The sequence below is a fragment of the Solea senegalensis genome, linkage group LG7, assembly GCF_019176455.1.
Source record: "Solea senegalensis isolate Sse05_10M linkage group LG7, IFAPA_SoseM_1, whole genome shotgun sequence".
NCBI classification, from domain to species: Eukaryota; Metazoa; Chordata; class Actinopteri; order Pleuronectiformes; family Soleidae; genus Solea; species Solea senegalensis.
In genome coordinates, this window is record NC_058027.1 from 21,171,461 (window position 1) to 21,233,959 (window position 62,499).

Genomic DNA, 62,499 nt, shown 5'->3' on the forward strand with positions numbered 1-62,499 from the left:
TCTATATTTTCAATCCACAATGGATATTATATTGCCATAAATAACAGAAACGGTAACAAGTAACAAATCAGAGTGACTTTGCGGATATAAACCTGAGTTCTCGTAGAGCACTGTGGTTATTAGTGGTTATGTTCCTATAAATCAGTTTGATAAAGGATAATGCAACAATCTACCAGTGTATATTTACTGCACTAAAATGTGTCAACCTGTGATACATTATACTATAGTATTAAGTACCAAATATACTATGCTATACTGTAGTTGTAGTAGTGGTATACCTGCTTTTATTTAACAATATACCCTCCTAAAATGAACTGTAGTGGTAACTAAACCTTTAACACCTAAGCCTTAAAAATGTCTTTTGTGCTTGTTATAACCATAAAAGGGTTGTGAGTAACTGCTTTTGCCCATTTTTCTGGCAGTTACTCGCAATTTACTGTGTGTTAACAATTTAAAATGACGAAAAATACTGTAGTTGCACATAAACACCAGATTTTGCTTGTTAAATTTGAAATTTGAACAGTATAAAACATTATTTTAAAATAACGTTTGTTTGAGTTTTGTCTCGATGTGCAAAAACTCTTTCCTCTCTGGCAGCAAAGACACTGATTCTTCGGCTTCCCTGCAACAGCGTGAGTGAAATGACCGTAATAACTGCATCTAATTGCTTTCAGAAACTGTTTGAATTTTTACAATAGCACAAACCGTGGTGTAATTACGGTAATGCGTCTGCAACTCACTGCTAACTAAACTACCCTTACATTATAAACTGCCCCATATAGGCTGCCATACACTCAACTATGCTCAACCTATGTAGTAGGTACTATGTTACACTTACATATAATATAACTATATGGACTTTATGTAACTCATAATGTTGTAATAGTAGACTTCTGTGCAGCCGGCTGAAAAACAACAAACTGTTTCTGCTTCTTTTCTTTTGCATACTAAGTACAAACAAGACAAAAGACGTCTCTCGACACACTGTCATCGTCATTTTTTTTTTTAACAAATAAAACCCTGCATATATCAGCGCTTACTCTCTCAGTGTCCAAATATCCTCCTAAAACAAATTCTCCTAGTGAGGAAAAGGTACAGCGTCGTCGTGGCGTTAACTCATTTGCATGGTGACTGATGGTTTTTAACGGCTAATGTATTCAATTATGTCCGGTTTTAGTTAACATTTGCCAGAGCAGTTAATACTCTCTATTTGACTGTGCCAACATGATAAAGCTCTGGCTCTACCTGCTTCATTATTCTCAGATTGTTAAAAAATAAGCTGAGTAGGTACAAAGGAGAGAAAAAAGAAAAACTTGGGACGTGAACTGCAGTACACTCACTTATGCAATACTTAAAGACAGGATCCTAATCTGTTCCATACTCTTGACTGACTTACAGCTTTCATTTACAGTGACGATGATTTGCTGGTCGACACAAGGCGGCGGTTACAGCCCTTTTAAAATGTCCTGTGAAAACATGGGAGGAGGAGGAGAGAGAGGGAGGGAGGGTTTACGAGGCCGAGGATGGACTCGCAAAATGAGTCTGTGAAAAGTTCAGTAATGTGTTGCAGGAGTCACGAACATCGCACATGTGTGCGGAGAAGACCCACCCATTCATTTCAAGATCTGACGTACACAGTGTGTGTATACATATATATATATATATATATATATACATATATATATATATATATATGTACGTCCTTCCTGCACAGATGATGTATATTCACAGGTGCCTTGAAGAATGGACAGTGAATCCATAGCACTTGACACACAGAGAGCATGTTTTTAACCTTGCTTCAGTAATTCTAAGGGAGGGAGACTCAAGAGAAAAGCTCCAGCACATGTTTTATAGATTCTAAACATGCCGTTGTGATTATTATTATTGCTAGAAAACTATTTAGTGTATCCACTTTATTCCTGCCCAAGATGCCTTGCGTGGATTATGTCGCTGAAGCAGAACCGGTGTTTTTTTTTCATGGACGATGGACGGTAATCACAGAGAGAGATAGTGAAATTCATCATGCGATGCAAATGTTATTCACTTTTTCTTCTCATAACAATTCCCAAACAGGCTGAATTCATTTAACTTTAACACTGTTAGTTTGGCTTTTATTGAACGCCGTCTCTGTTTTAGTCACAGTCGTGATAAGTAGGCGGAAAACTTGTGTACATGTGCAGTTTAAGTTGAATTTCTGTATGATTCCCAAGGACACCCAGGTCATCTATATGTACCGTATATATGATCATACACTGACTGTAGTGGCAAACGTACGCTGAATTCCAAAGCCACCCAAGGTCGTTAGCTGCAGGCAGGTTCCTATGGTACTGTTTCAAATCCTCAATCACTAAGGCAAGGAGGAGTCATGTAAAGGGTTTGCACATTTATTTCCACTTGCCGTACATCCAGGTTCCATTTCCATCCACATATCCAAGCCTCTCTCGGGTCAACGATACATAGAAATGTCCTTGCAAGAATATTAAATCAAAGGTTTAAGGCCAAAGGTTAACTAACTAACTCCAAGTGTTCACTGTAACAAGTAATCCTGCATTAATCATTTCAGCTAAACCCTAAACTAAATGAACTCAATGCACCGACGATCCCAGTCTGTACTTGTACTCGTGTGGCGATAACCTTAATCCAGCACACTGGACCTTTTAAGATAAGAGTCTAATCTACTGTCACTACAACAGACACACGGTTGCATGAATAAAGACACAGACGACAGACGTTGAGCTCTGTTTCCGCATAGTTAAATACAGCACGTCCCCAATTCACACGCGGCAAAAAAAGCAAACCACTTTATTCGAGCCTTGAGTTGAAGTGCTTACAGTACGTATAGCACTTGCCAAATATTGTCCTCCACTATGTCATGGCTGACTACACGAGTGACAGTTCACCTCAGAGCTAATGAGGGGAGCTGCTGTTACCAACGGTGACGAATGCTGCTATTCCAGTGGGAACGCTCTGGATTTATCACTGCAACCTTTGTAAGCTCGTGTAGAGGATGTTGGAATAGGTCAGGGTGGTGGTATAATGAAAGCTTAAATAACACACACACACCTCTGCATTTACTCTGCCGCATGATGTGGTGGCACACTCAGTAACTATGGCAACGACACTCTGCATTGCACCTCCCTGCGTGTGTGTGGTGTATATGTAACTTGGTATTGTGTTCCCCGAGGACAGATTAATTCCCTGCCAGATTCATTCGCTGTCAACTCGCTGAAACAAAAAAAAAAAAGTTTCTGTTTTAATTAGTTTGGTGCAGTGTCTCGCTTCATCTATCTATCTGTGAGTCGTCGTGTCTCCCCTCTCACTTTTTTACTGTCTCCTTCACTCCTGATCTCCACTCTCTAGTGTAATTAAAAAAGAGTCAGTGCGGATAATAGAGGCGCTGTCGTGTGTAATTGCAATAATCAATACAGAAGTCGTTCATCAATATACAGATTTTTATATTGTACACTTACAGTGGTTATTTTGTGCTTTTTTTTTAGACAATCGCAGTGTCTTACATTAGGTTTAAGTTAATACTTTGACATTTATTCACCTTCTTAAATCAGAGTGAGTCGGTTAGATTGATGCTATGCAACATTAGCTTAGCATTGTGACTGGAAACAAACATCTTATCTTTGCCAAAACGGATTTGTTGGTTGTTAACTGTGGAGGTGCAAAGTATAACAAATGAGTGTTTTTGAGGCGCGTTGTTACGTTTCCTCTTATTTGGTTTAAATGTTGCTCTGTGAAGGTCTCAGAGATTTTCCTCCTGGGCGCAATAACGAGCAAACTGTAAACAAGTCGAGCTCCACTGACTTATTCTCATTGCACTACTTTTATTGTGTGTTTTTCACTCGTGTTTGTTTCTCTTTGCATTAATGGGACCCTGCAGTTCTGTTGTACGCTTGTTCACATCAGATTATCTTATCTTATTTTGTCTTAATGCAGGGATGTCAAACTCAAATGACCTGGGGGCCACGCGAGCTTCACGTCTGGTAAGGACATGTCAGTCAATCCGTTGTACCTTAGCGACATTAGCTTAATTATATCATGATCATGACATAGCAATAACAACATTTGTCACGCTATATTATATCATTTCAAAATAAAGCTCACTATACATATATCCACAATAAAAATATTTATGATGCAAAATGAATCTATAATTATCAAAAACAAACATTTAAGGCGGGCCACATGAAATCGTTTGAAGGGCCGCGTGTGGTCCGCACGCCGTGAGTTTAAGACCTCTGTCTTAATGTGTGTGCATTTGTTTGCATGCATTAACAAACACACAGCATTTGCTTTAATTTTATTTTCCCAAGTTATATTTCATTTCTCTATTTACTCATATTTTACACCTTTTTAAAAGTGTGTTTTTGTTCACTGTCGGTTCTGATAAACACTTTCAGTTTTCTTTCAACTGTACATATATAGTTTTTTATAAATACAGACGACCTGTTTGGAAACTGCTGACTCTTCTGCAACTCTTGCACAGTGTCAACTGTTCACACAATTCAGACAATTTAAGACAAAACAAGTAAGCTGGCAGTGTTCAGGAAAGTGACATAACATGATTTGTTGCACCTAAACCCTCCTACACTTTTACCTGTCCTACAAACATTTGTGGTTATATATATATAAAAATAAAAAAATAGCCAACACAGCAATAATGTCCAGAAAATCAGCAAAAAAGTCTCTCTCTGTCCCTCTCTCTCGCTCATGTCCTCCGGCTCCTCCCTCCCTCCCCCCAGCCTGTGGATGTGGATGTGTGGTGGAGTAAGAAGATCTCAGGATAGGTGGAGGTGGACATGTCCAGACAAATACTCTTACTGGAACAACACTGCCCCCTCCAGGGTGAGCTGACCTCAAGAGAGAGGCAGGAAATGCCCTCCTGTCCCTGAGGGAAGCTGTGGATCCAGCTGTGATAAGAAGTGGAAGGTAAAAAAAAAAAGGAGAGAATGTGAGGTGTTTTAGTGAGTTTACAGTCACACAGGTGTGTGTAAAAGACAGAGAGCAAGAGAGAGAGATAATCTGTGAGAATATGTGGCCCCTATTCAGACCTTGTGACATCATCCATCAAATATGACACCAGGAGTGTGAATCACCAGAGACACCACAACACGATATTATCACGATATTTCAGTCACGATACGATATTTCAGTCACAATACGATATTAGCACGATATTTAACTTGCGGCATCATGATATTTAACTCACGACGTCACGATATTTAAGTCACGATACGATATTTAAGTCACGATACGATATTAGCACGATATTTAAGTCACAACATCATGATATTTCAGTCACGATACGATATTAGCACGATATTTAACTTACGACATCACGATATTTCAGTCACGATACGATATTAGCACGACATTTAACTCATGACATCATGATATTTCAGTCACGATACGTACAATATTAGCATGATATTTAAGTCACAACATCAGGATACTTAGCTCACAACGCGGTATAATCACGATATTTAAGTCACGATGTCACAGTGATATGCCAAAAAGCGATATAATATCACCATGTAAAATATCACAATATTTCACTGTATTGAATTTTTTTTACCCCCAACCCCTAATGCAAACTTGGGATTATTCCATGTCTTGGATGTGTTTCCTGTGACCACATATGATCTGATCTAGCGTCCTCACCCCATTTTTTTATTTTTTTTTATTTTAAATAAATTGCCGGATGTCGTGTCTGTTTGCGAGAACAAAACCATGTTTTGATCGATTCTGACTGCACAGATGTTTGTGTGAGTGGAATCAAAGCTCGGCGACAAATAAATTAACATTGAGTTGCACTGTAGTGGTTAGCACTCTTGCCTTTGCAGCAAGAAGACCCGGTCGGAACAAGGCGGGCCTCTCTGCATTGAGTTTGCATGTGTGTGGGCTTTCCCCCTGGGGTCTCTGGTTTCCTCCCACAGTTCAAAAACAACCAGATTTTGGGGATTAGGCAAATTGGACACTACTGTCACTCACACATTGACCGTCTCTATATGTTGACCCTGTGATGGACTGGTGATCTGGGACGACACCAGCGCCCCCCCCCACAGCCGTCATGTGAAGAATAAAGTAGTAGAAGATGAATGAATGAATGAATATAGCTCAGGAAGGTCCTCAAACAACCTATGAATGTGTCTTTGTGGTTGGATCTGAGGATGAATGCAGGACAGATTGGAAGCGTTCAGACCTGAACTGTCGAGGCGCTCTGAAAAGGTGACGCAGCAGTTTAACAAACCTCTCTTTCTCTCTCTCTCACCCCCTTCTTCTGTCCCTGACGTCTCGTCATCTCGTCTCCGTACTCCTCCATGTGGTTCTCTCCTCCTGCAGATGTTCTTCTCCTCAGTCTGCCTATACACACACACCTCCCCTGTGTGTTGTCTCTCCATCCCATCATTCTTCTGTCACCCACTCCTTTCTGTGAAAAGTTCTTCTGAGGCACACTGTCACAGCCAGAGAGGCTGAAACACTGCCAAAACTGCAGCATGTGTTAGCAATAACCTTCACTTTTCTCCTCCCTCCCCTCCCTGCCTTTCATGTTCCGCGTTCTCACTGTTCAGGGACTTTTGTGTTTCGTGCTGTTGGTCAAAAATCATTTCTACTTGAGCCGGTTTCATTTCTGCATGACTGCAGCCTCTGGAGGTGTTTTCATTACCCCGTCCTCCCTTTCTGTCACTGTATCTCCTGCTCTCTTTTTTCGCCCACCACCTCTTCATTTCCCTTAAGTTGGCGTTTTGTACGCTCACAGCCCACTTCCCATGAAATCGAGTGATCCGCTGAATATTTCCTCCGTCATCGCGTCCTGAGGAGGTGTAGACTCCCAACTGTGCAACAAATGACTGCCCTCGCCCCCCTTTTCAGCTGCACCATGCATTTTAAATTAGACCAAAGAGGGACATTTCAAAGGCTTTGTGATGTGAAAAAAGTACTCCAAGAGGGACGTGTAGGGGGTGTGGATTTTCAGGACAATTTTCCCACGAGCCCTTGCTTTATTTTGAAGTCGCGTGTGTGTAATCATATGTTTGTGGTTACTCTAATATTGTTTATAGGTGACAGATAATGCTAGGAATTATGCTTGTTTTCGATATTGCTAAGGCACATTACCGTGCCACATTTCTGTTTGGCTGTCATGTTTATATGCAAAAAACTGACATTTTTCAGACATTTTCAGGACCAGTAGTGTTCACCGAGACTAAAAACCCATGCTCCTGATGAAGCAGAACCAAATTTCTGAGCAAAGTAAGTAAGTAAGTTAAGTTTAGGGCTAAGATTTGAAATTGTGGTTAGGTTAAGGTTGTGCTTAAAGGAATACTTCACCGATTTGCATTTAGCTTTGTATTACTGGAATAGAGACACTGTTTACATTCTGGGAAGGAGGTCCCGTCCCCCTATGAGTGCGGTTTCAAGCCTCGGACCAAGGCTATATACATATTTCACACTTTTTCAAAAATAGTGTTATCGTTAGCACAATTTTTCAAAAATACTAGCAAAGCTAAATGCAAATCGGTGAAGAATTCCTCTAAGTTAAGTTTAGGGCTAAGATTTGAAATTGTGGTTAGGTTAAGGTGAAAGTTAAGCATTATCTGGTTGTAGTTAAGGTCCTTAGATAATTAGCCATGCGCTCTAGTCGTTCTGTGTATGTGTGTGTGTGTGATCTCTCAGCTGTAGCTGACTGGCATCAGTGTACAACAGGAGATGACACATTTCACTGAGTTTGCAGCCTGACTGATGGAGGGAGTGCATTTATATTTGTACAGTATACACAGAATATTCAGAGACAAACAACTGTGTGGCTTCCAGCATGTCATTTTCACAGTATCCCCTGCTGGAAATGGCCCGTTAACCTATTCAAAATGATTTCAGCTGTTGCAATAGTTTGGGTCCCCCTATAAAAGTAAACCAAGCCTTTTTTTTATTGTCCTTTCCCCTCGAGAACATTAATTGTCTTTATGAGAAAACAATGACTTAATGACCTAAAACACAAAAATCGTGTCATTACTTTACGTTTTTAATAAAATGAGACCAAAGCCCTCTTTATATTCACATTCAGATTTTCCTCATCTCCCCTCCCTTCGGTTTTTTTATTGGCAAAGTGTATCCTAAATTCCCCCGCTTTAATGAAGCGGTGTCATTTGACAGAAACACCCAGGGTTAACAAGTCAGTGGTTTAACCTCGTTGTTGAATGATGGGAACGAAAAGTGAGACAGAGAGGAGTCTGCAGAGACACCGGAGTGCAAAATGCAGGCAACTCCATCACAGGTGCCCACACACACATGTATTTATATATATATATATATATGTACATATTTATATATATGCAGAAACATATGCTGTTAATCTTTCTCCTTGAACCCCTTGAGCAAAGCGTCATCATACAGTATAGTGTATGCACAGATAAAATTCTCTGTAGACGCTGTTTAAACAAGTTCAGTCAAATCCTGTGTGAGTTGTATAGAGAATGGGAGGAGGGACGTGTGTGGAAGCTCCTCTGTTTTACTGAAGCTGAAAACAACATTTCCATCAGCAGCCAAACGTTTTTCCCAATTTGGAGTGACAGACACAAAGGCTGGACAGGTAGAAACTTGATTCATAAAAAAAAAAAAAAAAAAATTCAAATCCCACATGCTCGTAAAACATGTCTCCAGGCCACTAATACAGTCATTACTCCCAAGGCACACAGGGTTTTGGTTTATCTCAATCATTTGTGCACACACAGTAGAGTACGTCACTCATAGTATTTCTTTTCTTCTTGTAAAATCCTCTATTTAAAGCTGCAGCGTTGGTCTTTGTGAACAGAAACAATGATACACTGTTTTAATGCTGCTCCCTTCATCTGAAATGCACTCTGTGAAGCAATATTCTGACTGAGGGAGTGTTTGTGTGTATACAGCGACAGCGCAGGGGACAGACAGGGACTAGGGTGACCAGGTGTGCACAGCATTTGCTTTCCTTGTCCCACATAACAGCGAGCGTATCGCAAGCAACACACTGTAACTTTACTGTAATTATGTGACAGTTTGCAGAAAAATCCCAATAGTTTCTGAAAGCTGTGGTGGTCATTACGGTAATTTCACTCGCGCTGTTGCAGGAAGCTGGAGAATCAGCGTCTTTGTCACCAGAGAGGAGAGAGTTAGAAAAACGCCTAGAAATAAGTTTCCATTTTTTGGCCTGTTTTTGGACATTGAGACAAAGATTCAAACAGATTTTATTTTAAATATGTTTTATACTGTTTAACACGCACAATCTGGTGTGCATGTACAACTACAGTGTTTTTCTCAATAAAACTTCATTTTAAATTGTTAATACACTATTTTAACATGCAGACGATGTCCCACATTCTAATCGGCTCTAGACAGATGTAAAATGTATACATCTGATTTAATGACTGTAAAAAAACGTCCATCACCGCGGAACTGCTAGAATGATGTCAATCAACCTGTCAAAAGCAGGGGGCGGCGCCTCGGGGAAAAGTTTGAGTTTAGTCAGTGACAGATGATACGGATTTTTGCAAAGATTTCGAGGTAAAAAAAATGGCAAAGAAAAGAAGATGCAGCTACAACAAAGAACAGGGAAACTACACACAACTGATAGGTGTTTTTTTAAGCACAGGTGGAGGAGAGTTATATAGATCAACAGATTATGGAAGAAATTGCAAAAATAAAAAGCTGCAGCCACAGTTACAGATACTTAATTAGTTACTCGTTTCTTATATGTTATTCTTGTAAACGGGGCTTTATTTTACAAGCTTTTATAAAGTACCAGTCGTACACTCGTTACTTACAGTACAGTCAATCCTTCATTCATCTTTCAGGTTAAATAGACATTCTGTCAACCTCCTCTCAGCACTGGTAACGGACGTCCCACATTGGATCTGGTCACCGGAGCAGCGGACAAGAGGCATTTAACCCTCCGCAGTAGACTTCTTCTAAAAACATTTGTGGTTTTCAGGCATATTGTGCCTCCATCTTTCTTGACATACAGTAAAACAAATCACTTCCTGACGTGAGATGTAACCGCTGCTGTACTGAGAAACACGGCCTCGTGTGAACTTACTGCACAATCGTGCGAATAATAAGGCTGAAGGATTTTTAATAAATATCTAATTGCGATAGCGATATGAGTCGCGAGGGAAGGGTAGGTTTTCCATCATTATTCTCATTTTCATTCGAAAAACACAAACATTCAGAGAAGCAAAGATGTTGCCTTCAGTCTGTAGAATCAGAATCAGTGTATAGATCAAGACGGGAATGCATCTAAAATGATTTTTCGATCAAATTTCGATGAATTGTTCAGCTCTAGTGTGACATTTGTCTGTATTTTAAAAAAAAGTATTAATGTAATAGCAAAAAAACATGTACTGAAGCTAAATAACTTGTGCAGCATCTTCTGTAGACAGAGGACTCTGTATTGTTAGAAAATCAGAGAGCTGAGTCACATCCTCTCATGTGCATCTCGAGTTCTCTGTGTTTAATACTGGATTTGCTGTGACGCCGTGTTTTCTTAAGCACAGAGAGGAAAGAGAATTGGCCTTCCTTCGTTATTTTTGATTTCCTTTTGTTGGGCGTCAGAGTGGTAATTGGACACACACTTGTGACTCTCCCTCTCCCGGCCCCAGACTTCTGCTGCATCTCAATTCTCCGCTCCGATACGGCTTGTCAAGACAAACCAGCCCTCGTGTTGCAACCGCTGTTTCCCTCTGTTGCCATGACAGCTCGTATCTCAGTCCGAGGTGGGAAGTCGCTCTGGTTTATGAAATTAATTTAACATGACAAAAATTGTCGGCGTGAGCCGAGGGCGCCGAGTGAGCACACACTGGGGGTGAAGATGTGTGTGTGGATGCTTTTGTAGTTGGCGCATCCTGTCTTTGTGCATCTCGGCGACAGCATATTTGTGTGTGTGTGTGTGTGTGTGTTGGTAGGTATGTCTGTGTGTGTGCAAAAAGGCTTGGCACTGAGCAGACCTGTTGTAGTTGGCAGCAGCAGGCACTCTGCCCAGTTTGTGTGGTTTATGGACGTGAGTCAGAATTACATTAGCCACCAGCCAGAGAAAGACTGCCCGTCTTCCTGGTGTGAAACCAAACAAATGTGCCAAATCTGCCTCACACATGTACGTCACGCTGTCCGTGGATCAATAGTTGTAGTAACACCACAGGAAGGAAGGAGTCAGGGAATGGGCAAAAACAAACCACTCAGGCTGCGGTGACTGATTCCAAAAAGAACAAAAATCTCTATACTCGAGCTCAGTCCATTAATATTTTTATTATCCACCTGCCCACTAGTAATATAGACCACTGTGTAAAAAAGTCATAAAATCTCAAAATTTAACTCACAGCTCCAACTTTACATAATTAAAGTGCCGTGTGAGAAATCAAACAATTACCGGTGTGCCTTACAACCAGCGGCAAAAGCACCGCTCCATTCTCATAACCTCTCTGATGGAGCCAGTGGAGCGAGGAGGAGGAGGAGGAAAAAGGGAGGTGGAGAAATAAAGAGTTGAGAAGTGCATTAAATCTGTATTTCATCAAATTAGAAGTAAGAGCTCCTCGAATAGCTGCCACGAGGCACGGGCGGTGATTGACCAAGGTTATTCTAGAACAGAACATTAATTATATTCACTGGCACCTTGACTTTTGTACATTATAATTTGCCTTCATGCTTAACTCGCTACTTATGTTTAACTAATTAGAGTTGAGAGCTGTGAGGAGAAAAACATGTCTGCACGGATTTATTTCTTTTTCTTTTTCTTTTTTACCTTTATTTGAGGCGGAGAAAAGTTTGTGAGCAGAAGAGTTGATGTACCTCCCAGTCTGGAGACGCTTGTTGTATGAAGAAGCGTACGAATACGCGTGAGTGACATTTTTTATTGGGCTGTCAGTGAAACTGGCAACCCGTGGAATCTCCTAATGAGTGATGAGCACATGTGAATGCTGACACACTCAGACCTGATGTGCGCAAACACCTGCCTTCCATATTTAAACCCCCTCACACTTTGATAATTTACTGTTCTGTTACAAGTTTCCCTCTCCCCTCCCCTCCTCTTCTTTCTCTTTTCCTCTCTACGTGACTCGGGGTGGGGATTTACGTCGGCCCCGCTCCAAGTGTGGGCAATTAGCTGAGGCGAGGCCGGTGAATGCTCTCCATCTGAGCACCCCCTACAGATCCACAACACCTTTTATATCTAATCACACCTGCTGCTAAAAGACGGTTTATGAGCTCAAGACGCGATCGAGACAATAAACCGGCGAACGTTAGTTAAAAGTTATGTTCCTCTCTCAGCATGCTAGGGTTATCTTTATAGCGAGGGCCCATTTCCACGGCATCGGGGGAACGTAAACGATGTAAATAAACACCTTCACCTTTGACCGTCTGGTGAGAGCGTGCTGACGGATGCACCGTTTCCCCTAACATGTCGGGGAGGTCAGCTGCAGCTCAGACAGCCCCCGAGGCCAAAGCAGCATCATCGGAATACATTCACACACATACACACACACGTGTACTTCATATCCATCATGCTTCTCCCACCGTTGAGGAAACTTGATGAGAAGATCCTTCCACACCGATGTCTGACACTCATTTACATTCCAGCCACATGCAGTTTGAATTAACAGCCATGTGCTCTTTGCTCCGCTCTGCGCCGCACTGCGCTGAGCGTCTGGATATACTGCAGTCACGTCAGCAGTAGATCATCGCAGCACAAGACCTAATACCTCAAAAAAAAAAACAGCATGTGCTTAATATAAATTGCGTTTGCCGTGAACTGTGTAAGCTCATGAAAACAGAGAGCGCTCCCTTACATCTCTCAAGAGTGGACGTTTAAAATCATCACATTCATATGACGATGATTAAATATGTATGATTTATATATTTAAAGCGAGTATCAGTGGTGAATTATTGGCCGAACAGTTTTGAATGAATGTCTAATTGCGATTAAGACGTATTTTAAATGATTAGTGTGTGTGATATCTGTGCAGATCCGTGAGAAACAAACACGTTCTCTTCCGTCTGTGGAATAATATGTGTATAGATTGAGACAATAATTCATCTAAAGTCATATTTTGACGCACATTTTGTTGCGATTTCCATAATATTTCGACTAAATTGGTGTCGTGACTGTCGGCTAACAGGGAAGATGCCACTTGGTTGTTCCCTCATTTTTAACAACAAGCAACATTGAGTAACATCACTGTCTTCAGATTATCTGATGCCCTTCTAGGCTGTATATGTAAAACTGTTTGAATGTGAACTTCCCCCTCAACAGATGTTCCAATGTCAGACAAAATGCCCCCCCAGATTTTGTGCACTGTGTATGGGATGTTCCACATTTATGGACATAACGGTCACTCACTCATGATCACAGTCTCAGTGTGTGGAGACAGGACGGATTCAATATGCGAGTCAATGAGACACATTCACACTAGTAACATACACAGACAGAACATGACTCATTTTGTGAATGTTTTTAATTTGGACAAGTCAATAAATTCAATGCTTGTTCTCACTGTGGTGCAAATATTCCAATACATTCTCCCATTTCTACAGAATCAGTTAACATTTGCACACATTTCTCAGTCACACCCTGCAAATGAGTTATTTCTGAGGAACTTGTTTAAGTTTAGGGTCAAGATTTGAATTCTGGTTAGGTTAAGGTTAAAGGAATACTTTGCCGATTTGCATTTAGCTTTGTATTACTAAAAAAAAAATTATACTTCCCAATTTCCCCTGAGTCGAGACATACACTTAGGCTTGACACTGCAGCGCTAATTCCGCACTTTTTTGACCCATTCAGGACCTCATTCCCAGAATGTAAACAGTGTCCACCATCTTTGCTAACAGTTATGCTAACAGCACCAAGTGTCACTGGTGGGCAAAAAATTAAGATATTACTTAACTCTTAAAACTGAGGTTGGAAAGCACAGTTTTTCCAAAAATACTACCCCTGTCCTAGTAATACAAAGCTGGTGAAGTATTCCTTTAAATGGTTATGGTTAAGGTTAGGCTTTGTTTGCGCCAGGCATGTCCAAAGGCCAATCACGGCCCCGGTCAAGTGTCATCCCCATTAGCTGGTAAGATCTTACCCTTTGAAACCAGAGTCCCAAGTTGCATCCCAGCCGTGACAAGACACATACATGCGTTCATTTCCTGTTATCATGTTATCTGACTCCAGATGTGAAAGAAAGGCAGAGTTGTTTCATGTGTTCACACCTGCACGGCTTAGATTTGGTTACATTGCCCTAAATGATAAATGTGACAATGACACTAAAATTATTATATGAAACAGTATAAATAAAAGGTCTGAAGGGACTGTTCACATTTTCAAATCTGGCCCTTGTTAAAAGACGTTTACTCAAATGAATGGAAGTCAGTGCAGTTCCCTGAGTAGTGTGAAAGCAGTGTGTGTGTGTGTGTGTTGAGTTATTGTGTGTCAAGACTGACAGCTGGCTAAACCCTATTAAACCGGTCACCACATTCCTCGGGTCCACCATTAAAATTTGACCCAGTACTTAGACAGGCGGGCTTGTAAAACGCCGCAGATTTATCCTTGTGTCTCCTCTTCTCTGTTTTGGGAAGGTGTTTGCTCTACAAGCTATTCTGCTCAGGTTTATGTGTGAATATACAACCCTTTTTTAATACAAAGGTATGTGGGGGATACGAGAGCACGCGTTTCAGCAAATTGACCTTGGCTGTTTGTTTGTTTTTTTATTGTTATTATATTTATCATGCGGTGTCTTCTTCACTGGATGCGACATAAACTAATGTTGGATGCAGACGGCAGGGTGACAAATGCAGCTCACATCCCATTATTATCATGCGAAACAGATGCAGATAAATAAAACTGCGCTGTGAAAAATCTTTAATATGAGACAGTTTTTTGGGCGCTGGAAGTGTGCATTCCTGCAAACTGAGTTTAAACTGTTGTCCGTAACTTTTAAATAGAAACAAATGTCTGTTACACTCAAGTCAGCCTCATCAGCTGCACACAGGAAGTGATTTGTTTAATATCAAACAGGTTGGAGTATGACTTTTTAACCTTTATTTAACTTTTAACATCTCATTTACAATGTCTTAATAAAAAAATAAGTTGACAGTTAAAGGGGCAGCAAAACTGGACGCGTAGTGGCTTGTAGTTCTTTTGCAGAAAGATACATAAATAGAGGGAGGGGACTAAAAGTCAGCCAGTGCATACATATATACTGTATCTCCGTAAAGTGGAAAAAAAAAAACATAAAAATAACATTAACAACAAAAAGTGTACGCAGTTTCAGCTTTAAGGTGATTCAAACTTTGACAATATGCTTCATTTTGTTTAAACTTGATTTATTTAGGTGTAAATGAGTTTGTAACCTGGCTAGGTTACTGAGTGCTGGAAGACTTTTCATCATTTCACTTCTCTGATTCCTCTGATGAGCCTGAGGGGAAAAGCTTGCCCGTCTGTGTCTCCACCTCAAATCACTGTAACACTATAACACAGTAGTAATGCATTCCTTACCAGGTCATCACTAACCCCCACCCCTCTCTCTCTCTCTCTCTCTCTCCCTCAGAGCCAACAGGTTGCAGCAGTTTCACTCCCTCCCCTCTCCCACAAACTTTTTTCAGCGCTTCACTCGAGCCCTGCAAGGAAAAGTCTGTCATTCAACCACTCTTCCAGCCACCTCCTCCCTCCACTCAGATACAGACACCAGGATACACCCATCGATTCTCATGTACCTTTCGGCTCATAATCTCCAATAACCTCTTCTGCTGCAAAGTTGAATTTATTTATTTCTGTTCTTTTGCTGCCTCTCGGATAAAAACTTGGGAATATTTTCTCTCAGCCGTTAAGACATCACTTGGGACTCGGGAAGATAATGAAGATTCACTCATCTGCACTGGTAAGTTACCCTGTTTGAGCTGACTGTGCTGTGCTCTGGTGCTTTATTGAAAAGTTTTGTGTTCTCAACTTTTCCAGGAACCCCTTGGGTCACAAAAAAATCTGGATTAAGGGAAACACTTCTTCACAACGAGCTGAAGTGCAGCTCCTTTAAGTGCAGTTTCTCTTACATATCGTGATATTACTCATTCCACCGTGCATATTTTCTCTGTAAATGCACACTGTCTGTCAGTGCACTGACGTCCTGCATGCATGTGCATTTTTCCACGTGCACTTTTCTCTTCGGTTGATGTCATGCATTTAACGGTCATGTTAGCTCTTGTATTTATGAATAGCTACAGCATACCTTGTAGGTTGTACCTGGAGAACAGAGTCACGAGATGAAACTATGCTGATGAATGAATGAGTTTTTCTCCGTGCATAGACTTGTCTGAGTCGGTTGACTGCTTCCAATTTTTTGGTGTTTTATGGCAGTTGACAGATGTCAATGTTGCATTACTGCCTCCTCCTCTTATTCCCTTATCCTCATCCCCCTTTTTTCTTTTTCCAAAAAGTATTATTAAGGACAACTTATGAGCTGTGTGTGTGTGTGTTTGCTGTAAGTACTGATGAGTGTCAGTAGAAATATGTGTGTGTGTGTGTGTGTGCCTCTGCACTTTTACCAGTTTCCCACCTAAAGGGATAATCCAGCCTGTGAAGTGGTGAGGTGGAAAATATCCTTATGTAGAAAATAGCTGTTGTACCACAGGCTCGCAGGGCACAGGATGTGTGATCGAGCGTGTGTGAGGAAAGGAGATATAGGAAACATAATGGGATTCTAAGGGCCACAGACGCTAAACTTCATTTTGTTAAAAAATGTTTTAATCCTCTCAAGGCGGGCGATAAACTAGAGGCCTTGGACGCAATAAAAGCACTTTCGCCTTCACGAGTCTGGTCAAAGTGCTTATGATCCCAGCATGGTGCAGGTGATGGAGGCAGTCTTGTGCCAGTGTTTTTGATGTGGGATATTTTTGAGCATGTGTATCTAAGCAGGGCTGGTGACTGCAGACACTGTGGAAGTGCTATGATCTTTGGCTAAACACTGTGGAGTGTCTAAAAGTGTCTGTCGAGTCAAATTTATTTCTAGAGCACATTTGATAGAAGTGTCCGAGTTCACTACTCTCATCCTAAAGTGAAGGCCAAGGAGAAGACATAGGTCGATAAAAGTGATTTAAAATGTTCAATAGTGGGAGCAGATTTAATTTCAGTGGGTAAATTGTTCCATAGTTTAGGAGTAGCTACAGAAAAGGCTTGGTTTTAATTAGACCTCAGAGCTCGGGATGGGGTATGACGATGATGGAGTTCAGAGAGGTAAGATGGTGCCAAACCATTAAGAGCTTTAAAAACCTCTCTCTTCTGGGTGGGTAAGTATTGAATTGATTGTATGAAGAAGATTCAACATTCATGGATTTCTGTATTTCTACCTTACTTGATATTTAATTTTACTGCTAATAATTACATTTTCTGCATGTTAACTCACCACACTGATGAAAGTGGTGAAATATATATCAACTATTTACCTGCTATAAATTAGCATGCTAACTTTTTCAGTAGGTTTTGCCTCTGCTGCTGTTCTTGGATGGACGCTATTAACTTGCATATTTAATTACCTTATTAGTATTTCCTCTCCAGCCTTTATTTGAAGCATTTTGTAAAAATATGCGTTCATATAGACCTCCAATTCTTCAGTTGTCTCATCTGAGTTGAGTGCTAATCAACGCTTTTAGCATGCTAACATGCTAACACTGTTGTACACCTTTTACTTGCTAAAAATGATTGTACTAGTCCGTGCTTTCTCAGAATTAAAACATAGAAAATCAGTTACAGATTTTCTTGCATCTGTGGTCTCCCACGTTTTTTTTTTAAAATCTGGTCACATTTGAAAATCATCTTAAGCAGTCCTCAGCTTTGCTTGAGCCAAGATTTTCCCTAAAATGTTTTTTTTTTTCCTAGCGTTCATTTGGCAATTTCTAGAAATATGTGTTATTCATTTAGTTTTTTAGCAGATCGACGATCACTCCCTGTTTAGTGATATTTGACGTTCTGCTTAAGAGTTAATACCACCAGCCATTTTGATTATGATCGTTAGTGGCTGACTCATATTAGAGTTCAAGCCATGCCAGGTCTCACCACCATCTGCAGAGGCTATAAAGCAGTCAGTCTTCAGCTCTTCCCACTCAGTATGAGCAGGTGGCCAAATCTCACTGATGAATTTCCTGGAATTCAGATCGGCTTGCATTGATCAGATTAATTTTTTTCCACGTCGTTACCATGTTAATTTTTATTGTTGAAATATGATCTCGGAGGGAAACATTGTAGATTATGTACCGGGCGTTTTGCTTGATTAAGGGAGTGTGACAGGAAATCTGCCATGTTTTCCTCTCATGTAAAGGAGTTGAACGAAGGCAGACCTCTCTTTGATGTGACGCTTATGATTTTGTAAAGGCCCATACAGCACAAGCTCACACACGTGGGCACACACTGATGTGCAGACATGGGGTGGGAGAGACAGGACTTACAGCGAGTTAATGTAAAACATAAGAGCACGAACCATTTCCCTAGATCACAGTTAATGCTTTGAACATGCTGCTCTCTGATGGAGGTGCCTTCATTTCAAATGGGATAATCCTTTACTGCTACATACAGTAATTCCTTGGCTACTGTGTTGATGTAATGATTTAAGTGCCTGATTTACTCTACTTAAGCATCAATTACGCTCACTTCACTACACGTTGCCGTTGCTCCTTTTGTTGATACATTTACGCTATACTCTCTTTTTTACGCGTCACCGTCTAGAATGGGGTAGGCTGCGTGTCACGGTGACCGATAATGTGCCGGTAAAGTAGCTGCAATTTCTCAGTGGGACGTGTAGAGAATTACACCAAACTGTAGCTTCAGGGCTAATCTCTGTCATGCTTTCATGAAGTTTCCTCTTTTTATCAAGGAAGAAAGACGGGAGGATTTTGCTCCATTTACTCTCACGGACAGATATTAATATTCATCCGTCTTGATTAGACGTGGGAAAAATGCGTACGATTTCATTAGTGGGGCTCGTCCGTTTGTCTAAATGTCCCCATCCAGATGTCATTACTACTAAGCCAAAGATCATTCCCATCCGTCCATCTCCAAAAAAAGACAGACCAATACACAGAACATAACCAGGGGGGAAACTGTGATAAGTCACACTTGGTGCCCATTACTGTAGATTTGCCATGGTAGTAGAAATATATATATTTGATGTATGATGATTTGTTGACCGTGTGCGGTGTAGCATGTCCACGCACACTGGATTGGAGGCAATTAACCACACTGTCGATAAGCACTTCTGCCGCATTAGTTCCAGGGCATTGCAGGGCCTCGGGCTCACAGTCTAGCACAGGTGGTTCACAGGTCTTGTCTTGACCCAAAGGCTGCACCTGTGGAATTTACAAACAGCCTCTGCTTGACTTGAGGTATTTTAAATGAAAGATTTCCAGCCCTTATTGTTTGGATTCATCATCTCTGGTAGTGAGTGAGACCAATTTATTCGACTGATGATCAGATTGTCTGCATGTTCCCCAAGCACCTCGAACTCTCGCTCAAATTGAGCCCAATTTGAAGCAGCCGGCATGACGTGTCATTTCAAAGTCACGAATGGTTTTGTGTTTGAGTATAATGAGATTTGTGATGAGACAATTTATCTCCATTTTTACCACATTTCCATGTGCACACATTATAACTGTAGTGCATAACTTTTGAATTAAAACTCATTTCTGTTAGATTGTAGCCATTGTCAAATGAGTTCGCCCTGTCTCTGTGTGTGTGTTTTTCAGTAGAGCAGTGATTTGTTTCAGGTCAAGACAACATTGTGCCAGCAAAGCTGCAAAGTATGACTGAAAATGCTCAAAAAACCTGAGTTCCCATAGCCACACACATAATGTTACATTCATTCTGTTCCCAAAACAGAGGCAGAAAAACGAAATGTTAAGCACTGCAGCTTTGCTCTTATTTGGCTCTGTGATTTCAGAGAAAGGTAAAATACAATAAGAGTTTTTTTCTTTTTTATCATCAGTAAAAACCAGCTGCATACATCAAGCACTGAGTCTGGGAGAACCTCTGACAATGATCATAGGTTACTGGGCTAATTGCTTCTAATGTCCACTTTTGTTTACGTGTCTCGATAAGAGCGTAATAGCTGAGCTTCTACTGGACAGTTTAAAAGCCTCTCTGGTGCTTTTAGTTCCTCAGTGTCACTGCAATCTCTTCTCTAACTGATTATATATCTGTACAATGATGAAGCCAGTGCAGCTGGTGATGAAAACTAAACTAAACGGTATGTGATTGCTTTGGCTGATAAGAGAGCAGCTGTATGAGACTCAGCTGAACAAGTTACATGGAGTAGGTTCATGTGTAACATGGTGTGAAACTTGATGAATGATATGTACAATGTGTGTCCTTTTACCTCTATGGGTCTGTGGGATAACTACCTCTGTGTATTAATCTTTCACAAAGCTGACTAGGTTTCATCTTTAATGACTTTCTCCACCCTCCGTTCATTGGTATACTTACAGATAAAAGGAGAGAAGAGTTGGATTTTATGATCGAAGACTGGAGGTCAGGACTGGGATTTGCAAGGAGAAGATCTAGGAAGAGGAGTGGATGATTGAAGGAGAAGAAGAGTATGGACTGCGCCTCTGTGTGGATCTTCCTACTGTCCCTTTCTCTCTCCCATCAAAGAGTTACAGCAGAAATTGAAGGTAATTGATACCCAAAATAACACAAATCTCTTTTCTTCTCTATTTTTCAAATAGCGTTAACAACATTTTCCCCATAATTTGTCACTCACTTACATAAGCATGTATTGAAGATTTAAAGATGTTCATCCATTGCATAATTCCGAGTCAAAACCACATGTCTGATGGTCAGAAATGTGCTTGGGTGTATGAATTACACGACTCAGATGCACGGAGCAAATAAAGGGCAGCTTTTTTTTAATGCACACAGCCTGTGCAAGTGCTCCATCAATAAATCTCCACACCTGGATTGGCACACAGGGCAGACACACACTCTCTCCAAGCCTCAGCTCCTATCTAGACTGTGTCTACAGGGAATTCAAACATCTGCTCACCTCATGTACAGTGCACCCCTCTGTCTGCGAGCTTGTCAAACCCGTCCCCTGGATACAGAACCTTACCCTCAGGTGCAATTGGATGTCACTAAAAGGTCAATCAGCCAATGAGAACTTAGATCCCCCCCCCAACTCTCTAGAGTGGTTGGCAGAAAGTGACTGGAAAAGTTGTTAGGCAGAATTATGGAAGGATAAAAATAGCCAGAGGTTATAATTGATGCTAAAGCTCCCTAGCTACTATTATTGTGACGCTGTTAATTCAAATGCCACTACGTGGTTAGCTACAACACGAGGTGCTGTGTGTGCGGTTCATTTTTAATCATTAAGTCAAATGACAGCTTAAACTTTCATTAATCAATATTTGTGTGCTAATAATAAGTCAAATTATCACTGTGAGGAGCTCTCGGGGAATAATCATCCTGAACAGAGCTTTTTAGCCTCTTTGAAAGCAGATAAACAGCAGATAAAAATGCCCCTGGTTGCTGGTTTTGCACAGGAGTTGGTGGACACAAAAACAGACACATTAGAAACAACGTTGCCGTGTCAAGGCTTAAGTTAATACGCATTTATTTGCCGTGTTATGACCACAAACAGCTCCTCAAGGACAACAGGTGTGTCAGTTTTTGTGTTGGACTAAAATGAATGTATACATGTAATGATAAGCGAGTAGTGCAACATCTTGTCGTACAGTACCTATCTTTGCAAACTCGCATTACAATCAAACATTATAATCACTCAAACTCTTGTCAGCATGATAAGTGTCCAAAATCAAACTCGACGGGAAAAACCCAAACCCACGTGAACTTTATAATAATTGTCACTTATATCAAGAGAGAGAGAGGATTAAAAACCGTCTTGTCAGTAAAATCAGATCAAAAATCGGGCTTAAATAGGCTTCATTTATTACCATGTCACATAATGCCTGAGAAAAGCCAAAGCTAAATTTAATGAGATGATGAGACAGTAGAGTAGAACCCTACACATAATCCTGTGTAGTTTCAGTTGACCCTAAGCATCAGTATTGTGTTCAGCCTTTAACTGAATAATAAACTGCATAAGATTCACCTCAGACATAGAATGTAATGAGACCCCCCCCGAGGATAAAGAGGTAGAAGATGGATGGATGGAGACCAATATGTCTGTGTACAGGTCTGCAGAAGCTCTCTTAGTGGCTTTGGTCCCAAAAATGACATGTGGTCAAAAAGATGTTCTTCCCCATGTGTGCATGGGTTTTCTCCAGTTTCCTCCCACAGTCCCACAGAGGTTAATTGGACACTCTGAATTGACCCTAGGTGTGAGTGTGAGATTGAATGTTTGTTTTGTCTCTATATGTTGGCCCTGCGATGAAGATACAGTAAAGCGGTAGACAATAAATGGATAGATCGTCGTGGGGAAAGCAAGCTGACATGGGGTGAAAGGTGGGCTAGAGGTCACCAGCCCAACACGGAGCCAACATACAGTGCTGAAACCAGCAACCATTCACACTCCAATTACCTCAAGCCTCATCTGCATACCTTTGGACTGTGGGAGGATGCTAGTGTAAGGAGTAAGACATGAGTAACTCGCCTAACACTGCTCATGCTTAATATTTCTGTCCTTGTCTAAAAGTTTGCGCTTCCCTGCGAATCACTGCAGGTTCTTCTTCATGTGTCTGGATGAAATCTGACACTGATGAGTTTCTTACACTCCCTGATGGTTCATATCTTTTCTCTTGATCTTGTCGGGGCTGATTGCAAAAGTGCATCATTATTTCTAAGACCCGTTTCTCTCCAGGCAAAGTTTTCTTCGCGCGCGCACACGCTGAAGCCGCCGAGCTTCACCTAATGCATAAATCAATGGAGGCCTTACACAGAGGTGTATACAACCTTTGAGATATCAACATAGATAACCTTCAAGAAAAACCATCCCTAATCCCTCAGCATGTGCTGCCTCCTTATCTTAGGCATGTGGTTCTCACCTGCCACCGCAGACAGACAAAACGTCGGGATAATTGATCTTGTTTTCAGCTTTAGTCTGCATCTGTCTGACAGAGACAAACCTCCAGCTGCTTCCTTTGCTTAAAGTCTCAGCATTTGTTTTATATGCTCTCACAGAAATCTCTGGAGTAGAAAATGTATCCCAGTAAATGGAGAAGCCACATGTGTATGCTCCGCCGGTTGGCTGCCTGTGTGAGAATCAGCTCAAGATGGAAAGGATGCGCATTTTTTTTTTCCGCAGCCTTTTGAATTAGTATCAAGTAGCAACCAGCTGTGATGTCACGTATAAGAATCGGAACTCGGGTTTTGAAAACTCCAGAATGGCGATTTGGCCAACGCCATGTTGACATTTGGCTCCCAGAAGTCAATGGCACTGGTGAGCATGCATGCGTGTCCTTTACTTTATCATCTATTCATCATGTGCTATTGAGGCAGACCCCAAACTAGTGATTGGGCCAGGACTCCTCGCTTCAGGAGGAACCCGAGGGACTCTATGCAATTTTTATATAGTGTCTGTGATCGGTAGATACTTTTTTTCATCAGCGATGAATCCACAGTTGTCGAATATGTGATATTCAAGCTGCTGCACGTGGAAATACAACCCTCACTCCAAGGTCTCCACCAAAAATGTGATTCAAAAATGATATTTTGTTTCCTTGGTGTAGGGCCAGAGACGTATAGGTGTGTGAGGGCGAACATAATGTTAGGTCGCCATGGGCTGGAGGCATATGTCACCCCCACTGAATCCTGGGATTGCGGCCAAAAGCACAAAAGTGTGAGATAATAGAGGTGGGGAAAGCTCGGTAATGGAATAGAGGACGGCAGAGGAGCACAGTTATCATTTACACAACGATCAGTGGTACCTATCTTTTATTCACCGAGCAAATCAATGCTGTCGTCACTGTGGTTTATTGCATATGTAAAGCCGGAGTATTGATTTTGTAGGCATTTGCAGATGCAGCAGATTGCCGTCACGTGCTCGTGTGTGCGTCCGTGTGTAGTCTGTGTACTGCGTGTGTGTGTGAGCGTCTTCCTTCCACGTGTGTCAAGACTTAACTCCATATCAAACGACACCTGGATTCCTCCAAATACAGCAGATCTTTATGGTAAAATGTGATAGTTGTGAGTGCGGAGCGAGGAGACTGACCCTTATTTTGGGTGTGTTTACCTTATTATTCTAAGCGTTCCTTCGCGCTCCACTAAAGTTTTATTGCTGGAGTGCTCAGAATATTGATAGTCTCTTTGGCTCACTTGTGTCTCATTAAAAATTCATGGGGATTTGCGTGGTGCTCTGGCTGCATGACAGGAGCCAATGAGAAGGGGAAAAAACCTTGAACATGGTGTTACAAGACTGCTATCTGGTGGTCAGTGTAGGAATTAAACATCTCTGCAGGGTTTTATGGCCACGTTAACCTTTAACTAATGGATGGATTGCATACATACATAAGAGCAAATGTTAGACATTTTCTTGCCCCTCACACTTACCGTGATTCTTCTTCACCCTGTTCCCTCAGCATGCAGGACGGTGGTGCAGGCAGACATCGTTTTTCTGGTGGATGAGTCATGGGGCGTGGGTCAGACCAGCTTCTCCAGCGTTAAAGGCTTCATGTCCTCCATCGTCACCTCGTTCAAGGACAGGGTGGCGGGAGACGGCGGGGTCCGCTTTGGCGTGACGGTCTTTGGGGACATCGCAAGGTAAAACGAGCAGGAAAGAGTGACACACACTGCACACATGTTTATGATTTATCAGCATCACACCAGGTTTTTTGACATATAGTCATCAAAAACTCAAAATCTACTTCCTTAAGTTCCTTAGTTTAAATAAATAATGTTTGGTTTTGTAGCCGTACAACAAGTATTTTACATACAACATGAAGCAAAGGCCTTGCTTTACATAAGCCGTGTTGTTACAGCAGCCAACCAGAGCATACGTTTCAAGATTTAAAGTTGGAGCTTACAATACAAACTTAGAAGAATGACTTCATTTCTGATATGCAATGGCCACCTTGGTTGTACACTGAAATAGAGCTAAAACAATTTATTTATTTTTTTCATGATTAAAACAAGATTTCTGATTTTTTTCAGCTTCTTAAATTCTAATAATCTTTTAGAAAACATGTATGGTGTTGATCGGACTTGAAAAAGAGATTTTATTCTCAAAGTGATTTTCCTACACAAATAAAAAAACAAATAAATGCATGTATTAGTTGCATCATTGTCTCCATGTTATCCACTTGTCTCTGTAATCCAGGATGAGGATTGCACTGACTGACTACAGTTCACCAGAGGAGGTGCTCACAGCCATCAGAGACCTGCCCTATGACGGTGGATCCAGGAGGACTGGTGATGCCCTCCGGTTTCTGGTCGACTCTGTCTTCAGCCCCGCCATCAGCCGAGATGAAGCCTCAAAGGTACGAGCCTCGGTCCAGTGAGATGTGATCATGTGACATATACTGAGTAACGCGTGTGTGTGTGTGTGTCTCTGTTTGTTGTCCAGTGATAAATCTGAGGTTTACAAACAAACCACAAACAATCACTGGTGCTTCCAGTTGGCTGGCAACATACACACACACCCTGTGTTTTTTCCTGCTGTGAGAGTAAATGACTAGTCAGGAGTCTGTATTTGTACTCCACAGGATGTCATGGAAACACAAACTAAACTAAGTGCTGTCAGGACAATCGTCATTAAGACCTGCCCAAGCAAAAATAATATAATACTAAAAAGTATACCGGACTAAATCTATTCTAAAAGTACTAATAAACGTTATATTTCTCCATCAGTATGTCTTCAGTTTACTTAAAATGAGTACTGACCATTAAGTAGGTGTAATCAATTCATTATGAAAACACACTTTTATTTAATAGTGTGCTTTAAAAACATTGAGATCAATTCCAGCAAGTTGGAGTTGTCATGAGCCCTGGATTACTTTTGCTGTTCTGTTATCTTTAATCTTAAGTTTATAGTTCTTTGTGTCTGTTTTTCTGTTCCTAGTTTCCTGTTTTATTTTGTAGTATTTTTTCTTGTGCATACGTGTTAGGTTTGACTTCCTGTCCTGACTTCCCATGATCATCTGTCCCACCCTAACGTGTTTCATCTGTGTTTGATTAGCCCTGATTAGCCCCGCCTCCCTAGTGCATTTACTTAAGTTTTTACTATGTTCTTATCTGTTTTCCTGCTCTCTGTGTTTCTGCCACTTGTAAATCAAGGTATTTCAAGTTTTTTTGTTTCTTTTACTGTACTCATCTCCTCCTGCCTGAGATAATATTGCATTTTTTTGTGTTTTTGTTTCAGTAAAAACTTAAATTCTTTCTTTCACTTTTTCCAACCCTGCATTTGGGTCCTAATATTTGAAACCCCCTAACAATAGTTTACTTTTAATAAAATACTTTTATCATGTTTAAAATGTTTCTAAAAACAATCAAAAAATCTTTAATTTTAAAGTTTCCTCTCATAGTTTTATGAAAATATACAATACAATAAAGGTTTGTTTGACCTTTTCTAATTCATTATAATGTTATTAGTACACCACTAATTGACCTACAGTGCATACAGCACTAAAATACACTACACATTTATACTGCAGAGGTCTCAAACTCGCGGCTCGTGGACCACATGTGGCCCCTCCTATCAATTTCATGCGGCCTCAAGTTATTTCTGTAGGTTTTGCTTATTACATTCACATAATACGTTTATTATGTGAACTATTTATCGTTCCATATCAAAATAATCATTTTTATTTTGAATTATGTGGAAATATCATCATAATTATCATTTCCATGTCTTTTTCTCAAAAAGTTAGACTTCTAGTGACCAAACGAGACACTCAGTGCAGTGGCCCTCAGGTCATTTGAGTTTGGTGCTGGTTATAATCTTGATCCCTCAACTACATGCAGTTTTCACCAGCTTGATTGTCTAAATCTCTCCAAAAATCCAAAGCCACTCCACCTCAGTCAGCTGAATTTCTCTGACAGTCTAATGCATGTAGCGCCGTCTCAGTATAACACAGCTGGTTAACATTCCCATCCTATCATCTCTCCCTCTCTCTCTGAGTGTGTGCGTGCGAATCATCTTGAAGCAGCCCACTTGATGTGGGAAGGCAGAGAACTGAGGATTAGGCTGATAATATTAAATTATACAGCCAGATCACATGCCAAGCCAAACAGCAGCTGCATATTAATGCTGATGCTTTCTAGCCTACGCCTTCACTCGCTGAACTTGGTGTGAACTTAGCACAGTTTCCTTAATGGACAAATTATCATTTGCATTCACAAGCCGGCAACGTATAATTTCATTTTTGTCTTTGCTTCTTTTTTTCATTTTTGATTTATTCAATTATGAGCTCAACTCTATGAGATGTCCATGGAGGCTTGTTTCATTATACTTTTTGCAAGGATGCTTTTTCTGTAAGATAATGTCGTTAATTGACAGAGAAAAACTAATATCCTTTTTTTCATTTGAATACATGTCAAAGTTACTGAGAATCTTCCTGCCGGCAGCATTTTTAACCCAAACGCTAATTTTCTGTCGCGGTATCCTCCACATGAGGGTCGCGGGTGAGGAGGGTTGCTGATGTACGTGAAAGGCGGGGTTCACCCTGCACTGCTGTTCACTCTCTAATTCACACCTACTGTTCATTTAGAGCATGGGTGTCAAACTCAAATGACCTGGTTGCGAATGAGCATCTAGTCTGGTCAAGTGGGGGCCAAAAAGTGGGGGAAAACAACTGTTCAGTAGCTAAGAGCTTAAAATTAAAACACAATATTCCATCATGATATCACAATTAAGAATGTTGATGATGACATTTAAAAAAAAAATTCAAAGTAAAAGTGCTGCTATACAATAAAAACACCAAACAAGCTTATATATGTAATTTAATTTAATGTAGAATGTAATACATAGTATATTAATGTGATTATTATGACAGAATGTCTTATTATTGCTGTTATTAAAAACATTGGTTGTATGTGACAGAAAGGCCACCCCGCTGTGAGGCAATAATGCAAGCCACTGCACCGACGTGTGGCCCCAGTTTTAGTGCCATTAATGTGTAAATAAATACATTTGTATCCGTTATTGTGATGTAATGCGCTGCATTAAACGAGTTCACATAATGTAATGTTGTGTGTGCACAGATTGCTGTTCTGATCACCAATGGACGCTCCGACGATCAAGTGGACGTGGCGGCCAGAGCTGTGGCTGACAGTGGGATCTCGCTCTTTGCAGTAGGTGAGTGCACATGTTGGGATTGTGAATTCATCCGACGTCGCCACTGCGGCGACCCCTCTGATTTTATCTGAGCTCCACCGGCTTATCTCAGGTGTTGGCGGGTGGAAATTCGTGTCTTGTCCATTTGAATTCATTGGATTCAGTGTGAGTATTTATGAGGACTGGCAAGATTATTGTTTCTGAGCACATTGAGGGCAGTCATTCATGCATGTATGTGTGTGTGTGCGCGTGTGTGTACACCAGAGTCTGTCTGATACTGGGATTTTGTGGCCCAAGCTGATACCAGTTTTACATATAAATATTATGTATAAATATTAAATATAGACTGTGTGTACACAGTTGGCCAATTCCATTTGTTTTGGAGATGATGAAAAGCCAGTACAAAGCACCCTTTCTCTTGTTTATGATTAATTCATATATTTAATATATTGAGGTTGATAAGAAGATTTACACAATTTACAAAATCAACGTTTTCTATTATTAGGCATTTTCCCATAGGCTTCCATTCAAATATTTTATATCCAGCAGTATCGCCACCCCCTAGTGGCTTTTTAATACATTCCTAGTTCCTGGTTGCACTTAACCTGCAAACCAGAATACTACGTCCACTTTTTATGTGTGTACTCTGTTTTAAGTGTCTTTTACTGCATGATATAAAATAAAACACTTATTATACCGGCAGAACATGCGCTAGAATACAATGTAAACATGGACGTATGTATTGTATTATGTATGTATTATATTTAGATTTATGTAGTGCATATATATATATATACTGTATATATGTACACAACATCTACTAAATATGTACGCAACAATGAATGATTAATTGAGCTCCTGTGCTGCATATGTAAAGGTGCACATTCTGATACTTTCTGTTGTATCAGCAGAGTTATATCAGCTCACACCTGTCTCCCTGCTCTCTCACACACACGCACACCCAGCACACTCACTGCTTTAATAACTTTTAGTTACACATGTCTTACCCTCTTTCTTCCACACACGCACATCAGCACACGAGCCCACGTCTTACTCCACTCAGCTGGGAGCAGCACAATAATTACTGCTCATTAGCCGGTGGTGTGCTAATCGCAGCCATTTTTCACCGGGCGTTTCCTCGTCCCCCCCAACTGCACCCATCTGCACCCCCTGACACCGAGGCCTGCTCCTTTTCATTCATCATTCTCGCCAGGATGTGCCACACATGTCCCGCGTGCTCATGTGAAACCACAGGGCTTGTAGAGCCTGTGCTGCCTGGATTAAAACACGTTTGCATGGATACAAAAAGGTGTTAGAATTGCATCTTTGTGACACGAAGTGCATCGTTTTCCAGTGCAGACTAGTTCTTTATTGTATATTTTATTTGTAAAGCACATTTAAAAACACCTAGGGTTGAGATATATATATTTATATATATGTATATATATATATATGTATCATTTTTGGAATTGATTTACTTTTGAATCCAATCCTTTTCTCACTTTGTATGACCCCAGCTTTTCAAAGTAAAAGTCATAACAAAAAGGTATAAACATAAAAAAAACATAATAGTAAAATAATAAAAACCATTAAATTGCTTTTAATGGTCTTTAAAGTGATTTAAATGGTGGGAGCAGATTTAATTTAAATGAATAATTTAATTTCACTCAATTAGTTGGGTTTGCATGAATCTAAAAGTAACCTGTTATACTTCAGAGCTTGGGTTGGCGTGTGAAGATGAAGGAGTTCAAAGAGGAAATATGGTGCCAAATCATTAAGAGCTTTAAAAAACCATACAATAACATTCTAAAATCAATCCGAAGCCACAATGCACAACTTGAAATGAGCCACTGATTAATCCTGTAACATCTTTATGTGTATGAGCCTCTACCTAACATGATCTCAATCCATGAAAATGCAACAGGTCCCTCTAGTGGGAAAGCATGTAGAGAAAATAGAAAGATGTAGATTATATATATGACTGTTTGTCAAAATGTAATCTGTATTTTGCTTTATCACCCCCTTGACTCTTGTCTGTGTTGTGACCAGGTGTGTCGGGAGCGGACGAGTCCGAGCTGAGGAGGATTGTGTCAGAACCACACGAGGAGCACTTGTTGCTCAGCAGCGACTACTCCCTCCTGGACAACGTCCTTCCCAAACTGTCCCGCCGAGTGTGCTTCACAGCCTCTGAACCGCCGCGACCTGTGAAAAGTCCCCAGCCTGGTGAATCATTCATGACACACAGTGTGAACCCAACACAAATTCTAAATAACAACCTGAGATTGTGGGATCATGAGTCTTTTAGATGCCCTTAGCCTGGCGTCACCAGAGCAAATCAAATTTTCCAGAGAGCCCGAGCTCGCGCATAGGTTTTAAGCTTCCGCTCACACTTTGGCAGTTTGTTCTTATATTCTGATGAATTGCATTTCATTGGAAAGCATGAAAAGTATTATAAAATGAATAATGGTTTTGCCTTATTTCACACTACACTGGAGCTTTCTCTCTAAGATGGATTTGTCTTTCCGACAAACTTTATATCCAGACCAGCTCTCTCATTTTTCATTTCCCCCATCTGCATTTCCCCTCACTTCCTCTCTCGTATTTCCCGTCTTCTCCTTCTCATCCCTCACTCCGAACCCTCTCTCACTGCCAGTTGAGGAGCCTATCGTGGGTCCCAGAGACCTGCAGGTGAGCGAGTTGGCTCACAGCTCCCTCCGCCTGACGTGGAGCCAGGCCACAGGTGATGTCACCGGATATCGCCTCCTGGTCACCCCTCTCACCTCCAGAGGAAACCCCCTCCCCCAACAGCAGAGACAGGTGAGGGACTGCACATGTGCACGATGACGGTTCGTTGTTGTTAATGTTTGTTGTTTTTGTCTGTTTAGTCTCGGGCTGCAACTAACGATTATTTTCATAATCGATTAATCAGTCAATTATTTTCTCAAAGCAGCAAATGATGATGTTCTCAAATGTTTAGTTTTGTCCACAAACCAAAATGATTCCCTTTTAATGATTTCTTTGTAATATGGAGCAAAGAAATGAAGAAATTATTCACATTTAAGAAACTGAAACAATGAGAAATCTTGTTTTAATCCTGGAAAAAGCTTCAATTTAATTTAGTAATCAATTAATAAGCGATTAGTCAAGTAATTGTTTCAGCTCCAGTTTGGTCTTTGTGAGCAGGTGTCATGTAACATAATTCATCTGAGAACATGCTCAATCAGATCTGACCCAGGGAGCATTTGTGTGTCCACACCTGCAGTGCAGGGGTAAGTGGATCATTTATCTTGTCAAACTGCTGAACTCGTAGGTCTTTTGAGTAGAAGAATTCATTGTCATTTCATTTAATGGGCACATTTTGTGTTTTCGATCATGCTCCAACCTTTTTTTGTGATATAAAAAAATAAAGTCATTTAAAGCTGATAGGCTTGCTCTTCCCCTTCGGAACTCATGACAATAAATTAAATAAATTTTTTAAATAATAAAAACCAGTGCCTTTTCTAAAAGTTCAGCACTGCAGCTTTAAGATGGGCTCCAACAGAGTATGGATGATGTTCGGGGGTAGATATTCCATAACGAGTGAATCACCTCAAAGAGATTTTCATATCAACTGTTTGACTCCGTTTTAGATTAGAAAGTTTGCGACACAAAAAATGCACCTTTAAAAAACTTTTTGTAGCGTGACTCGTGGAGACGGCGAGTGCAGAAAGTGTAAGAGATGAAAGATACCGACTGATATGGAAGTTTGCGGCGCTGATGGAATCGCTGACTCATCTGCGGGTCCTTCTGTAACAGGAAAACATTTTGCCTTCCATTTGATAAAAATTGATTTCCTGCTAACAAACGCTCACGGCATCTTTCAGTTCTTCGTGGAGGTCGTGTTCGTCCTCGTGCGCTGTTTACACTCTCAGTGTTTCCATCAAAACCAGCCTCTGAAACCTTTTATCCGTGCTTACATCTGTCGCTTATATACAGTATGTACGGAACTGAAATACACGCCCTGCAAATGGTTTCTCCAGCAGTGCCCTTGCTTCTGGGTGTGTGCTTGTTTATATATCACTGCAGTGGCACTAACATAATGTTACAGAAGCACAAGAGGAAGGTTTTAGTTTGTGCATTCAAAGGCTTAGCATGCCACCTACAGTACAGTATAATAAGTATAAGGGAGGAGAGGGGACTGGATAGAAATGTAAACAAAGCATAACAATGCTAATGTAGTGAGGCAGACAAACTATATGGGATGTAAATGTTTATTTATAATAAGAAAGATAAGACATTGTAAGGTCAGCACTGTGACAAAAAGAGAGGTAAAAAAATAGATAAATAAAAACTAGGATACATTCAATCATACAGAGTGAACAGTGTGAGGATATTGCACAGTTATGTGGATTACACGAGATGTGTTTCATGTCGTCAACTGAGAGCAGAGAACTTTGTTTCCCTTCAATTTAGATACATTTGGCTAACCTTAACTATAACCAGTCAATGCTTAACCTTAACCCTTCAAGCATCATAAATTGCTGTGGGAATAATATACAACTCCATATATGGACATCCTGGGGGTGTTTATAGATCACATATTCAGGCTTTAAAAATAAAAATGTCTCAATAAACTGTACGTTTAAACATAGTAATGGAAAAAAGCTATCTTTAACCAGGACCTCGATAATTAGGTTCAGCATCATTGGTAACACACAAACACAGTGGTTCCATGACTTCAGAGGACATATTATTGACTTACACTAACTTCCTGGAGACTTACTCTAACCTTAACTATAACTACTACTGGCCTAAGCTTACATTAACCTCAACCTCATCCTAACACACCTTAAAATGTAATAATTTACATTATGCCGACTTTCTTTTTGTCCCCATAAGGATGACAAGTCTCTTACTATGACTGTGTAAATGAAGGTGCCCACAATATGAGTAATACCTGGAACCTACACACGCACACACTAAAGCTGTTTTCTGTGTGTGTGTGTGTGTGTGTGTGTGTGTGTGTGTGTGTGACAGATTGATCTGAAAGCAGATGTGAGCACTGAGCTCGTCACGGAGCTGAGTCCTAAAAGAGACTACTCCCTCACTGTCTACGCCATCTACCCCAACCTCATAGGAGACTCTGTGACAATCAACATTCAGACGAGTAGGTGTCAGACATCTGATCTGTGCATGAAAATACAGAGACACTGTACACATATGTCTGCATACATATGGGTTTTCTCTCTCTTTCAGCTGCTTTGCCGCAGGTGTCAAACTTCCGTGTTATTGAGGAGGGTTTGTTCTCGCTGCGTCTCGGCTGGACTCCTCCTCTAGGGAAACTAAGTGGATTCAAGATCTACGTCCCGAGATGTAACGCTAGTCATTGACATTTAAACAGTTAACTCTGGTGTATTTATTGAATATAAAACAATTATTATTATCTTTTCAGTGTCTGTTTGACAGGTTGTACTTCATGAGTATCGGTATTCTTGTTCTGCAGCTAACAGGCCAGGATATACTTATGAGCAGCTACTTCCTGGGGACGTCTCGTCTCACGTGATTGACAGCCTGGAGGAGGACAAGAAGTACACTGTCAATATTTACGCCGTTTTCCCTCAGGGACCAAGTGAGCCCGTTTCAATCGTGGGCAAGACATGTACGTTTATTGGTTTGGTGTTAATTTACATCAACAGGGAAACCAGAGATCCATTCATTTACTGATTGCACACATTTATTACAAGTCAAGTCTAGCTACAACACAACAGCAACATTTAAGAAAGGAAAATACAAGAAAATAAATAATAATGCAGTATCATAATATATCCACTGGAGGGTGATAGTGTTCTTGATTAAAAAATACCATGACTGTGTAGTAACTATGGATTAAAACCCTCATTTATCTATATCCCACTCAACACTACACTAGCATGTTTACACAGTTCATTGTATAACTTACATGACAACTTAACATTAAAATAAACAAAATTAATATTGTGTGTTTGTGTGTGATGATGTGTTTCACAGTAAAGCTGATACCAGTTCAGCATTTCCTGGTTCAAAACGCCACCACAGACACTGTGCAGGCGAGGTGGACTTCAGTGCGGGGAGCGACAGGATATCGTCTGACATGGGCCTCCCCAGGTACTGTGGTTATACCGTCTCTCTATTAAACAGAGCTCGCTAGTACATTGTTATCCCATTAGGCGAAATGTTGCTGTTGTGTCCTTCAAGCTTCCAGTGCCTCGTTTTGTCTTGCAGACGATCACATCGAGAACATAAACCTCGGCGACAACTTCAACTTCTACATGATCCAGGGCCTCCACGCAGGCTCCGAGTACACTGTGACCATCAATCCCATCTTTGGAGACATTGAGGGGCCCGTCACCACCACCAAAGCAAAAACATGTGAGTACGGAATGACAAATTAATGTCCACTAATTAGGTAAAGTGCCTTTTTTTTTTTAAAAAAATGTCTCTGTCCCTCTTGTCAGTGGAGAGCAGTGCAGTTCAGACTCTGAAGGTTTCTGCTGTGACCACCAGTGCGGCTGTCGTCTCATGGAACAGCGTCCCGGGAGCCACGGGATACAGACTTGCCTGGGGACCCACCCCAGGTAAATTCACACGTTTGAGACCCTTTTCTTGCCGTGAAGAGACTAGTTTACATTATCAGAACAGTTTATTTTGTGTGGCATGTAGTAAGAGACTTGTATCTTTTTAAGAAACATATTTAAATTAGCCAAAACACACTTTAAATCAATAAATATCCATATTTCTATTCAAGGTAGCTTTTTTTTAAAATGGTCATCTGCTTCACTGGTCTCTGCTATGACTTTAGGTTAAGAAATTAACCCCAGTTCTCTGATACATGAGTGAGTTATCTCTCTCACTATCTTATTAAACTGTCATCGTCTTTTGTTATTGTTTTAATTAAGTGAATCCTTACATTGCATTTAAGTCACTAGGAGATTTACAGACGAGTATCAGGATATGAAAAGTACCGTATGAGGGTTTTTTTGTCAACCTGTCTAGATATACAGGTAGAACACATGTAGTGTGTTATTTATCACATATTGTTGTTTAATCCAGTATTATTTGGCTGAGATGACCAATTGTTGTTCCCATCTTTCCCTCCCCCAAAGACGGTTATCTGGGTTTTTGTCTGCATTTGCTGGATAAATATAGAGTGAGAGAATCTGTGGGACTGTTTCCACACGGTGACACTGCGAGGCATATTAGGATGTCATCTGGATTTTTTTTTTTTTTTTTTAAAGATAGGATTTAGCCTAGTGAGATGACATTAATGTCAAAGAGAAGAAAAGCGCAGCTCTTTTACTCCCAGTAACAGACTCGCTCTGACACGAGATTTTAAAATAACACTGCTTTATAACAATGGATGCATCTACTCCACCTCTCCTGGCTGCAGGAACATGTGACAGGAGATATACGAGTACTGGGAACAGAGTGTTATTTTCACAGAAGTTGGTACTAATGCTGGAGGAGTCACACCTGTGGAGGGGTTTCTTCAAAGTAATCACCTGGAAGTAAAATGTACGTACTTTGAATGTTGTTTCCAGAGTTTATTGGCCGGGACCGTCCCAGACAGTTGGCTTTGAATGGCAGCACCATCGAGTACCATCTGAAGAATGTAGCCCATGACACAGAGTATGTCCTGACTCTGTATGTGCTGTTTGGATCCGTGGTGGGACCCGGCGTCTCCGGGACTTTCAAAACGTGTGAGTACTTGTGTTCAGTGTACACTTGTACCACATACTGTTGTACAAGGGAAGACGCATTGACCAATTTTTTCTTCTCCTCCATCACACAAAAACTGACTGGTGTCAAATATTATAATCCATTTTAATTAAATACTTTGATTACATTATAGAAAATGTTGCTAACCTGCATTCAAAGTCATAGGGGGTATGAGATGCAAATACTAACCAACACCTATTTAAAGCCATAAATACAGCACAGTAAAAGCTATTGGGCCATCACAGTCCATCACAGGGCCAACTCTAACCGTCAAACCAAAGCTGTAGTTTAGAGGATCAAAGACCCGGGTTTGGAACCCGGTTAGAACAAGGGTCTAACTGGGTTCAGCAAATGATCTTATGATCAACAACTTATTTATAAAAAAAGAAAACAACTGCAAGGATCCTGACGTTTCTTCCAATCCTCAGCTCCTTTGGGCTACGTGTCCAACTTCAAGGTGGTGTCCTACACCAGCACCTCAATAGATGTGGAGTGGAGTCCAATTGTAGGGGCCACTGAGTACAAACTCACTTGGAACACAGGTAATGACTCCAGGCTCTGAATTCTCACAGCTTTATTGAACAGAACTTTCTCTTCTGCACCTTGAAAACCTTTTATATGCTACGCTCTGTATTGATGTGTGTGCACCTGTGTGCTTGCAGCTGATAGCAGCCCTCAGTCACATTACCTGGACCGCAAAGTTCTCTATCACCGCATCGAAGATCTGAACCCGCTGTCAAACTACATGATCAACATCCGTGCAATTTACGGCAACTCGGAGGGACCAGAAATCTCCTTATCCCAGCTCACAGGTACAGAGCAGAAGTGAGGTCTCACACTCGCTTTTATTGAATCATGATTCATCTTTAGATTTAAATAGTTCCGTGCAGCTGTGAATTACCCATTGTAATTAAATGGGTAGGGCCTGTGAGGTTCTTCATCCCGTGCCGCGGCGGCGGCGCCCTCGTGGTGTCTCTGTTTGACTGACAAGTCATGTACTTTGGTTTTCCCATTTTAACTACAGTTCCTGTTGCTGTCACTTGCGGTTTGTATCACAGAGAGTAAGTCAGCAGGGCTGCTATCATTTCATCACTGTCACTGTCAAAGCCAGTGTGTGTGTGTGTGTGTGTGCCGAGTTTATTAATGGAGCGCCGTGTGTGTGTGGATAAAGACACAGCATCTCATCCAGCTCAGATATTTTGAATCAGTCTATTTTTGTACCATGATTTAAGCTGCAACGATCATACTACTTTAAATTAACCCAGAGTGAAACTTATATCAATTGACAGGCTTTATCCTTGTATTATTATTATTATTTTTAATATTATTATTTCTTTCAGCTGCTGTATCAGACTCGGAGCCACTCAAGGCAGTGAGAGGCGTGAAAGTTGTGGACATTGGAGTCAACTTTTTCACCGTGTCCTGGAACAAAACACCAGGGGCCACTGGCTACAAAATATACTGGATCCCCTTCCTGGGTGAGGCGTCACATACTGGACCATGAAGTGTGCTCACACCCTGATATATACCAATGTGATTTACAGCTGCAGAATATACTGTTTTTACACTTGAAAGTACTAATTTAGTACTCTGGACTGTAATATTAAGCATTTTGTGAATATTTATAATGACAGCAGCCTTTTACTCACAAGTATACCAACGTTTATAATGTGAATTCCCAATTTAAGACTCCTATGATTTCTTATACACTTAGGTATACCTATTCAACTGCATAACACAAATGTCTACTCAGCGAACCACATGACATCAGTTCAGTGCCTTCAGGCATATGGACATGGTCCAGACCATTTGCTGATCTTCATGGAAAGCATTAGAATGGGGGAGAAAAAGTTGACTTAACTAACTTTGATTGGGGCGTGGTTGCTTGTGCAAGCTGGTGTGAGTATTTCAGAAACGGCTGATCTGATGGAATATTTACACATTAAAAAACATCTCTCGGGTTTCCTGACAATGGTCAAAAAACACAGAAAGTATTCAAGATCAGAGGAGCCACCAGAAAAAGACCACTCATACCACTTTATTAGGGGTTCATGTGTACCTAATAAAGTGACCATTTTGTTCATGTGTGTTTCTGTGTGTGTGGTTCCAACCACAACTCCGTGCTTTCTTATTCCCTGCTCTAGGTGGTGATGAGAAGTCCCATGTGGTCTCTGCTGCCTCTACCAGCTTCACCATCCGCAACCTGCGGGAGAGCTCGGCTTACAAGATCCAGGTTTCGTCCATGGTGGTCCACAGGGAGGGAAGTCCAGTTCTGGTCACCGCACGGACCTGTGAGTCCTGCCGCTTTAATGAAGACATCAGAATAATTATCAGGAGAGAATTCCTTTTGCACAAGTTTTTCTACACAATACAATTTAAAAAACTAAACTAATTTGACGTATTTGTTCCAGTGGATCTTCCTAAAGTGAATGGCTTTACAGCGCTGAACACCACAGACAGCAGCACTGTGCTGAACTGGACACGAGTGGCCGGCGTCTCGGGCTACCTTCTCTCTTGGAGGCACATTTCAGGTCAGTGTTGAACCAAGACAATTCGTCATCCATTATTTTGCATACACTGTCTCCAGATGGTTCACTTTGTATTGTGTTGTATTGCGTTGTGTATTGAGCCCTGTCGTTAGTCATGTTTGTTTTTTTGTTTTGTATTGTATAAGGGCCACAAAAGTATAATATCATACTGCAACTAGTCACATGTTATTGCAAAGTGTATTGAGTCCCAACACAAGCGCACTTTTGTTGAAAAAAAACTGAAATGAATCATATTCATGTCTTTTTTGTAAACAAGCATTCATTTTCTTTACTGGGAAATGGCTGCAATTATAGTGAAATGACTAAATTACCAGAGAGATAAAATAACTTGGTTACGTGCTCATAGTTGATGCCAATACTGTTGTTGACGCAAATCTATTTTGAGAGGAATAAATCTGCTGCATTCTTCTCTCTGTCTTTTCAGTGTTGGAGACTCAAACAGAGATCCTCGGTCCTGGTTTCAGCTCCTATAAGATCGGCGATCTCCTCTATGGCAGAACATATATCTTCACCATCAGACCTTTGTATGGAGAGGTGGAGGGGCCGATAACCACTGTGTATCAGAGAATATGTAAGACATTACTCCATATGTGTATACATATAACCATAAAGTCTATTTAGTATATCATATTATAGTCATATTCTCAAAATGAAGATGTTATAGCCTCCCTTGAGGATTGTAACTGCACTGGTAGGAATTACCCCCAGGAATTACCCAGGGAAAAAACTCTCCTCGGACCCAAAACTTCCGCCAAAAGAAGTACCTACTTGTAACGAAAGGAACAGATTATCAGGAACTCTAGAGAGGCGGGGCTGTATGCTGAAGAACACGGATTGGTGGAGCACACTTTGCAGCTGTTAAAGCCAGTGCAGCTTCAACCCCCCTCTAAACAATACCTTTAAAAGAAGATGAAGAAAAAGTAACATCATTCGGTCATTTAAAGAATATGGAGCAAAATAAAAAAAGTGGACGGAGAGGTCCAGGCTCTTTTGAGCATATTTGCTGAGGAGGCAGCTCAGCAGGATTTCGAGTCGGCGTCATATAACACCCGAGTGTCTTTTACTGGAACTTTGAAGTGTGGTGGAAACTCAAACCACACAGATTACCGGAATTTCTTTTCCCCCCAGGTAAATAAGTTCCTGCTCATAAAAGTTCCTGGACATGTTGGTGGAGAAGGAGCTCAGTCAGTGACCCATCAAAATTAGTTTAAAGCTCATATTTTAAGGTTTTAAAAAGGCTGCATAGTGTAGATTTAAATGTTTTACGCAACCAGTTGGTGCAGCCCAAACAATAGCAAAAACCATTGTGCTGACCTTTAAGATTTTATTTCAGTTGTTAAAGGTCCATTGTGTTAGACTGCTTCTACTTCAGTACGTGAAACATCTGGCTATGTGTGGTTTGTCCGTTCAGGCTGCTGTAGAAACACAGTGCACCTCCAGCCTTGCCTGATGTACTTATAACAGGCTGATTCCAAGAAACATCCACAAAAACTTTTAATTGTATAGCAATTATACACATAAACCAACATTTATTGGAAGTATATTCCTTTTCTTTTTTGCCAATAAACCCTCATAAAAATGTCACTTATGACTCTCTGCATTTCAGTGGGACAGGATTCTCCGGCGGCAACAGTCCAGTCTGTGCCAGCCACTGCAGTGTCCATCACGACCATCGCTACCATCGCTCAGACAACCAAAAAGACCACTCGTCATCAGCCCATCGCTGTGCCGTCCGTGAAAACTACGACCACCACAAAGCCTCCCGTTCAGCCGAGTGTCACCACCCCTCACTTAACCACATCCACTCCAGAATCAACAGCTCCACCACAACCAGGTATTTCAAAAGTCATGTGGTAGATGTTGTTATGGAATCTAAAGGTGTTAACTTGCTATGTTTGTGTTTCATCAGTGTGTGGTAAGGCCAAAGCAGACATCGTATTCTTGGTGGACGAGTCCTCCAGCATTGGTGCTAACAACTTTATCAAGATAAAAGACTTCATATTCCGGGTGGTCACTTACTTCCCTGTCATTGGTCGTCAAGGCACACAGGTCTGTCATTTATTGTCTATTTTTGTATATTCCCTCATAGAGATAGTGTTGGTTACTTTGAGGCAGGCATGATAACAAACAGGACCCGATTGCAGGGATTTTGACTGGTACTAAATGAGCAGTTGTGTACGCAGGAACATAATGTGCATTTCTTTCGGCAAATTGGTATGATTTTACTCCCAACAGTGACAGAAAGGACATACAAAGCACAGCACTACACAGCAAGTGATGTGGCTAATGTGAGGTTTGGGGCCAATGGCTGGACTCCAAGAGCATGAAACAAAGGAAGCAGAGATGAATTTGTTTGTTTAATAAAAGAAATGGCAACAGGGTGAGATGTACAGAAAACACAGGGGCTGATCCTGGGCCTGGAAGCGGTGGCTTTTCAAAGCTCCAGATTCCAAAAACTGAAAAGGCAGGTGTGTGATTTAAAACAGAATTGGTTGAAATATCAGGGGAGGCAACGTTTTTTTGAGGCACAGGCAAATGAGTAAACGGGAATTAGCAAATGAGAGCTTATATGCTGCTTGTAGAAGGCAGTTTAAAAACATGACACCAGAGCGCCACACAAGAGACAAACAAAGGACAGATAAAAACATTTGGCAGAGGTTAACCTTAGAGAGGAGGAATAAGTGATAAGGAAGAATTACAGCCTATATTTTACTCACATTCAGCTTTAAATCATTGGAATTGCTGTGGTGTTGATGATGATGATGATTATGATATCGCGGTGATGATGTGTTTCTCTCCCCTTCATTTTCTTTCAGATCGCTGTGGTTCATTACAGTGACGAGCCTCGAATTGAATTCAATCTAAGTCATTTCAAAGACAGAAACTCAGTCCTCAGGGCGCTCAGAGCTCTGCGTTACAGAGGGGGCAACACTAAAACAGGTCAGTGACACACACAAACGCGTACATGCCGCTTTGCCTCTGTTCTGTAAACGTCCCGGTGTTGATGTCATGATGTCACAGCCTGTAATAACTGCCATATTTGGTGAAAGAAAATATAACTTTCAGCCCCTACTGCTGAGAAAATCTTAAAAAAGAAAATGTCTCCTGTGCAGAACATTTATCTTACACCCAGAGAGAGTGAGAATAACGTGATTTAACAAGTTAAACATCAGAAAAAAGGACTGTATTTGACCACATATACTACAGCATAATGAACTAACAAGAGTATAATTTCATTACTTTCTTAAATCATCAATAAATTCTCTCAGTGCTTCCAGTTGAACATTATTCAGTTAACTATGATATAAAACAGAGAAAAGCAGCATGAGGATAGAGAAGCTGCACCTAGAAAACAAAAAGTCAAAAACTAACTGTTCTCTTCCTTTTTTATGTCCTTAGGAAAAGGCATCAGCTACATTGTGCAGGAGCTGTTCCAGGAGTCTGTAGGGATGCGAGCAGATGTGGCCCATGTTCTGGTCCTGATCACAGATGGCAGAGCCCAGGATGATGTGGCGCCACCGTCCAGAATTGCCCGCGCGCTAGGTCGGTCTGTGTTATCGTGAAAAAAAAAACAATTTTGACTCATAATGACATTTACAGAATGCCATTATCATGTGTCCGTCTCTCTGTGTAGGTGTCAGCATCCTGGCAGTCGGAGTCTCTAATGCAGACACAGAGGAGCTGAATAAGATAGCAGCTCCCACCAGCTACAAGAACGTCTTCTTCTCCCCGACTTTCGATGACTTTCCTTCTGTCGAGAGAGAGTTTATCAAAACCATCTGCAGCGAGGAACTACTGTCTGAATTCAAAGTAGATGACGAGGTAAGAAAGAAAGAGAAACTGCTATATTGAATGAATTTAATTTCTTTGTAAAAAGCCACTTTTTAAACTTTATTTGTTTCATGTAATTCTTACTTAATCTAAATACACAGACCTGACCTCCATGCAAAGTTTCAAGTTTTTATGCACGTTAACCCCCTCAAAAATGACCCCAACAACTAACAATAATAACAAGAAGAAGAAGAATTTGTGCCAGGAGCCGTTTCGTTTTCGCCATTCGTGCTCAGGCCCTAATTAATTCAGAGAAGAAGAGAAAAAAACATTCACACATGGCTTTTACATTTGCGTGATATTTGAAACAACCCTGCTGTGTCTCTGTAATCACATCTTCACCTCTTACAGTCATTATAGTCATGCACATGTGAAGGAAATACACGTGCAGCAGTAGCTGTACGGTCTACGTCATCCGGATGACATTGCATCAAATAAACACAGTATAGATTTAAACACAAAGAAAAGCTCAGTGGGAGGAAACACTTCACCAGTTTTGACGTGAAAGCAGCTTCATTAGGCGGCCGTCTCTGCCGCTGCATTTTGTCACTCGACTGGACGATGACGCGTCCTCTCGTTTCTATTTTCAGTTTGCTCAGTTGGACACGCCGACTGACGACCCGGAGGAGCTGCCCAAGCCTCAGGGCCCCTGCCCTTCCCAGTGTGTGAAGGTTGGCACCTCAGATAATAAAAATAATCGTACCCGTTCTGTACGTGTTTCAAGTTTCTGCTCATAGATGTGAATTCATCATTTGTGTTTCTTTCTATAGGGCCAGAAAGGTGAAAAGGTGAGTTCATGGATATTATGTTAAAGATGTAATGCAGTGGCATAAAAAACAACTTACTTTTTATACTTGCTCTGTCTTTCAGGGAGGTGGTTTTGGTCTCGGAGGTCTGGTATGTGTTTTTTTTATTAATATTACATTACAATTTGTTGTTGTCGATTCCTCCGCTGCTATCTCTTTCTCTGTCCTGTATTGTTAAATTAATTGAAATCCCTTGTAACCCTTTTATGGTTTGTTTGTTTTTAAATGCAGAAATTTAGGCCGAGTCCTGGACAGTTTGACCCTTTCACTTCCAGCAAAGGAGAGACGGGAGAGAGGGTAAAAACATTTTCATTCACTTATGTTGATATCAATTATCAATAATATTAAATCTAAACCTCCTATTAAAACGATTGACTTTGAATTCAAGTTTACTGTATTTTTTTTGTGCTTGAACGTCGTTAGAAGATTACTTTAAGCCCTGTTTTACTTTACTTTATCATGTATTATTGTATGTTCTAGTGAATAAAAATGATGAAAACCAAACAAACATGGATCACAAAGCCAAACTTTGTTGTACAATGTCTAAAGAATGTAAACTGTGCCTCATCACTGAAACACAAACCTCAGTCCAGTGTTGAATATTGAGAGAATCACAGATAAATAGATCTTTTATTTACAAGCTGTCAGTTGTGTACATATCTTGCTCCGGCCGTTAACTGAATTTGATGAAGAGAGCAGATGTGGACTGTTAGTGTTTCATTTTCTTTAGATATAGCGATGAAAGTGGATGCTGATACCATATTTCCCCATTCAACCAACCGTTAACCCGCGTAGATCCCGTGCATCAGCTTGCTCTTATCAAATTCTCACTGTAAGTGATCTCATCATAAACCTGCTGAGGCTGCGTGGGTCACTGTGGTCGTCTCTGTTTACGTCCCATTATTTCATTTCCCGGGGCTCAGAGCATAATGTTGTATTTTGACAGGGACCTCCAGGAACAGATGGTGTTCCCGGGTTGCCTGGGCGACCAGGGAGAACTGGACCTCCAGGTTCTGCTGGCCAGAGGGTAATTTCATTCAGAAAAACAACAACAACACATGATTTCATTTCTATCTGATTCTTTTAAATGCCATATTTTTTCCTGCTGTCACTGTTTTCAGGGCTCTTCCGGCATCCCAGGTGACATGGTAAGATTTCTAACAAGGAACACACTTTTAAATCATCTGGATATATAGTAGCCCATCTAAGAATGTGACTATTATGTAAATAATAGAATTTAAGGAGATTTAATGGATGTGTTCATTTGTCCATCCAAGTCAGACACTTCAGTAGCCGTGGAATATGTACTTTAGACAAGAGCCTTGATGTTTCTACGGCGACCAACAATTGAACAAACCATGCGTTTTTTTTCATCCATCATTTCATGTGCGCAAAGGCCACCGTAGTTTCCTGACATACTTGGAAAAGGGAAAGCATCAACTTGAGAAGATATTGTGTTATTGTCCCACAGACACTTTTGTGTTTCTTCCCGTTACAGGGTCATCCTGGTCCGCCTGGTCCAAAGGGACAAAGAGGAGAGATAGTAAGTTCAACCAAAACTGAGCTTTTGATAAGCTTCCTCACAATAACAGCAGCAAAATACCTCTGACGCTTCAAACCTCCTTTCTGGTTTAACACAGGGAGAACCTGGATATGTCATCGCTGGCACGGACGCAAATTATGTCCCCGGTCGAAAAGGAGAACCAGGATCTTCAGTGAGTGCTTAAAAAAAAAAAAAACCTCAGAGGCTGTTAAAGTTTGGACATGTTAAATAATATTTATGGTATGTTACAGGGTCCACAAGGAGCTCCTGGTGTACCAGGGGTCAATGGAGCTCCAGGTCTCCCTGGTCAGCTGGGACCTCCAGGGACACCGGGGCTGTCTATCAAGGTAACGCTTACACGCAGTCTGTGAACACTGCACATGTAAGGAAATGTGTACAGTAATGCAAAATATCTGTGAACAGTAAAACTCAAAAAGTAAATCAAAAAGACATATTTTTACTGGTTGTACATAAGTTATGACATAATGTAGAGGGGATTACTTGATCTGGATCCCGATTCAGCACGTTTTACATCAACTGATCACTTTGTGAGACACGGGAAACTGTGGAAAACTGTTAAACCTGTGTCTGATTAAAATAACCTGCAGTATCTGTCTTTAAATGAGTAGATTACATTTTTTTGGACGGCAAAAAATCAACCTGTTTTTTTGTTTTCTTGTAGGGAGAGCCTGGAGAACCAGGAGCAAAAGTAAGGAATGAAGGCTGTTTGTATTGCCGTCTTTCTGGATATGTGCCAGGCCTGTTTTTGAAGCAACCAAATCAGATATTGAGTTCAGTCTAATACACACGCTTTCTTTTTTTTTTGCATATTTGATAATGCTGTCATTACTTTTGAAAGGGTTTACGTGGCAACCGGGGCGTGAAAGGAGACAAAGGCGATCCGGGAAAAGACGTAAGTGCACGATTGATAAAAAATGTCTCACTTGTGCCAAAGCACATACAGAGATACACAAATAAAAGATGCTTTCTGAGACATTATTTGCATATTCTAAAGCATATTTCTTCCTCCTTTTGTTTTCTGTTCACCTCTGACACAAACACACAAATCCAAAACCATTGCAGGGAGCTGCTGGTTTGCCTGGTCCCATTGGCATAGACGGGGTTTCAGGATTACAGGGTCAGAAAGGAGACAAGGTAGCTAGTTTCTAACGCTCTTAATCCGACAACATGAACAGCAAACATGGTGAATTTCTCTCCTAACACATGTTTTCTTTGTCAGGGTGAACAAGGAATTGGCATACAGGGTATTCAAGGTGTTCGTGGAGACCAGGGAGCGAAGGTACATCACAACAAAAGAGTGAATCATACAAAGATTTATCGTTATATTGTGAAATTAAAAAAAGCTGTGATAGCATTTTTGGAAATGTTTGTTGATTCTATACATATAGCTTCCTTGTCACCATACTTGTGGGTTATTGTATGGAAGGTTTATGAAGTGGTGTATGATATAAATGCATTGCCCGCCACCACCACCACCTCCGGACCTTGTCACTCTTGTCTCAGATACAGTCAAGGCTGCTCTGGGCTGTGTGGACCCGAGGGTCCATTAGTACAATATGGATGTTACTACGACGATGAAGTCATATGGTCTGACTCAGACAAGCTCATCCAGTGGCATCTGTGTTTGTTTGTATCCTGGACGACGCTGCAGCTTCTGTGTCCTAACACTGAAACGCAGCCTGTGTAAACGCACGGTGTCCTACCAGCCCTCATGCTCAGGTGGACCGTGTTAAGTATGTGCGTGTGTGCGTGTGTATGCGTGTTTGTCTAAGTGGTGTCTAGTACTATCCCCAGGGTTGGGTGTCTGGACTGGGTCCCTTCTGGCTGCTTTATAGTTTAACCAGCCTTGACTTGCTGTGTGGTGACATGTCTGCACTACACTGGATGACTGGGAGGATCAGCTCCCTGTACGTGCATGCGTGTGTGTGTGTGTGTGTGTGTGTGTATGTGGTCTTGGTATTACTCATGTTGTGGGGACCTAAATCTGGATCATTACGGGGACTTTTCCCTCCTCATGGGGGGAAAAAAAGAGAGAAAATCCTGTTTCAAGTGTCATTGCATTTTGAAGTGAAGACATCATTTTCTGTAAAAGTCAGGCAGTTTTAATGTCCCTGTTAAGTAAATACAGAGGTTTTTATTCTTTATATTATACATATGAGGGAATTATATATATATATATATATATATACATATATATGGGCTTTATGATTTGTGGAGGTATACTTTTAAAGAGTGTTTCATCACTTTAGTGTTCTGGGTTTTGCTGGCAGGTGGAAAACTTGGCCTTGATGATGCAGTGGAGCTGATACTATATGCTAAGCCCCGCCCCCTTTAACTAACCAAGACCATAGGCTGTGGACACATCGTCATTTTATTAGTTTTGATCTAAAATTAAAACTAACTTATTCCAATGAGGGCTATTACATGTTTTAATATGCATTGCTTCAATTGTAATGTAATAATTGTTCAATATATATCTTTTTTTAACCACGTTTTGAGGCATAACACATGAAATGACATTATACCATCACTCAATGTAAGGTTTTTTAAGTTTCTGTAATGGTTAATACACCAGTATGTAGAAGCTATTTAACCAAAATGATATTTTAATGTTAATAAAATATAATTGTTACTGTTATGCATGAATTTTCAAACATCGAACATTTTTCGGCTCAAATTTGGGTATAAAATGGTGAATTCAATTTGTTATTTGCCAACATAAATAATGATAACATTTTTAGTTTTTGAAAGACTTCTAAAAAATATTGATGTTTTCTCATTTTTATGACAGGTGATCTAATAAAACCACAATTTGGAGATTTATTTCACTTTCCCTTGAGAGCAAAAATCTGTATTAATCTGACATTTATCTTTATAAAAGGTTTATCATGATGATGTTTAGCCATACTGTACAGCCAAACACATGGTTTATGATTACGGTTTGAAATTGTTTTTACTTCAGCTGCTGGTTTGTTATCAGAATCAGAATCAGAACCAGAACCAGGTCACTTGTGATCTATTGTGTGTTATTATCAGAGGTTAAAGTGATGAGAAAGTTAGCAATACATCTACTGACACCAAACGTGACCAATGCTCGTCTGTGGAGTTTTTTTGGGTGAATTTTGCCTTCAGAGGACAAGCTCCTCCCCCCAGGATCTTTACATGGAATTTGATATATTAAGTGATTCTTTATAACCCTTCATGAATAGTAAATAACATTTTTTATGGTGTGATGAACTCGGGACACAAAGTTTTACTGCTTTACAGGGACAAAAATTATGAAATAAAGGTAAGTCAATCTAATGTCCTCTGAATTAGCTGAGACATGACTCTGTGTGTGTGTGTGTGTGTGTCAGAGTGGGTGTAAGGCTGGAGGCTGACTGCTGGGCTATGCTTGAAAGACTTCTGGCATGTGCTGGTGCCTGCATTTTTCACCCTTGACTGGAAGCATATGCTGTAGCACAATCGAGACAGTGTTAGACAGGCTTGGCGTGAGGGACCCAGGCGGCTTCCTCCACATCTGGCAGTGCTTGGCCCTCCTTCCAGGTGAGTCACGTCCCCTGGGAGGTAGGGTGGCTCTGCTGCAGTCCTCAGGTCCCTCAGCGCCCGGGCATCTGGAAGCGTCTGGATCCGCCTCACAGTCACATCTATCTCCACATGCTTTTCCAATTTCATCACCCCACCACCGCTGCCTCGGCGGCCCCCGGCCACTCACTGACCCCTGCAGTGCCAGCTACTCCCACCACCACCTCCGCATTCCAGGTGACACGGTTCAGCAAGACAGATGACCAGCGGGACAACACCTCTAAAGGATTGTGCACACAGAAAGGGAGCAAATTAATTCTTGTTTTCCTTCTTCTACAAGCTGGGTTGATTCCTCACTGAATTTTAAATTCCTAATGATTTATTAGATTTAGACACTTTGTGAGTATATTACTAGTAACATGGCAACAGGACATAAAAACACAAGAATGTGGTTGAAAACAAACCCCCCCCAGTTTAGTCAGAATGATTTGGAGGAGAAAGTAAGATGAATAATAAAAACGTCTGTGTGTCGAGTCTGAATCCCTGGTCTGCTTATTTCTGGTCTACATAATTTGATTTAGATAAAGTGACACTAGTATTACTCTAAGACTTTTAGTTTTCCTTTTAATTTTGGAGGCAACATGATGTAGTTACACTTTACATTAGAGTTGAGAATAGTATGGTGATTACTTTGTAATAAGAAGGTAACTTTTTTAGTTTATAATCTCTAAAATAGTCACCAGGTAATAGCCTGGTAATCACAATGTGGTACATGAGAGAAAATGGTGGTCAATTTTCCTGTGAAGGTACAGTATTACACTGATGGTAACCTATTAGTAACCTAGTATTACCATAACATTACCTCCCTCTTAGACAATGATTACCATAGCATTACCATGTTGTCACCTCGCTGTCATGTAACAGTGTTTTCTTTGTCCACACGACAAACACCACTCATGTTCACATTTTTGTAAACCGAGCTGGTTCACGTCTACGTTCCCAAAAATGTAAATGTAAACATGTTAAACGATCGGTGTGTGTGTGTGTGTCAGTGTAAAGAGGAGGGAAGAAGAGGTGAAGGGGGACAGGGGACAGCCCCCCCGTCTGAATGTCACAAGCAGCCTGGGTAATTATGTCCCTTAGCCTGATGGCTGTTGGGGAGGCCCAGCTGTGTGTGTGTGTGTGTGTGTGTGTGTGTGTGTGTGTGTACTCAGGGTGTTTGTGTGTGTGTGTGGTTGGGGACTGATGGGAGTTGCATGTGGCAGAGTGGATTGATTATGACACAAACAGATGTACATTGGTGGGAAAACATGGCGGTGTCCGAGTGGAATGAATCTATCCTGATTATTAAAGAGATGAAAATAAACATCTTGCTCTGATTAACGGCAGCCGTCCCGGCGGACGTGTCAGCCGCGCCGCTGACACGCCACGACGAGGCCGTACACATGTGCGATCAGATCATGGTTTTACATAAAATGTGTTCCCGTTTAAAAGCTGGTGAGCCATGCTGCAGCTGGAACGCCGCAGCATATGTCAGACTGTGGGTTAATCAAGGGGAAACCCCACTGCTTTGTCTTATTATTTTTTTTAAAGGTGTCTATATGGAGATTAAGAATGAATAAGAGAGAATGTGGACACTTTTTCTCAAACACCCGTACACACACACGTGCACACTCAGCCTCTCTCTCGCAAAGAGGCTACTTAGAAAGGAATGCCACATGCTGGAGTCTCACATTTCACTAAAGAAGCAGAAAAAGAGGAAGAGAGTGAGTGACACTGAAATGGAGGAAAAAAGGGAACAAATATGTCACTTGTATTCATCCGTAGTCACATTTGCGATCGTGTGTATTCTTTTATTATAAGTTGTGCATGTGCTGCCAAATAACATCTGGACGAATTATAAATGAGTGCATGATATCGACTGGCATTGTGTGTGTGTGTGAGAGTGAAAACTTCATTCCCAAAAAACAAACAAACAAGTAATAATAATCCTGTTCTAAATGGGTTTTTCACCACTGAGAATACGTGTTTTGCAATCCATCCAGATTACTACTGGTTTATTACCCAGTTGAGTATTATAGTTCCTTCTTCAACTGTTTTTGTCAGCAGTTAGCATTAATGGTAGAAATCCTTACTTACTTCAATATCATTTATTTTGGTTCAATCATTCAGATGGGATCAAAGCCATTTTAATGACTGATTTAGATGAGATTATACTTATTTATATTATCAGATCACTTGCGTCCCAAGACGTCCAACGTTCCACACAAACATAAACCACACCTTTAACCCTTTCACATCTAAGCCTCAAAATGTCCCTCTGGACTTTTTTTTTGCGCTTATTTTAACCATGAAAGGGACAAAAAATGATCATGTGAGTAAATACTTTTGCCCATGTTTCCAGAATAACTTAAAATCTGGCTACTTAAAATTTACTGCATGTTAAAATACTGAATTAACAATTTAAAGTTTTATTTGAAAACGACACTGTAGTTGTACATGAACACGAGATTTTAAATTCGAACAGTACAAAACATGTTTAACATTTGTTTGAGTCTCTGTCTCAATGTCCAAACACAGGCCAAAAAATGGAAACTATGTACAGGCGTTTTTTCCCACTTTTCCCCATTTCTGGCGACAAAGGCACTGATTCACTGGCTTCCTGCAACAGTGACAAGTGAAATTACCGTAATAACCACATGTTGGCTTTGACCTACAACTTCTCAGCTTACAGAAACGGTTGGAAAAACCACTAACAACGGGAATGATGTAAATCAGCTTTTTTTTTTAGTGACTTCACACGGGTTTAAAAATCATGTGTATACCCACTCATTCTAATGTGAAAGGGGGTCAAGTGTGAGTGTCAGTGTAGTAAACAATGCAGTTACCAGGTATCACCAGTGTCTCTATATCTGCACATGTAGGAAGCCTGGGTAAATTGGCTGCATCGAGTCCCACATACCCCCCAAAAAAGAAAAATGGAGTCTTATTTACTGCCGAGTTTATCCGTTGTCTTCACTTTTGCCAGCCTCTCTAATGAGGCACATTTTCTCTCTCTTATGTTGAAATGATAGCCCCGGAGAAGGTTTTCTGTGCACGCGCCATGTGAGCATCGATCAGTCCAGACTTGTAAAACAGCTTCCACAATCCAATTTTCTACCTTGCTGTATTCATTTCAAATTGCCTCACTGATGCCATCTCAGGTCAAGCTTGGGTGGAGGGAAAGTAGACAGCTGTGAATCAGTGCAGACCACTCACTCAATCAAACACATAGTACCACGAGCAGCATTTATCCACGTGTCTCTGCAAACCTTACGGTAGGTCTATGTGATCTAAAGCTTATACGATTAGTAATACTGTAATAATCACATTATATTATTATATTATATCAGGGGCGGTTGCTGGTCTTTGAAAGCTCATTTCGGGCCAAGTTATTTATACATAAATTCTTACATACGTTCTGCAAATGAACAACTGAAACAAGGAAACGTGATAATTATGTAAAACTGAAATGTTATAATAGTGTTTTTATTTATTGTGTGTATCTACAACTGGCTCCGCCTTTCAGACAGTTCGTCCAATCTTCATGCAGGAGCCCAGCGTCCCACTGCTCCATTGACTCCCAGAGAAGCCGAGCTTCCGGGGAAATGACGTTTATGTCACATTTGTCCAAACACCATCTTGCTCACCGAAATTGAAATATAACACAGTACATAATTTGACGACATTTTAGAGCAGGCGTCTCAAAAACTAAAATGTCCTGGGGGCCACTGAGCATCTAGTCTGGTCAGGAGGGGGCGGGGCAAATAAAAAACATCTAACATTTTGGGAAAAATCTGGTAAAACACTGATCAATGTTCACTCCACATTATAAAGCATCTTATGCAAAGTATTTAAAAGACTATAAAAAACTGTTTCTTATCCTCAGCTTCCGTCGACATGGTTTTGCCTCCGTTTCGACACATCGGAGAACTTTCCCAAACTTTAAAAGGAAAAGGCCACTATTCTCACAAAGGCCATGAAAACTACAACAACAACAACAACAACAACAACAACGTGCACAATTGTAAAACATGACTCAGAAAACATTTGGTATTTGAGTGAGCAGAGTGAGTCTTAAAGCGTTCTAGAAAAGTGCGTCTCTGAACGTTTGTGCTCTACCATGACATGCATGCCAAACCAAAAGTACCAGTTACTAGCCAGGAGAGTAACTTGGTTCAAGGTCAGTTTCTGGCTTTTTGTTTCAGAGCTTTGAAGCAATTACGGACATTCTGAGAAACCTAAACCAAACTAAACCAAGCCATTACTGTAGAGTGAAGTAAATGATGGAGGATGCCCTGCCAATTTTGAGTTTTTTAAGTTTTATGTATTTTTTGTTGTAGGGATTGGTAATAAATTGGAATGAATTAAATACGAGTTTCGTTCTCGTATGAATAAAGATTGAATCGATCAGTAATCCGCAGACCCCAGTGCCAAAAGTCTATTAAAACCTCTGCATGTTTTTTCAGGTTTGTCAGGTAAATATCCTCCTTCCCTAATTGTTGAATTAGGTAAAAGCAAATGTTGTCCTTTTGAACCGCCTAAATTTCAATTCATTAGTTACTTTCTGACCAAAAACACCTCGTACCAGCGCCGTGAACAACTGTTCTCTCTCAGCAGCTGCTACAAAAGTGATGAATGGTGCTGTCATCTCATGGTGTTGGCCCTGACGCAGGCCACCATAGCATGCTTAGGAGCCCTTGGGTGCTGCTGGGCTCAGTGTCAAGACTCAACTGCTACAAGTCCCAACATGGCTCTGACACAGCCGTGCCACAACACAGGCCCTCGGGTAATCGGTCTCTCTGCTTCCACATGCTCACACACTTCTAAAAGCTTGACTGGAATCATCAAGTGGGAGTATATGAAAAAAATGGATTATGGGAAAGAGATACAAAACACTTTGCAGTGCAAAAATCAGCCACTCTGACTGGATCAAGTGTAAACTTTCGGTATTATGATTAAAGTTAGAAAACAGTGACCATTTAACCTAATTTATTCGACAGGCTCAGAGCAGCCACATTGGCTCTTTTACCTTTGTAAGTTTGACTGGAGGAAACATTGCCCCCCAGATACCAAGTTAAAGGGAAAATAATTTCAAAGTTAACACATTAAACAGCATATGTGAGACACAGATAATAGCTGGATGTTACAGTGTCAATAGGGTCGGTACCAGTACCCAGCAGTACTTTTTTCATTTACTGGATTTGTGACCAGGTCGGAACGAGGGCCTTTGCATGTTCTCCGCGTGTGCGCGGGTTTTCTCCGGGTTCTCCGGTTTCCTCCCACAGGCCAAAAACATGCAGATTTGGGGATTAGGCAAATTGGACACTCTAAATTGACCTTTAGTGTGAGAGTGGATGGTTCTTTGTCTCTATGTGATGGACTGGCAACCTGTGCACGTCACCGTTGGCCCCCTGTCAGCCGGGATTGGTACCAGCAGCCCCCTTGACCCTCATGTAAAGGATAATGTGGTAAAAATAAAGAACTTTCCAGGTCTTTACAAGCTCAGTTTACCTAACTTTATCTCCTTAAGTCTCCTGTAGATCTACTACATAAAGTGGTTTGGTGATTCTACTGCAACTCAATGCTCGGAGAATTCTTTGAAAGTCCATTTCCACCTTAAATAAGTTAGGCCTACATTACAACACATGCAGTGTCCTTTTATTTTCCTTAAATCTTTGTGAGTGTTAGTGAGTCTACACTGTTGCAATGCACCGACTCTGCTACCAGGCAGTCCTAACGTACAATTATACAATTAACCTCCAACAGCTCCAACCTCGTCTACCAGTATGGATGACGGGTGCTTTACAAGTTAAAAAGTACGACACAAACATAAAACACAGGGAATCATGATTGAAAAGTGAAACATTAATGAAGTCACAGATGAAGTGCAAATGTCAGGGTCCAGAGAAAAATCATGTTTCGCTTCTATGATGATGAAGACAAAGAGGAGATGAAGGACAACCGTCTGCAGCACAATTAGTATGTAAGCACGAGATCTGCCACTGGAACGTTATTATTTTCAATTCATTATGAGAGGGCTGCTTTTATGTTCCATTCAAGCATCTCTACCCCCTAAAACGTCTACGCATGGCACGGCTCATGAATGAATGTGCATAATGTCACGATCCATCTAAAAGCATGCCGTTCATTTCAGTCTGGATCAAAGAGGATGACGAACCAACATTACATTTTTTTACACTGCTAGCAGGACTGAAAGCCAGTCCCCTAATTTGACCCCAACTGCTACTCAACATCTCCGGTATGGAGAATAAGAAAATGATGCATAAGCCTTTACTTTACTGGGACAAAGATACTGATTCAAACAAGCGGTTGATAGATGATTCCCCCCCCTCCCACACACACACACACTCTGGGTATGGTTTGTGGCTAAAAGAGAGCGATTTTGTCTGACGTGGGTCAAAGGAAGTGGCAGCAGATCACAGATGAACAGAGGCAGGGGGAATGGATGTAGTGGTGTTTTTGTTTGGACCAGAGTTTGAGGGAAAGTGGAAAGTCCAGTGGTGGTTAATTGGTGTGTTTAGGTCTGAGGTCATGAAGGTGGCAACAGGAACACGTCGCTCCGCCCCGAGCGGCAGATGGATGTACAGCCACCACAGAGACACTGCTCCATCTAATCACAGCTAAACACCATGAGGACACGCACAAGTCTTTTCTTCTCCGTTGCTTCTCCGATTCTCCCTCCCTCCTCAGCCCTCCTACCCCCTCTCCGAGCGCTCGCTGTGTCCAAAGCCCAGGGGAGGTCACAATGAGTCACAGCAGCTAAAGCCTCCAAATGAACCTGTAAGTAACCCCCCCCCTCTCTGCACCACCTCCAACCACTGCAAATACCCTGGAGGCTTGCATGACCCGAGGCATTCAAGATCAAGCAGGAGCAGAGATGATCATGAAAGAAGACCACCACCCGCCCCCATTGTGTGTGTGTGTGTGTGTGTGTGTGTGCGTAAATACATAGAGCAGGGAATGACGTGACACCACTTATGTGTGTGTTGTTTTCAGGGCCTCTGTTTTGGTAGCTGGTCCAGCAGTTGACCCTGTATATAAATGTGCTGTGTTCAAAAATTGGGTTGTTTACCGTTTACTACACCACCCCCCCGTTATACCCACAACCGATTAACTCAGGAGTTGGATGGTACAGCTCAGGATGTTCTGAATATGATGTTTAATCTGTGATGGCAGAAAGTAGGGCCAAACGATTTTGAATTAATATCTACTTGCTATTATTTTTTTGACTGAAATGCGATAGCGATATGATTGGTGACGTCAGAGGGAATGGTTAACATTTAAAGTCATTACTCTGTAATATTTGTGCAGATCTGTGAGCAACAAAGATGTTTTCTTCAGTCTATCAGAATATGATGTGTAAAGGTCAGGACAATATTTTAATCCAAAATGGTAATTTGACACACATTTTGGCTTTAAAGTTATAGTTTGTAGTATTTCTGGGTCTATATTAGCAAACAAATCAAATGCACTGTCCATACAAAAGGACACTTGTGTTGCATATAATCACTGTATAATAATTATTGTGTGATTTTCATAGCCTTAGAAAAAGCCATTTATAACAACAGAATCACAGGCCGCCACTGCAAAGTCCTCTGTTTCTACAGGAGCGCGACGCAAACGTCCGTATGTCGCGCTGCGAAGTTCCGGCTCAGCAACGAAGAAATCAAGTCACGTGACAGAGGTGGAAGTTTGTTGTGAGAGCAAGAGAGCACTGAGCGAAGTTAAAGACGGAAGAGAATGAGAATAGACATGAAAGCTTTTAAGGATTGGTTGACTCACATGGGCTGTTTTGGTTGTATGTGCGTGCTCAAGTACAACATACTAGGCCTTTGATTCTGAATCTTTAAATCGGTGAATACAAAGCTGCCTCTGACGTCCACCTGGAGGAAACACTTCCCTAACACACCTGCATGAATGTCCATTTTTTATCTCTGTCCAGTAACATTATGTGTCAAACTAAGATTAATCTGTTGGGTTTTGCCAAAAAGTCAGGATGACTGTAACACACAAATCCAATCTGTGGCCCAGTCCGTGTCCTCCAGCAGCTGTTATCACAGATACAATGTTGTTTGTGCTTCCTGGTTTAGGAGCGGGCCAGAAGTCATGTTCACACCGGACAAGGATGGTGGGAGTCTCAATAACACCAGGACTGGGCTGTCCAGAAATCATATGAACTGAGCAGCTTCCTAAAAGCAAAATGTATTACATTGTATGTATTTCACACACAGAATTCATTCATATCCAGCAAAATAAACATCGGTTATTCTCTCTCTCTCTCAACAGAAAAGATACTGAAGAGTTTTTACAGGTGCTTCTGTGGTAGTTTGATTTGCACAGGTCTGTGAGCCTTACACCAAGTCAAGTCATGTCTAGTCAGTTTTATTTCTTTACTTCAGCAGCACAAGTCACAAGTCTGTGCCTCAAGGAGCTTCTCAATTTGTAAAGTAAATGTCTCACATCTTTGATCCGGACACAAAGTAACTACCAGGGCCAAAATGAAAGTTTTGTAGACACGCAATAGACATTGTTTCAATATGCTTTTTCCAGTCATCGATTCTCATGCGTCTGATTTTGTTTTTAATGAATCGTGTTTGTGCTTCACAAAACTTTCCACTTTACCCACACGCACCCACATGCCTGTACTGTGGTTTGAGCGAGTCTGCGGCACGACTTCCATACGACCATGTGCCAAGATAAGTGTTTTATGCTCCATACCAGCAGTACTCTGAAACTTTTATGTCACACAACCTGTCATGTATGCCCGCAGTCCTCCTCTGCAGTTGTTTGCTTAGTTTTTAGAAAGTACTACTGAGGGCAGAGATTTTATATCAGCTGATGGTGGAATCACGACGGATAAGAACCAGGAAGAGACCCCAGGTAACTGTCAGTTTCCCAGTTTCTGCCCATCCAGAACACAACAGTTTTCAAATCTTTTTTTTTTTTTAAAACCTCTCCATTTTAGATGATTCATAATTCTGGGTAGTGTAAGCAAGTAAACAGACATAACGTCAGTCTGTGACTGGTCTCGGAACTAATCTCTTGGTCCACTCATTTCCTGCCAAATTCACAAAAGGCCCCAATGTTTGCACAACCCTTTTTCATTGCAACGACACACATTATCATGAGAGTAAAACAAACCTTTCTCTCGATTGGTCTAGACTAATTAATAGCATTTTCCCATCAGAACTCTTAACTCACATGGGATTTCACAAATATAGCTAACCATTAATTAATTCCAAATCTACAGTTAAGTGCAGTTAGCCTTTCTGTGCAATTACCAGTGTGCATGAAATGTATTTATAAAGAAATGTGCCATGAGTTTATTTGTTGAAATCCTCTTCACCTCCTGACACCCATCAATAATTAAAGTTGTCCACACAAAAAAGAACAGAAATCAATAAATGCATTCAAACCACATCAGCTGGTGTGCCCGTCTGTCTCTCCCTGACTTGCTGACCTGTGCACATCTCGCCAAGTTGTTCAAACCAGACTGTAGTTCAGGAAAGACTGCGGCTATACAAATACACGCATGTGATGGAACAGCATCGTATCAGGAGGTAAATAACACCGAGCCGCCCTGTACCTGCAAGGTCTAGCATATGTGACCTCATTCACTCCACCTCTGTCCTCACCAATGACACCCATGCCCCAGTTCGATGTGGTAACCCTTGGTGAAAGATTATGAAAAGTGCTGCTTAGATTTTAAATTATTCCCTTTGTGAGTTGCTGTGTGACAGCTCTAGCTAGCTGCCTGCGATGGTGTGCGAGAGTGTGTATCCGCTAATTTAGTTTTCACTGAGATCACATGGCTGTCAAAAGTGGGGACAGGCATGAATGTAATGGATCCCCATCAAAAGCCCCAATCTCCTTTTTGAAGGGCAGCGCCACCTGTCAATCCCGAGAGCCATATGTACCTTTGATAGCACCACCGGCCCACTGGCTTCTGGGACAGCAACAGCACTGCATGGACTTTAAATAAGGTCATGCTGAGCTGCACTATAAAACAAGAGTCCAAAGAGATTTTTCTTAGTTATTCTGATTGTGAGTGCCCTCTGCAACCAAGTGTCAACCCACCATGACATGTCAGTGCCGTTTTACTCCTCCAAAAGCTGCTCCACTGACTTTAATGAAACTGATGAGAATGGACCTATGAAATCACATCTCAGTATCTTTATGTCAAACATTTGGGATGAGCCCCAAGGTGAACGCGACATGAGGAAAGTCACCGTTGACCTGGTCAGAGCTCAGGATTATCATAAGAGCCCATGTCAACTGCAGTCGACCAAAACCTTGGCTTCACATGTCCTCTTTTCCTAGTGTGACGGCGAGCGGGGTAGATAGACATGTATACAAGTGTTGTGCCAACACCGCCTGGGGAATTTCACCCGAGGAAATATATTAAAGATGACTCTAAGACTGAATAAAGGGCCCACAGGTTTGTTAATGCAACTAGGCAAGAGGCGAGAGTCTTCAGGTTTTGAGACAAAGGAGTAATTAATAATTCTCAAATGTTTTAACAAAAAGTCTAAATGACACAAGGAATCAAGCAGAAAGTACACAGTTTAAAATTAGCTCTCTGGTGGAAGAAGAGACTCTGGTGAAAGAGAAGAGGACAGAGCTGGGGCTTCTTACCACGGCAGTAGGGGGGGAAAAAAAGGGGGGAAGGGTCCACAAACTAACCACCCGTGACACTGCACACCGACCAAATAACGGGATTGTGAAGGAAACGCCACCACCAGGAAAGCAGTCTGCTGCTGCCTGGATCACAGCACCTGTCCACAAGACGTCAAACATTATTAACATGGAACTACAGAACGTTCAAATGACACAACATGGCAAACTTGAAATGAAATAAAGTACTATTCAACCATAATGAAATAATCACAACTAACCTAAACAAAAGAAATACAAAAAGCAAAACTAACAGCAACTTGTAAAACAAACAGGCATCCCTTTAAAATCATTTACACATAAAGACACAGCCACAAAGTGTGCAAACTCTAACCAGCACGAGGAGGAAAACTAAACTAAAGGCATAAAAAAAAGCTAATTAAATTGAAAAGTAGATGATTAATAATTGTAAAACGATCGATTACAAATCTACGAGCAATTTCACCGACAGCTCACTCCACCAAGACGCAGCGCGACCCCACGGGCCGCCGGAAGATGCAGGTCTTTAAGGCTATGGCGCAAACGCTGGCGGCAACAATCAACAGGGAGTTCAGTGACTGAGACATTAGAGCAAAAAAAAAACAAAACAACCGCCGACCTACCTTGCGGACACGAGATTGCAGCCAGGAGAACCATCCAGCGGAGACATCCAGCCAGCACCGGACAGTCACTACAGCAGGTGGAGAGACCACGTTACCAGTGCGCATTTTACGCATGCAAAGGAGGAGATGAACAGGCAAGGTGCGTTACCTGTGCGACATGGGCAGACAGGAAGCGGAAGGACAAGGCGGGCACAGTCACTACACCTGCGCACGACACCGCCCTGCAATGAGTGGAATCAGGTGGCGCGGTCAGGTGCACAAGGTGAGCCTGCGCAGGGGCGCACCTCAGCAGGGAGGGGAGGGAGGTGACCCCTCATCACCACACAAGCATTTTCCAATACAGTATGTATATGTTATGTTTTGAAGGAAGAATGCTATTTTAACATTCATATTCATTCTTTAACTGTTTGTTAATACTGTATAAAGTTAATAATCATCATCAATCAGAAACATCAACTCAATGGATTTACCTGGCGACAGCACTGATGAAAGTCGTTGATTGTGTTTTTTTTTTTAGTTCAGCGACTGTCAGAGTCTAGAGGAAGTACTGAACACATGTTTTTAATGAACTGATTGCAGTGATTCAGTACACTGAGAAACACTGCTTTGCTCGTCACTATAGTTTGTGTTTGTGTCGTGTATAAAACAACGTCAAGACACTTTCATGACGACCCTGCCCACGTTGAGGAGGTACTGTGAAGTAATGGAAAACAACATTTCTGATACCAAACCGAGTTTAGTTGAGTCAAGTAGAGCTGAGTAGTGCTAGAACTGTATAAAGGAAAAGTGAACAGCACAAAAAAAGAGGAAATATCCAGTGAGCAGCAGTAAATCCGCTGCAGGTGTGAGGAGGACAACACGCTGGCCTTGTGTACCTAAATAAAGTGGCCCAAGAGTGTGTATACATACGCTAAATATTAAATGTCATTATGCCCTTAAGAATGCCATAAATCAAAGTCTTTTACCATTTTGTAATGACAGTAATTGTGTGACAATTACAGGCTGTCACAAGCATGGCTTTCCATGGATCCCCTCTCACTTTCATTCCCATCAGTTTGTGTACAGAGGCTGAATGTGGGGAGTTCCTGTGATGTGTCACTGTAGCCATGACCTTACGCAGGATGTGGATGGGAACATGAGTGTGTTTGTCAGGTTGTGTAAGAGTGCCGGGACGGAGCTCGCGGGTCAAGCAGAGATGGCGCTTCTAGTCACAGCACTCACAGACTCATGTGGGTCTCAGCCTGACTCACTTTTCCACTGTCTGCTAACTTCAGGGTACACCGACATGTGACTCGTCCCTGTTACCGAGGGACATGGAGGAATGATTCAGGAACAGTCAGATCATTAATGAGTCATTAAGGAGTACTTCCCAAATAACTCTGAGCCGAGGAACTGAACTGGAGCAACCTCTTGGACGAGAGGTGAAGCGTCTTCAAGACAAACTCAAACAACTCGCCTATTATCCGTGCTCCGACAGTGACCTGGATGACTGAGAACCCTCGCAGACCTCCGACCTGAAAACCCACGTACAGTAGATAATGACGAGTTGCTAAAGAACAGACTGGGATAATCTACATTAATGAATCGCGGGGTCATCCTGGGGTCATGTTGTCTCTGAAACAGATAAAATCACACTCAGATAAATAAAATAATAATTACAATTATCTGTATAAATGTCACAATAATCTGTTCGTAAGTGGTCAGTCATTTACACAATATTATTCATATAATATAACATCATATTATATTGTACTTAGTGTACAATATACAGGTGCTGTATAAATAAACGTATTATTACTCTAAGTATTTACACTGTAAACTTTGACATCGTAAATCTAAAAACTAAAGACCCTGAATCTAATAATGGAAAAAAAATGTTTTTAAATTATGATGTATTAGTATGCATGAAATACTAGTTTCATTTATCTTTCTTTTTAAATAGTATACAAAGAAATAGAATACTTTTAACGCATTCTTTATTATGATATATTTGTATTCAATCCAATCCAATCCAACTTTATTTATAAAGCACATTTAAGTTGCACCAAAGTGCTGTACAGTCTAAAATCTCTACGTACATAGTACGCACATAAAATACTTAACACTTAAAAACATAAAATAAAACAACACAAACCCGAGAACACCCACAAAATTAGTAAAATAACACAAATTGTGGTGAAAGTGAATGAAACAAATGTAAAAACAGGAAGAGAAGAAGCCTGACAGTTAAAGGCAACTTATTCCAAAGCTGCAAATGCCTGATCTCTTCTGAGCTTCAACCTGGTCTTAGGGACAACCAAGGTCATGTGGTCAGCCGACCTCAGGGCCTGAGAGGGGACATATGGCACAGGTCAATTCTAAAAACATACAGGGAGCCAATGACGAGTGGAAAGTACAGGTGAAATGTGCTCACATCTGTGGGTTCCAGTTGAAAGTTCAGGATCCTGTCGTGTCAGGACAGCTTTTAGATTTAGATTTGTATGCATAACATACTAATTTCCTTTATCTCTCTTTTTAGGCCGTGTGGATATTCGTTGGAGTAACAATTATCCCACCACAGGGACTTTGTTTGCAGAATAGTTGTAATAGAACAGCCAATAGGAGCTCTTACTCTCTCTGAAATGCCCTGTGATTGGTCAGTGTTTCTTATAATAGGACATAAATATATTTATATATGTATATATACATAGATATACATACACATAGGAGACGTTTTTTTTGTCAACAAATACCAAACATTGGACAGTGTTTCTGAAATGACTCCAGAGGTTTTGATCCAGCTGTTGTGACTATGACACTTTTGTCTTTGCATGTGGAAGTTGCTCATCCGTTCACATCTGTAATGTCTAAATGTCCGTGGTTTATTGTCCATCAAACTGCCAACTCTTGTTGCAGCGCTGGCTTTTTTAGCACATGAAGTGTTTGGCAAACACA

The 62,499-nt window shown here is 41.1% G+C and overlaps 1 protein-coding gene across 1 annotated transcript; it reads left to right on the plus strand.

The window, feature by feature from the left end:
* The first annotated feature begins 15,857 nt into the window (after positions 1-15,857).
* col7a1l (collagen type VII alpha 1-like) lies at positions 15,858-55,318 on the plus strand. The gene is made up of 40 exons (XM_044030829.1): positions 15,858-15,890; positions 20,479-20,664; positions 24,526-24,706; positions 25,263-25,422; positions 28,145-28,238; positions 30,267-30,440; positions 30,871-31,034; positions 33,234-33,363; positions 33,453-33,569; positions 33,700-33,855; positions 34,224-34,340; positions 34,458-34,604; positions 34,691-34,810; positions 35,774-35,932; positions 36,380-36,493; positions 36,614-36,763; positions 37,292-37,429; positions 38,096-38,242; positions 38,363-38,482; positions 38,925-39,071; positions 40,107-40,334; positions 40,410-40,549; positions 41,317-41,440; positions 41,900-42,043; positions 42,135-42,322; positions 42,922-43,002; positions 43,102-43,119; positions 43,202-43,228; positions 43,369-43,434; positions 44,084-44,164; positions 44,259-44,285; positions 44,636-44,680; positions 44,778-44,852; positions 44,932-45,027; positions 45,363-45,389; positions 45,540-45,593; positions 45,764-45,835; positions 45,921-45,998; positions 54,980-55,069; positions 55,286-55,318. The coding sequence occupies exons 2-40, from the start codon at positions 20,589-20,591 to the stop codon at positions 55,316-55,318; spliced, it is 4,305 nt and encodes a 1,434-aa protein (XP_043886764.1). The 5' UTR covers positions 15,858-15,890; positions 20,479-20,588.
* The last annotated feature ends 7,181 nt before the right edge of the window (positions 55,319-62,499 follow it).

Bases quoted from the DNA above. Each gene is read 5' to 3' on its own strand.
- col7a1l (XM_044030829.1), top strand. From the start codon at position 20,589: ATGGACTGCGCCTCTGTGTGGATCTTCCTACTGTCCCTTTCTCTCTCC. The intron at 33,570-33,699 runs GTAACGCTAGTC...CTTGTTCTGCAG, and splicing joins CAAGATCTACGTCCCGAGAT to CTAACAGGCCAGGATATACT. The intron at 41,441-41,899 runs GTCAGTGACACA...TTATGTCCTTAG, and splicing joins AGGGGGCAACACTAAAACAG to GAAAAGGCATCAGCTACATT.